Source organism: Spea bombifrons, chromosome 1, assembly GCF_027358695.1.
Source record: "Spea bombifrons isolate aSpeBom1 chromosome 1, aSpeBom1.2.pri, whole genome shotgun sequence".
NCBI classification, from domain to species: Eukaryota; Metazoa; Chordata; class Amphibia; order Anura; family Pelobatidae; genus Spea; species Spea bombifrons.
Genome location: NC_071087.1, coordinates 141,189,294 through 141,250,241, shown reverse-complemented (window position 1 = coordinate 141,250,241; position 60,948 = coordinate 141,189,294). Strand labels below are relative to the sequence as shown.

Below are 60,948 nucleotides of genomic sequence, written 5' to 3'. Positions count from 1 at the left end.
ATAATGTTCTCTGGTTTACTGTATATATGGTCTATTCTAGTGCAATTGTTCTCACTTATGTTTTGAGAACATACATCATGCACTGGGTAATCTTTATAAAGCAAAGTGGAACACTGGTCCACGGAACCCAAGAGAATGTGAATAAGGAGCAATAACATAAAATCCATAGATGATTGCTTCAAATCTGCCTTTAAACCAATTTTGTCATATTTATTCTATAAAAGTGCTGTTCTTACTATCTTGCACAATATAATCGTTTTATAACGTAGCAATAGAAAGGTTGGCCCCTTTGAACATCAAAACCATGTACAGAAATCATTATTTTATCATGCTTTTTTTTAAACATTCTCAGGTCCAGATTAATTCCACCCCATAGTCATGAGGCACAAGACCAGAGCCTATATTACCAAACAACAAATTGTGCTTCTTAAAATGTTAATTAGTAAGTGCTTAAACTAAATAATGAGTAAGAAATGTATACTTCTAAATATTTTTGCTTAACATGTGAAAGTACATTTACGCCATCTTTATGTTGTCACTTTTTACAATACTTACCAGGTCTTTCAAAAAATGTCATTTAGGCATGTTGGATAACTTAAGATATTTTATGGATAGAGATCCACTGTTAAATAATTATGGTCATACGTTATATAATTGTAATATTTTAATAAGGTTATCCAATTACATTTTTACTTGTAAATAGGAATGACATATTAAATATCTCTTTATAAAGACATAATAACATACAATAAATTTGTTATATCTTGTGTTTGTTCTGCCCAGCAGTTCACCTATATAACTGCCCTGAGTAAGTGCTGAATTTATCTTATCCAGATGATAGGAAGCTTAGCCTATTGAATGCCACGGGCTTTGCTTGGTCTGAGCTGTTGGCACTCAAGAGGTTAAATAACCCATTAATACGATTCAAAGGTACCTGTAACTCTATGCTTCTCAGGCTTTATTCATGTGAATTAAGGTAGGGGTCATTCGTTAATAATTCAAACATTCATCAATGTTTAATTTACAATAAAAAATACAGTTTAAATGTTGAGAATCCTCACTGTGCTTTTTACAACACAAATGGGCAATTATGATATTTTTTTCTTTGTTTTGTTTTTTTTTTCTTCAAATAATATACACTAAAACAAGCCATGGACCTATGTAAATACAGTTTATATGCTAATATTCTAAGCTACTTTACTGTTTACCTACAAATAATGAGTATTCAAAATGGCAACCCTGCTGATTTATTTCTCCTCGTAGTGCATTAAAAATAATAATAATATAAACTATCTTAAAAAATGTGCTTCATAAGCTTCTATTTTGAGTAACCTTACATTCCTCGATTAAAACATTTATTACCAAGCTATGGCATGCCTGTTTAATAAAATACTGTATATATTTGGTATGGTTCTTTAGCTTAACAGTTTTGCTCTAATTAAGATTTAATTAGAGCAATTAATATAAGGATGGTCTGTTCTGATAATGATATATATATATATAAAATTAAAAAGGAATGACATGGGTTTCTGATAATTTGTACAGTAAGTAAAAAGTTTCATCACAGTTTTTGTAGCTTGCATGAGTTCATACTGAAAATAAATCTTTCACATGTTCTTAATTGTTTTCTTAATACTGTTGTGCCCTTGGATATTACAGTTCTATTCTTTGTAACAATAAACACCGTATAGCTTGTGCTTTTTGTCGGGGAAGCCAACAAAACGAACAGCTGCCTCATTGGGACTGCAGCGCCTTCTGGGTTTCGAGATTGGGTAGCGGACGCTTCCATCAGCCAACCATCCACCATCACATCGATCATAGTTGAGAAGTTTCCAAGCCGCATACATCTGACCTACTTTAGCAATTTGGGCACCGTCATTAATACATGCTTGCACGGCTTCGTCATATGTCAACTTGGTTGGGTGTATTAGGTAGTAGAAGCGGCCTAGTGGGAAAAAAAAAAATCACATTAACCACTTAATAACATTAAATAAAACAGAGAATATGTACTTGCATTTATCTCACCTCCTGTTTATAGCAACATCATCATCATTTTTACAGTTTTACTAAGTTAACTAAATCCCTATAGTTCTTGTTTCCATTAGTGTAATTGTTTTGAAGACAGTTTTAAAGTAATGGACTATTTTTACTTCAGAGAAGCTGAACACATTGCATGTGTTTATTTGGTGTCCCAAACTGTAAAAAAATGTATAAGTTGGCAAAATGACAGCTCTGTTTTGCATTAATTAGCTGTTGGCTCAAATTTTATTGCTCTCATTCAAACCTATCTATAGGCCTGGCTGGGGTCATGGCCGGTATTTGACTGGCTTTGCTATTTTTCTTTAAAGGTCAAGTAGGTTAAATACTCTGACTGACTCTATAAAGAGCTGCTGTTTTGCATGGAGAAGGCCGTGTTGTGATAGCCTGGTCACCCCTTATACAGCAGAAGCTACATAACTGGCCTCCTAGGTAAAGACATATATTGTAACAGAGCACCTACAGAACAGGCAGCCTCCCCGTAGACTGGATACAACGTGTATGTTACATTTTAACTAATCCCCCCAGCACAGCTAAACAGTAATCTCTGTCTTGTCCAGCTTTTCCTGAATGCAGGTTAGCCTCTGATGCAAGATCCCCAATGTGTGTAAATAACCTCTCCAGTGCTAGAGCTCAAAACTTCAATATGTTAACATTTTACTTCTTTTCAATGATTTTGAATCTTGTACATGTGGGTACATTGCTTAACTGTAAATCCTGTAATGCTCAATAAGCCATTGGACATTATTTGGGTTGGTTCAACAACAAATATAAAGCTGTAAATGAGTTACCCTTGAACTACACCATTGATTATTCACTAAAACCAAAGTTTCAACGTATCAACTTTATTATAGTTTAAGAGGTTTCTTCTCCAAGAAGAGTTGAGCTGATCTTGCATTACACAAAGTTTAATTCAATGGTTGGCTTTCAAGACATCTCATAGACTTAAACTATGTATTGTACAAAACCATCCAAACTCTTTTGCTGGAGAGACATATTAAGGTTGGTCATTAACTAGTCCCTTTTCCAATTACAGAATTATACATAAAGCATTCTACACTCTACCAGTGTTATCAATAAGCACACTATGTCATTTTCAGTGCAAGTTTGTTTTTCAGTTTCTTCCTAATCTCAAATGAGCCAACTCTAAAATAAAGTCTGAAGAGAACAGCAAAGCAAACAGTCGTCACGGAAACACACAAATTCACACTTACATCTTCTGCCAGAAATATCTGTTCTCCAACAATGCTTCCAGAAATAACATCATCTTATCAATTAATTTCCGTATCATATATTTTGAGATAAATTACACACATTTTTATAACGCATAAATTATTCATGTGGAAGCCGCATGTCTGGCTACGTTAGGTATGAGGGTATGATACACAAAGGTGCATCTGCCACTTTTTGTAATCCCATCATTTTACAGTTCTGTACAGCAAACAAACGTGCTGTGGGATTGTGAAAATTCACATATATACTTGAGGTGAAAGAAGAAAAAAATAAAAAGCACATTATAATGAACACGGATGGTCACTTTCCATATTTTGAAGGTCATTATTTTAATGCACACTCTCTCACCTTTGAAGTTTGAGGTAAAACAGAACACATCATATCTGCCTTTATCTTTGTCTCTGAAGCCATAGTTCCGAACTCCAGGAACAGTGTTCTTGCCCCCACAGGGTTCTCTTGGATTAGTTATAGGGTATTGTACTGACCCATCACTGAGCCAGCCAGCATTACACCAATCCAGTCCTGACCTCCATGCATCGTAGAGTTGATCAAAAGAGGCGATGATAGAATCCTGATCTTGACAGGCTTGTTGGGCTTCATGAAAGTTCAGATTGTAACGGCCCATTCGAGGAAAGAATGGGAAAACAATGCCTATATTGAAAAACAAAGATATACTTTAGAAAATAAAAAAATCAGTTTTAAGTGGTTCTCAATTTGTCTCAGAACGGACCAACTTGAATTACCACAGCCCGTGCCGAGGGAAATTGCAGGTCTCGAAAAATAAAAACCTTTTCACATTCAGCCAAGAACCAACTTAAAATAAAAGTATCAAATTAATGTCCACTTAAAATAAAGATATATCTGGTAGTGTCAAGCAGCAATGTTTTGACTATATGACTAAAAGTAGATGTTACGAGGAAAAGATAGATACGATCATAGAGAGAGGGTGATAGACATATAGATGGATAGGCAGATAAATAGCATTTTAACTTTTGAAATTCTGATTATGCGTATAGCCATTGAAATTCCCAATTTAAGCTACATTAGTTTGACAATGTGTCCAATACTAAGAAGGAGATAAGTGCAGTCAAGAGATTGCTTTTCAATAAAGCCTTGGATCATATTGCCCTGACATCTGTAATTCTGCAAAGCACATCATAAAGCAGATACGCTGGTGGGCTACTTAGTTTATGGCCACCCTGTTTTACGAGACTAAAACAAAACAATTTGAGGGTATGTTTAGCCCAGTGGTATCAATAATTATAGTGTTTCCTTGTGTGGCCCTTTGAAATGACAGCTTAAATGCTAATCATCAAGCTGTTTGTTTGGTCATGCAGAAATGGTCCACCCCGCAATCAATGTTAATAGAGGAAAGCACTAGCTTATCAATTTTAATATATTACAGCAATATAGTACTGCGTAGTGCATTAGCTGATGAACTCCCAATCTTTTATTCAGTTCACAGGACAAAGGCACCAATGACATGTCTTGGAAAATAAACAAGCATATTCTAGTTATTGTGAATGAATTACAAATTCACATTTGCAATCGGGCACTGGTGACAGATTCATAGCCTTGGCATTATAAAAGTTCCTCTTTCCTTTGTATATTAGCCAACAGTATGTTACCAAAATGCATTGGAGTAAATACTATTCCACTTCAGGGGGGCAAAAATAATCTTCAGTGATTGAATTTGTTGACTTTAAAATCTAGTGTTGTAAATAAATGTATTTATTATTTTTGTAGGCCTTGGGCATCTGTGTCTCTCTCCGTTCATTTTACTTTTCTTAGTTTATTCAACAAAAGCCAAGCTGCATATTTATCCTCTTACATTTTCTGAACACATAAAAAAAATAAACAGCAGTATTTTTGCTTATATTTTTGTGCATTTTTGAATTGTATTATCAACTGAAATCCTTCATATGTGTGAAAATAAAAACCAGACAATATTTCTGTAGTATACACAAAATTAACTGATGATAGGACTGTTTTCATTTCATTTCAACAAAAATGTATACATTTCAATGAATAAAAGAAACACTTAAAGCGTCACAGCAAGGTTGCTAACTATATTGATAAAATATTAATATGTCTTTCTCTGGAGCTGTCATCATACATGGCATACCTTGATACTTCTATTTGGTCTTGGTATATCTAAGACGGGTTTGTTCCTCCCATCACCCCCTGCTGCTGGGGCAAGTGCTGTAGGGAACAGCAATGATCTTCCAGACTTTTTGGCAGCAATGAGCTGAGAACTATTGGTAAGATTGAGGAGGCGTTGGCTATTAGGTTATTAGGGCCCCAAGAAGGCCCCAGGAACTTGCAAGACTGAACAGTGATATCCCTGATGGAAAAACGCACTTCACAGAATTGTGAGCACCTTATAACATCCTGTAGCTGAAGACTATCAGTGATCTAGATATCATGCCATTAACTGTGCCCAGTGCCTGCTGACTACTGCTGAAGAAGAAAGATCCGGTCATCTATTCAGGAGGAAGCCATCAGTATGCTACCGGATGGTAAAGTGATTTCTGCAACACAGTAGAAGACGCAGGACTGGTAGACCGGAGACAGCAAGTAGACATTTCCCCTGTATTGCAGGCACCGCACCAAAGCACTCATAGATACTTGTACCTTGTGCTTAAAGGGGTTGTGCTAAAATATGCAACCTAAGGTCCCAAAATGTGCACCACTGATTTCTACAGAGGTTATTGGGGAAGGGTGGAGACTGGTTGGAAGGAAATCTCATGGTACTGAGAATCCCCAGATAGTGTCTACGCTAAATGTTATCATTACCAGAACTACTGTTACTATGTTATTATTTTTTCATTATTTGATACATGAGGGTACTATTCACTTTTGCATCAATTCCAGTTTTTTTGTATCACAAAGTCCTGGTCAGAAAGCCGGTGGAGGCACTGCCAACGACACAGACACCCCCATCTCTCAATTCATTGCAGAGGCTAAGGATCCACTAGTGAGGACCAAATCAGTAACAAGTATCTAATAGTATCTAACTATTTAGTTAGCATAGATGGTGATTTCTTTAGTGCAGAAGTGTTAAAAATTCCAGCCAAAATTTTAGGCCAATTCCACAGAAAAAAATATATACCCACTGATGTTAGCACAGGTGTCACTGCTCCCTCACTCGACAACTCTTACAGTGGTTGCAGGAGGTACAAAACAGCCCAATATTGGTTTAATTCTATTTCTACCGTTACCAGAAGCCATTATATATATATATATATATATATACACACACACCCACACACCAATTAGCAGCAGGTCCTTTAAGTCCTGAAAGTTGCGAGGTTGGGCTGCATCCTGGTGCCATGTGTTCTCCAGGTAAGTGGTACACATACTCCAGGCCATCCATGTGATGTAAAAGAAAACATGATTCATCATCTTCCATTGTAGGCCCTTTCGGCAGTGGACAGGGGTCAGCATTGGCACCCTGACCAGTCTGCGAGTACGCAGCCCCATACGCAACAAACTGCAATGCACTGTGTGTTCTGATACCTTTCTATCAGAATCAGCATTAACTTTTTCAGCAAATTGAGAAACAGTTACTTGTTTGTTGGATTTGAACAAATGGGCCAGCCTTCACAGCCCACGTGCATGAATGAGCCTTGGCCGCCCATGACCTTGTCACCGGTTCATCGCTTTTCCTTCCTTGGACCACTTTTGAAAGGTACTGACCACTGCAGACCACCCCACAAGAGCTGCAGTTTGGGAGATGCTCTGACCCAGTTGTCTGGCCATCACAATTTGGCCCTTGACAAAGTAGCTCAGATCCTTATGCTTGCCCATTTTTCCTGCTTCTAACACATCAACTTTAAGGATGAAATGTTCACTTGCTGCCTAATATATTCCACCCACTGACAGCTGCCAAGATAACAAGATTATCAGTGTTATCCACTTCGCCTGTCAGTGGTCGTAATGTTATGGCTGATAGGTATAAATTTATATAATTATATACCTGGAATATTTTCCCATGAACGTTGCACCCAGTGTCCCAATTTGGTACCCTGATATTGTGATGACGCTTACATGATGCGGGTCGAGTCATATAGTAAAATCAAACTGAGGTATGTCCCCAACACACCTAATTCTCTAAATGTCTTGTCCTTTTCTGTATATGCAAAACATAAAACAATATTTACGGCATATTAACCTCTGGACTGGTAATCTGGAACCAAAGCAATATGCAATACATCACATTTACAACAAACCAGCTCTTCTGGATATAATTGCGTTTTAAGGAGTGTCAAATGAGCAAGGCAAAAATGAGCTGATTTGTAAACAGCTCAAATTAAGATGTATTTTTCCAATAAACACTGTGGGGAAAAAAACTCAGTCTAATGTAACGTAATTCAAACTTTGATGTTCGGTCTGTCACTTGATTAATAGGATTTTGTAAGAAAGATTAATCTTCTTTTAGAGTTAGGATGGTAGATCAGGTATTCAGAAAGAAAAAAAAACTATACAAAATGTATTTTAAGAAGAGCAAAGAAAGCTAAATTATATCTTAATCAAAAAGCTTTGAGGCTTCATCTGTACTTTGAAGCAGATTTAGTTGCATTAATTTGGAAACAGTTCAAAGACATAAATTGACATTATATTAAATAATGGTTTAACGTGCATATATTATCTGCTGTATTTCGTTCTCTCTGGCGTGTGTTCTCATTTATTCCTCTAGTGCTCATTAGAGACACTGCTCCTTTTATGTTTCGGAAAGGTTACATTTGATACTTTAAGCATTCTGATGGACGGGTTTTTCAAACAGCTAACTTCACTTCTTCAAGTAACAGCTTTCCTTGATGCAGTAAAGGGATAAACATATGAGGGTATTAGTCCCTACAATTACACGTTCCAATCATCTATTTAAAATGACATCTAGCTTCTAGGCAATTCATTTCAGTAGATTTATCATTTAATAATTACTAACAATGCTGTAAAAAGCCTCGTAAACAAGGTTATATTTCGATAAACATGTCTGATAACACTTTCTGTTGACTGACAATATTATGATTTTTTGCATTAAACTGCTTTAATGGATTGTTTATTGTGACTCTGTTTTTCTATGTGTAGTATATTTTAGTATAGTGTAATTGTAATCGCAGAAGAAAAGAGACGCAGTTCATGAGAGGGACAAATAGGGCGGTTAGGGGCGTTAGGGACAGTTCAAAGACATAAATTAAGGGTAGAAATATAGGGGGTGCCGAATTAAGGGCTCTGTAGGTCATGGTCAGAAATTTTAATATGACATCTGACCAAGTTCCACTTTCTTTTTGAAAAAAAAAATAAAAAAAAAATATATATATATATATATATATATATATATATATATATATATATATATATATATATAACACTTGTGAGACACTATTATTTGTATCTAGGGCTATCTGAAATACAGCTCCATATCTGAGTTAAAGTAAAGCTGAGATAGTCTTAGTAAAGCTGGACACAAAGAAGTGTAGATATTTTAACAAGATCCCAATTTAAAAAGAAATGGGCTTTCCAGTTTACCTAGATATGCTATATTCCTGAATATGCTTAACCCAAACTAGTTGTGGTTTTTAACCATATTACTATTTTCTATCTTATGAGTGGAAGGAGACTGTTGAGTTGTTTCAAGAATAATGGAACTGTCATTTCCAATCACATCTTTAATCTTTTAAACCCTAAAGGACCAATTTTCACTAAATAGCTCTCCAGTCAAATAAGCATATTGTGCTAAACCAAATTACATAAATAAAAGTGTGAACATTGAAAGAAAATTATACCTGGAAAATAAGAAAGATAGTAACATGTAATTAGCCTTAAAATGTGAGCCATCTTCTCGTGTGCTGTTTCGATGTTCTAATATTTATAAATATAATCAACAATTCAAGGTAATTGGGATCAGATATTTCTAGCTGATTTCAGCTGTTTATTGTGTTGCTAGAAGCAGTGGATATTTCATTAATAACGGCTTGCATTTGGATTCATACAAATTTAAATCAACAAAAGTTGTCAATTTGTGTGAATTCTCAAAAACAATGAGGGATCCCCACTAAAACAAGCAAAAATAAAGCAAAAAAACTCTGTGTCCCTGTCTCCTCTCCTTCAGCTCTGCTTCTTATCTTGATTTTTCTCCTTGTGTCTTTCTTCATTTGCTTCTCCGTGGATGAATTTAAGCAAAAGGATGGAGCCTCTGGGCACACCCTCTGGATTGGAGGAACAGGGGAGAGGCTGTCCCCGTAAATGAGGGTGACAATGAAACCAAATGGACCAAAAATTAAACAAAAAATGTGCCCAAATCATTTTTGGTTCATTTGCAGAAGTCTATGTCTAACTATTATGTTTATTAATCGGCTCCCACTTTTACTTTGTACTTCCCCCTTTGTCCATATACCCCTGCCATTCCCCCCATGTCGCACCTTATATATTTCCCTGGACCAGTCCAGCCTATATTTCTCTCCAATTCATCTGACCTTTCTGCTCACTGCCTGTCCATTGTTCCTACATGCCTCTAGTATATAGTCCATTTCACCATTTCCATACATACTGTAATCCCAGGCATACCCAATGCTGTCATCGCCTGGATTACACACCGCAGAAAACAAAGCATAAGTAAAGGATACAGACGTTCACATTGGTTTAGTAGCCTCCTCTCACCCAACACCAACCAGTACCAGTACAAGCAGTTTTCAGTCCAAGGCTGGAGTTATTTTGCTTGTATAAAAGTATGTTATCATTTGACTTTCAAATCAGTATTCTTTTTTAAATAGTAAGATGGAATGCGTGGTTACAATCTCTACCCTGATATCTAATTACGAACACTTTTCATAGAAAATCAAAAGCGGCATGTGGTTGTTAGAATATCTGCACAGAACAAAAAAACGAAGGTTACCTCTTACAGAAATGTCTTTTTCTAATACAATCAGAATACATTACAATGGATAATCCATTAAAGCCAAAGGGAGGCTTTTTACCGGCAATCTGATCGTTCATTTCAAATGAGCACACGCAAGCATTAAGTGTATTTTGTAACAGCAATAAACGCACAATGTACTTTCTTTTAACACTGTAAGTGTGGGCATGACACTGAAAAATTAACAACAGAAGAAAACGTGATAACTCTTTTAGCGTTTCTTGAAGGTTATGTAATGTTAATTTGTAGCATTTTAGTACTGTACATTTGAGCAATCAAGAAAAGTGTTGATAGATAATTACATGAAAGTGCTACAATCTATTGTTAAAGACTAAAAGGGTGGCACTAATCTTAAAGCGATTCTTTAAAATATATAATTTTAAACAATCGTTTTAAAATATTTTTTGTAAGAAAAAAAATGTCTTGATTGTAATGGGTTTTTTTTGTTTGTTTCAGTGGCCCTAGGTGTTTTTTCCAACTCTTTGAACAGATCAAAAGAGACCTGAGGTCCCAAAAGCTGCACTGAGCCACCAACACTGAATCAGCCCCTGTGTGTTGGAGCCAACGTGTTATTCCTGTAAGTGTCTCAGTATACCACTTATAACAGTAGATACAAAGACCCTGACTTTGGATTCAAATTTTACTTTTAGTATACCTGTCAAATTACCTGTTTTTTTGTGGCACAGTCTCAATTTTGTTCTATCATAAGCCACCAGCTCCCAGAACGTTACCCTCAACAGCATGTCATTAGGTAGACTTTAGTGATGACAGCTGTCATAATGATGTATAATATTAATATTTCAGAGAGATTATATTGATAATTTACTGTGTTGTTAGTATTATATTTATTTTAGAGAATATATTTACAGTATTTTATCTGTTATTTATACATTTAAAAATGTGTATTTTTTTTTTCAGTTTATTATATATGGCTAGTAATATATACATTGTTTTAAAAGTTTCTCATTGAGAAAACAAAATAAAAATGTTCATTATCACAACTTTTTGTTTTTGTTTCCTTTTTTTTAAGATATGTCCAACATGTATTTTTAAGTGATTGGTTGCACACATATGTCAAACATAACTTTGATGTAATGCACTCTTGAAAGTAAGTAAAGAAGTAAGTGAATGGCAGTTAGGAAATGTGGTTACCCTAGTATGGTGACACCTATAAATGTTGCAGATATGCCCGTCTGGAGTTCTCCTTTGGTGTATAAAATGGAATCATAGGATGGATCAGATTGCAGTAACGCCACCATCCACACACACAGGATTATGGCTACCCGTGCAAGAATGTGTTAAGCATATGATAGATGTAAGTGAGGTCTGGTTGAGGTCGATCCTCCATCATCCTCTCCATATGGAGATCAAAGGCTGCCCCTGAGGCCTGGTGATCAAATCTGTACAATATCCAGGCACAGTAAAGGTATATAATACCACAAATACTGGCAATAGCATTGCAGTTATCAACAGGAAACCTGCCGTTCTTGTGGCAGCAGCTAGAAAACCCTCAGGGAAGGAACTGGGAAAGTGCCATTGCCTACTTTGGCTGAAGCTTATCTCCCCTGCCCTGTAGAGACATTGGTGAATTGCCATGGGACATATAGCTTTCTTCATGGCTTTACTAAGGAGAACAGTCATGTCTGGAGCTTTTGTTATCAGAATTTAGTTCAGCTCAAACTATTTATACGAGGGACTATTTATATTTTCTTCATACATGAACAATTTGTTTTCTATTTTTCCCATGTTTTTATTAAGTTAGTAACTTAGTTACATAATCATGTAACTGTAGTATCAAACGAAAGCTGTATCTCTTGTTTAAAAAACAACATATAGAGTAGTTTACGTGGGTACACTATTCAAAAGAAAAGGGGGATAATGCTTCAACCTACATTTGGCAAAAATGGCAAAATAGCTCCTGTAATTGAGATACAAAAAACCTTGTACTAAAGTGGTTAAAGTTCTTTACAATGAATTAACATTATTTAAATAATTTGTATGACTTACTTTTTTTAAAAATAACTCAAATTCCAATCAGATATAATTAAGGACTATTATTCCTATTTGATCTATAGGATTCCTCCCTACAAAGGTAAAAGAATGACTGGGTGTGGTAAAAATAAATAATAATAATGCTAATATTATTATTTTTATTAAAAGTAGTAGTACCGGTAGTAGTAGTATTTAGAAAAAATCTTATTCCAATCTCATATCACTCAGGGCTATCTTTCCTTACCTACAAGTTGCCTCTCTGCATAGTGCCATTGACCTAAAAACATTAACTAACTGATAGTCCATAATTTAGTTCCTATTAGGGTTGGTAAAACTTAAATAAATGATTACATCAGAACTGCCTGAGACATTTAAATTTAAATATTTATAAAGCTTGAAATCTTTACAGTTTCAAAAGGTCAGTCACTGTTATTCATTGCAAAAACAGCTAAAAAATATTTAACTACATAGCACAATCTGTCACCAACAACTGAAGCTGTCAGAAAAACCTACAATTTAACTAGTAACATAAAATGAAATATATGAAGTTCCCTATTCAATCATTTTTTAACTTGCGATGAGCACCTCAAGATTTTGAAAAATGTACACTGTACCAAATAAAGCTGGGATTTATTCTTACTTCTAACTTGTCTTGTTAAATAAAATCCCTTAGGTAGTAGTAGCATGATCTCGATATGGATATCCAGAGGAGGGCTGACAAGAGGCAGCTGACCTGTGGCCTGCCATAATTTGACAGCCTGTGTATTTTACCTAATATTCTCTAAACGCCCACTGGAATACCTAGAGGTGCACTGGCCTTTAGGTACACCCTAGGTCTTTTTCTGGACAAGATAGTGTACTATATATCTATATTTCAGGATGCTATATTATTGTTTGAGCTGGGCCCTTCTTACTTTTTGTAATTATTATGTTATGCACTACTTATTATGTCTTGCTTACCCATTGTACAGAGCTGAGTAATATGATGGCACTACATATATCAAGAAATAATAACTTTTACTGGGCCATTTGTTTGGGCTTGCCTCCTGTCATCATCATTACCTTTATTAGGTACTGTCTTAATGGAACTACATAATGTAAACACATATTCTAAATCGTTTCTGGACATGCCATCCCCTTATTTATTCATATCAATGACACAGATAAATAAACTATTTTGTTAAGAAGAGTTAAAAAAAAAAAAAAAAAATGTTATTTGGGAAAAAATCTTGCCATTGAAGTAGTTTTTCTTGCCATTAAACAGTCGGTCATATAGTATTGCCCACCAGATATTAACATACATGTTTTTACCCCATGTTCAGCTGATTATTTGCTACACATTGAGAAATGAACCTTTATGCATGTGAAGGCATTGAAAGGCAAATAATATTGTTTTTCAATCTTAATAAACATAATATTGTTCACATAGTAAATACAAAATGATAATGTAGCAAAAAAGGTTTGACCATCGATCTGGAAATACCTTTATGTTCAGAGTATATGATCAGCTTTATATGAGATAAATAGTTCACATGTGTCATTTGTGAGTTATTAACTCAAAATTATTCAAACAGGACTGACCGGCAGAGGCAAGAACACCTTGGGGTCACAATGTTGTATGATCCTGTGGTAATAGCATGGCCACTTGCATTGTGTGGGCAAGGTAAAGCTGTAGAGGTGTGATGAGGTGGAGGTTTGATGATAAGAGTGCAGAATTATAGAGTGATGATGTTTTAGTGTTAGAGTGTATGTGTGTGTTAAAGTGTTAAAGTGTGTGTATGTGTATATTAGCGTTAGAATGTGTGATCATGTGTATGCTAGTGCGTATGTATGTTCCTGGAAGAGGGGGCAAGGGGTTTGAAGGTGCTATCACTCCCTTGTGGGCAGATCTATTCACTAAACAGTGAGTGCATTAAAGTTGGCAGAAAATGCTGCAGTATATGCGTTAATGCTAGCTTGCATTCATACTTGCAAAAAAACCCAAACACTTTACTGATCCTTTTTTAAACCTAACACCATTGGTATTTTAATGCCAAATTAAAGTTGCCAGCTGAATATTATAATGTAAATATCAACACAATTCTACTCTTTCCAAAAAAAATGTTTTGAATTAGACAGGAAAGGACATATGAATTTGTAAAGCATTGAGCCAAATGGGATCCTATAAAAAAGCAGACTTGTGCATTCCTATTAGGGAGAACATGAAAACCAACACAAATGTACACCTCGGACCAACTTGGCCTGGGGAGATCAATGTCTTTGGGGCCAGGGATTAAATTTTAAAGGTCCGTAAGAGCAACTTTATTGGTCGCCGGTAGTGGGCTTGCCTGGCATCAACCAATGAAGAGCAGCTGCCCTTCATTGGTCAATGCCAGACAAATAGAGTCCCTCATACAGAGCTTTAAATACTGGCACAATTCTATGGTTTCTATATTATTTTTTTTAAACCCCTGCTATACCACGGAAGACTTAGGCTAGAAAACCAGCAGAAAATGAAGATGAAACCGAATACGAAAAACATATACGAATATTCGCCCAAAAGGAACACGGGAATGGGCAAATATTCATAGATTTATTTTTTATCGAAGACGAACAAAAATCCTGCGCCGGTGCCCAAGTCTCATAAAAAGAGATACATTGATCTTTTTGTTACTACATGTTTGAGTGTGTTTCTTTGTTTCCAAAATAATTACAGACAGTCATATTGTTTATCATCTTGTGTTGTAAAGGAAGCTACATATTCTCTCCTCGTTAGATCAAATAATTTTTACGTACTCAATAAGCATGGAGACACAACTCATAATTGTGTTGAACTATTGCTTACCTTGTAAATCCAAAGATACAACCGCTGTATCATCGTCCAGTCCTTCAATGACTTCACATTTGTATCTGCCATAGTCTTCCAGTGTTACGTCAGTGATTACTAGAGAAGCATCATTTTCACTTGCTCCTTGCAGGTAAACCCTGCCCTGGTAGCTGCCATAACTCCTCTTGTGATGCCCCATTGAAACAAAGACATCCACCTCCTTGAGGTAATCTGATGTTAGTTTAGTCCACTTGATTCGAATCTTATGAGACGGTGAGCCAGCAGATACCGAGTCATGTTGGAATTTGCAAGGCAGTGTTGCATTACCACCTCGATGTGAAATTATTTTTGTTTGTTCTACCTCCACGTACAGATGTGGTCCGTTCTCTGTAAAAAATGTAATTGGAAATGAGTCAGTGATAATAAGAAACTGAAGACACTATTGTTGAGAGTTTTGCTGAGGGCCTCTTGATACAGTTCAAACCCTTGGGTGCAGTTTACGTTAACATCTGAAGTAAAAATAAATGAATTCTGGTGTGTGATTTACATTATTAGAATGGCCAGATGTCTATTTTATTTTTTTTCTAGAACCAACAATTTTTATTTGTAACCATGGCAGAGGTACCCATCATAGTAAAACAGAGAAGTATATCAAGCAGAATTGCATTATGATAAAGAGATTAAATGGTAAAGTCAGGATATCTCCCAGCAGTGGGCAGCGTTGACCTTTTTTGGGTACTACTTTAATTAGAAAAACATTGAAAATTACAATTATTTCTGTATAGCCAATGGTGGATAGGCTATGCCACTGGGTATTGGTCACTAGCCTAATTTTCTCTAAAGATTACTAAAGTCAATATCAGGGGCGATAACATATTAACACACGGTGTGGGTAAATTGTAAAAATTGCTACCTTGATTTCGCAACCTATAATTTGTTTTCACTGAGCTTGAACATCTGCCGCTATGAAACCCCATATCCAATCCTATATGCACAAAACAATCTCGAACACAGCTACTCCATTCTATTCCCTTGTCACAAGTCCTGGGATTTGTCTGGTATTATCCAAGAGTGTAATGTATTTCTAGACAGCTTAAAAATGTATTTAAGCAAATGTTCCTGCTTTGGAGGATTGTTCTTGATTATGATGACAGAACAATGTATGCATATTTTATGTTAGTATAGAACTGCACATTTTAAAATGATACATGTAATAGCGCCACGGCTTATTATTATCTTTTCTACAGAATAAGGTATAATACATATTACACATGAAAATACATTTTATTAGTGCAGCATTACTAAATCTAGCATTTCAAATCTAACTAACCATTTAGGAAGAATATTGCTAAGTCTTCTAAAATAAAGACATACAGAGACTATGATTCCATGTATTTGGTCACTAGAGGTTTGGAGAATATTTTAAAATAGGAACTAATGGGAGCGCATAATACTAGCTAACATAAGAAAGTACAGAGCTTAGCAATGAGAAAGTGGGAGCGTGAAAGGGGTGAGGTTAGAACAGCCAATGAGGAGACCTCCAGGTTAATGTGGTTATTGGAACTTTTGGAACGATATTATAAAGTCAGTAATACCACCACCAAGTTGTAACCTCAAAGTTTCTTTTTTGATGGAGCCAATGCTATTTTTTACAACCTAAGACTTGAGAAATCAGCTTGTAGAGTTACAAGATACTATTCTTGGAGAGGACTGTCATTGATGTTGATTTAGGGAATCTTAACTTAACTGATTTTATACGAATATAAGAACATTATGAGACTTAAGTATTATAAAAACACGCTCTATTTTTTTTGTCATGCTTCATATGAGAGCTGCCATCTGTTGCATCACCTTTTTAACCACTTTGCCATAATATATATCTATATTTATATATATAGACTGTATAACAATTATAACTTCTGTGCTATAACCGCTTACATAAGACAATAATAACATAAAAGACAGATTTCAGATGTGACAATTCACTTGGATGCCACATGTAGTTATTTTCTATTTTAGGCAAATATGTCGACAACCAACCTCTTAAGTATTATCATCGGTAATTCTATGAGAATGTGATGACCTCACAGATAATTAGCAATACTATACGCAACATCCATTTTATCTAGTTATGTATATGACATGTTACTATGTGTAAGACATTAATTAATTGCATTTTTAATCATCTAAACCATTGACATGGTCACCTTTTTTGAAGTGAATCCCTGAACCATGGGTTCCTAATATTAATATTCTTCTTAAAACATGAAATCAATGTAGCAAAGTCTGCTCGGATCTGACAGAATTGGAGAACATGTAACTGCCTTAGTGGTCTGCTTTTTCCACTATCATCATAATAGACAACTGTAGTATAGTTTATCTGACCTCCTACTTACCTACAATGTCGAGCACTGCTCTTGCCAAAAACAGCATTAGTGCTACACCTTACATTCACAGAACACAACTGAATCTACACGTTTTAAGTAAACATAGTGATAAGTTAAAGCGGCCTGGAGTCTAGACTGATTAAGAGTCCTTGAAAAAGTTACAGTGTATATGTTATGCAGAATTAAGTTCTCAACTGAGGACAGCAAGGACAAATGTCAGGAACACAGAGAAAGTGATAAGCGCAGGCGACACCATGTAAAACAACAATGAAAACAGATAGCCCTCCTAACCACTGGCCATAACCCAAGCAAAATCCATTTTAATTAGTAAAATTCTTCCTATTATTTTTTTTTTTTGGACTTGGTTGAAAATACACCCAGTTTAATTTATCTATCAAAACTATATTTTGCCCCTCTATAATATATTTAAGGCCCCCAAATTGTTTTATGTTCAACTGTAACTTGTTATTTGCTGTATTCTTAATATGGTCATTTTGGAAACAATCCAATCTAATAACAAAAAACATATATTGGAATCCAAAGTTAAGAGTAAACTTCAAGGGCACGGAACATAACACCCGAGAGCTGCAAAGGGGATGAAAAGAGGGACTATGGCCGGGACTATGAGGGCAGGGCTAGGGCAAAAGGGAGAAATTATCTACTAACAGGAAGGTAGGTCAATAACATTTTGTCCTGTCCAGGGGATTGTCAGCTATGCTGGATCAGAGACTACACTATTATAAAGGAGGCCCTTTCAGGGCCTATTTACTATTATAGTTAAAGAAAGCATTAGTCCCATCATTACTTGTCACTGTTGTTGCTAGGGATACAACAGTGGGGTTGAGTTTATGATAAATAGTTTAGAGCGTTTTTCCTTGCATTAGGAAGTTATAACAATATTGTATACAGAGATGTATATCTTTGTCAGCCTTAGGACTGACCAACAGAAACACTATCAGCCACCCACTCAGTGTTCTCTATCCTCCAACAGAGCACCAAGATGTGACATCACAAAATGCATCGATGGAGGCCTGTTCTCAAAAGGCAGAGGCCCACCAGGCAGCCTGATCGCCCCAAACCCCGGCTTTGTGGGGCTTTCTCCCTGGTCCTGACCCTCCGTATTCTCCATCCACAAAGAGGACGCCGGAATAGGTTGTCATATCACGGTGTGCTTAAAGGTGTGCAGTGCCTTTCAACTGAGTCTATGGAGGCCTGTGCCCAATGGCTGCTAGGGACTGCCACTGTCCATGGACGTCCTGCTCTAGTTAGCCTAGGCTAGACTACACCACTTATTGTACAGAAAATATAGGTTATGTGTAGGTTGCCAGCCATATTAACTTTCCATTCATAGAATTTGCACTACTTTTAAGTAAATGCTTCCACCTTGGTACCTGTATTTTCCCAATGATCAAATAACCCCCATGTTTTAAAATGGAAATGTCCAAAATAATTCCACTTAACCCCTTCATTAACTAGGGAGGACAGTGGCAGCATATCTCGGGGAGGGGGGCAGTGGCAACATATCTCGGGGGGGGACAGTGGCAGCATATCTCGGGGGGGGACAATGGCAGCATATCTCGGGGGGGGACAGTGGCAGCATATCTCGGGGGGGGGAGACAGAGTGGTAGCATATCTCGGGGGGGAGAGGACAGAGTGGCAGCATGTTTTTTTGGTACTTTTTTAAAGAAAAAAAAAATTTCTTTAAAAAAGCACCAAACTTTTAGGGTGCGGCCTATATACGGGGACGGCCTATATCCGAGCCAATACGGTATGTCCTAAGGACCATCTTTTATTGAGATGAATAAATTGAACAGCATCCCATCAGTAGCGGTAGAGGCTGATACAGTGAGGAAATGTAGTGTTTGTGCAGCTCAGTGTCGTGTGTGAGCAGGAAATGACAACAAAAATATCACATGACAGACAAAAATGGCAACCTCTAAGTCTCCAGATAAAGGAAGTTTATTCGAATAAGATGGAATAAAACCACATTTTCTTTAATGCTAAAGTACATTCATGAATAAAATACCGTATTTAAAATGTAAAAATACACTATGACCCTTTAACCATTTGATGCAAGAGTAATGGACAACTTCCTCCATGATTTATTCACCATTTATACGCTGGAACAATTTGTGTGATTCCATTATAATTTATAAACTATTCCTAGAACACTGTTGTTTTCCGGGTAAAAATAGATTAAAAAGTAATTAAAAAAATTTATACATTTAATTTTGGATTATTTGAAGCTATGACACAACTGCATCAGTGTTTTATATCTGTGTCCCTTTAGTATATTTGCACACCATATTGTGACTTTTAACTACTTGAGCCAAAACTAAAACAGCTGCAACCTACTGCAGGGAAAAATTGTGCTGCAGATATAGTAATTACTGAAAACAGCATGTAAATTGCAAATTCATCTTAATTTCAAAACACATTCCTAAACTAAAGAAAACATATTGTATTCTTGTTATGAAAAAATGTAATTCTAGATTACTTGTGCTATAATGTGTTACCTATCGAGCTTGAAGGACACTGCAGTAACATAGAAAATAATGTGTTATTGTACAGCATGCAGCCAAGGTAGGGTTTACCCATGTACATATATATATATATATATATATATATATATATATATATATATATAAAGAAGGCTTTTCATTTATTGGAAGGATAAGAAATTGAGGGGCATGCAAAAAAACTTAGCCCAAAGTAAGGACAGAGGAAAAGTCAATGCAGTATAATCTGATACAGTGCAGTGAATATGGGAGCATTTATTATATGTCTCTATATTACCCTTAAGCACATATACTCCCATACGGTGGCTGTTCTCTTACCATGGATGTGAATAATCCTGTCGTGATGTATTGTGGAGTTGCTGGCATGGTGATCAGCCCCACAGAGAGAAATTAGCACCAGGATGAGTAGACTCTTCATCTTCGGGATCCAAATGAATCTCGTTCTCTGAAAGAGCATCACATACAAGGAGACTCGTGAAAATTACATACCTTCACGTCCCTGCAGCTGCCTAACTTCTTACAGTGTAGTAATCACCAGGAAAACTGCTCTGCAAAATTGCATAGCATGCTGTGAGCTTAAGATAGAAGTCACCGCTTCAAGGAACCAGGTAAACGTAGCACATACTAAAATGCTTACTCAACTTTAATAACTTTCTATATATTATATAAACTGTTAAAAAACGATATAGTCAATTATGTGGCAACATAACAGCTATATTAAATAGGTATAGATTAAATGTTTGTCATAGTAAATTAATAGCATTTAAAATAGCTACCTTTCAGTGCATAGCCAAGTCACAATTTTGGTATCTATACATTACAATGTGTATTATTGTGCATTAACACCCAGTTTTGGCAGTTCTATATTCTGCAGTTATCTGGATTGATTCTTCATTCATTCATTTTTACCTAGAATGCTGACACACTTATTTCAATTGCATGGCCGAGTCTCTGCAGTTAGAAGAAATACAGACTGCAGTCACAGAGCACTTCTGTCTCTAAGTATTAATTCAGCAAATCAGAGAGAAAATTGATAAAGAAGTTAAAAAAAACTGGGCAGTGTCTAAAAACGAAATACTTTTTGTCCTATCAGAAGAACGGTTTTATATTTAATCTATTAGAAAAAAAATCTTACAATTATTACTGTATTTGTTTATGGGAATGCCATTAAGAAACATATGGAATGTCACTGCTTTGTCTCATAGGTACAAAATGTTAACCACAAAACAAACCATTTGAGATGAGGACAGGTCCACCATGCTTTGGAGAACTCAAGTTACATACAAAAAAGGTATACAGTCCTAAACAGGACTGGGAAAATGCCTGTTCCCAGACATCATTGTCCATAACAAGTCTTGTGGAAGTCCTAAGGGTAATTCAGTCAAATGTCCTCCAAATTCTGTACAAAACCCCATTAATCAGCTTCACACAACTCTTTTCCAGAAGAAAAAAGAAAGGAACTAAAACTGGCCAACCTGTAGAGGACTGAAGTAAAAACCGATTGGTGATCTCAGCTATGTGTGAAATCCACAGGTCCCATATTTTAATATTGTGTTACGAAAATGTAGCAGCTGTTTCTTCAAACATGCTATTCAATTACTTCCTACCAAAATTGTTTATGCTGTGGACAAGGCCATCAGGTATGTGTCGTAGTGAATGAAGACACATTTACTTGCAAAACTTGCAAAAATAGCTTTTGAGGTGTGGTTGGGACCACAGTTAGACAGCAACCTTCTTTGTGAAAGAGATTTGACTAAATGTGCCATGAGTAACAATGATTTCCACAAGCCTTGTTATGGACACTAATGGCCAGTACAGACACTTTGCCCACCCATGTTTGGGACTGGCAAAAACTGGCAAAAATAAGTATCTTCTTATTAAGTTCCAGGTAGGAAACACTCTTTGAAACCACTCATGTAATAGCTAACACTTCTGACCACTGGTCTTTCAGTGGTCTTGGACAGCCCAACTCTTCTTCCCTCATAACCATATGTCTAACAGAGTCTGGGACACCTATTGCAGCCAGGAAGCAACCAATATACCATTTTTAAAATCTGATGCACAAGAAAACCTTTTTTTCTTTTTTTAAAGAGCAGTTCCTAAATGTTAGGATGTAACATGGCAGTTTAGGAATTACGAGGGCCGGTTACACCTGAAACAGTATTAAAACACTTCCCTTAACTGTGATAAGGAGCGTAACTGCCCATTATAAAATAAATCCAATATTATGTGCATGTCCCTAATGGATCATCAGATGAAGTGATTTAGTGGAAGTTTAAAAAGACTTTTAACACACAGAGGCACCTAGTGGTGGGATGCCAGTAGTGTGAAAACTGGAAACAATATTTATATGTAAATGTACAACTTTAAGGTACAGACAAGATATAATATTTTCGAAATCTGTTATTTTTTTTATGACGTTGATGTTAAGTTGCTACTCTTATTGCAAATAAATCACATTTGTAATCAGGTGTCACAGTATAGACAGAGCACATGATGTCACCCCTCCTTCATCATCACTAGGACTACATACAGAATACATTATCAAATTAATTATTTTAAAAGCTTCTATTTCTAAGGTGTTTCACAATTAACAGGATATTGGTCTCCACATCATTTGATAATGTATATGAAGTAAGTATAGTAAGTAAGCACTATAGACATCTGGAACACATCTGTGCCCCTGTCAATGCTTTGTTCACAAAGTTCAATGTGGATTCATGTAATGTGCGGACTCAGCTCATTTTTGCGTCCATCCACATCAACACATAAACATGTGGAGTTTGATGTTAATTCAAACAGTCCATTATTTGTAAGCAATTGATTCAGAATTCTCAATTTCAGATGGCAAAGAAACACTTTTTTTGATGATGGTTGGCGCAATATTTTAGTGTAGACATCATGCTGTATGCTGTATATGCATCATGGAAAATTAAAGAAATTCCATGGTTATGTCTTTGGTGGATGCAGATATGATTCTCATAACACTCACAATGTTTCCCCCATGTGGGTCCAGAAAGGCTGGTTCAAATTGGACTGGTGTCCTCTGGACATGCCTAGGAGCTCTAAAGACTGAATCCTGAGCCCAATCTCAGGGGGAAGGGGCAGGTTCTTGGGGTCATACAGTATGGAACTGACCCCTACATTTTCTTCACTGTTGTGATTATTTATCTATTGTTGGTAGCTTTTGCTACCAGTATGCGATGGTTGATATCCCTACTTAAATGCAGGTGACTCCATTAAATGCCAGTATTAGGGTAATGTAATGTGACACCTGAATGTTAAGTTTAGCACCAAAGTGGGATGCTTCTGCATAGTGGGTAATATGAGGGCTGCAGGGAGCAACCATGACTCTCAAACTCAAGTAGGCTGACTAGATGTGGTAAAACGTTCTTATCTCAGCAAGGTGTCCCAAGCCTAGGTTGCCTTGTGGATAGTTTCACTTAGAGTATGGGTAAAAGATAGTATCTATCTATCTATCTATCTATCTATCTATCTATCTATATATCATATATATGTATAGATATCTAGATATGATGTGAGTTAACCCCTTAAGGACAATGGGCGGTCCCTAAACCCATTGAAGACAATGCATTTTGAGCCCGTACATGTACAGGCTTTGTCATTAAGGGGTTAAACTGCAAAAGATTATCCATCACTGCCTATTACGCAATGATGATGTTTATAGGGAGAGTCAATTCATTTGATTCCACTCCAAATAATCCCTGTAAGCACCACAATACTGGTACTATTTTCAGGTTGTGTATAGTAAGGGTACCTGAATGCACAATATTTCATTCACCATGGAGGTATATTGCTTTGAATTGCTATGGGCTATTTTTTTTTTTTAAATGACTGCAATGAGCAATTGATCGTGGAATAAAAATATCCTAAGGTTTCACAATAAACTGGAAACAGAAAGATAAAAGATTAAAAGCAATTTAAAAGAAATGAGCGAGTAGGTGAGGATAATTTTGCAACATAAAAATAAGAAATTGTCGCACTCTGCCCTAAGTGACAATAAAGCTAGAACAGTAAGATTCTGGAAATATATTTGATGATAAACTGAGAGGCATTGTAACCAGTTAGCATATGAAATGTATGACTTCCATTAGGGATTTAATTGCAGTAGAAAAAAAAAGGTTAATCACAGCCAGGTAGTAAAATGCGGCTAGTCAAGGTTTGGAGAAGCCCTTTGAGTTCTACCAAAGAATTATATGCAATGCATTAATTTCAAAGACAGTCTGGCAATCAAAGGACAAATAAAAGACAGAAGAATAAATCAAATGGTGCATTATGTGTGCATAGAGATTTAATTAGGAATGTGACATTTGTGTGGCATTACATTCAGTGCATTCTGAAACAGTCTAAAGAACCAGTTCTAGAACAGACTATGGTCTTAAGTGTCTTAGTAACCATGTTAGAGAATCCAGATATTCTACAGATATTCTACATAGGAATAGACCAACATATAGAGAGGCGTTAATGGTCCAATATGGGAGACCAAAAATGTTCCTTGTAACCGGTCAATTTACTCTATAGAGTAGAGTGCCAGCTCAACCTTCTTAGTATGTAAGTGCTATGCATTCCTAAGAAGTAGAGTCCCAGGATATGACATTCTGGGGGCAGACAATTTGCTGCCCTGTATCACTGATCATGGTGCCCTCAGACTTAAAACACTGAGTAGCAGGACCAAAGGAATGGACCTGTATGAAGGTGTTGGTGAGCATCTTCTGTTTAAGGTGCTGCACCTCTCCAACAAAACATCTACTCAGCTTAATGAAAAAATACATTTTGGAAAAGGGCATTATGTGTATAATGCTGCATTTTGTTACAAATTGTAAAATTCATGATAGGAAGCAGAACAGAAACTTTCTTTACCAAGTTTGCTCTTTACCTAGTTATGCACCATGATCATAAATATTGCGGAAAGTAGGACATAGGATATTGAATTATATTTTTTTCTAAATATTTTGTAAATTATATTTTTGTCATATGGAACAATCCAGAATATTTCCCTTTGTAAGCAAATGATGGAAGATAAGTGGAACAGTCTCCAAGCAGACGTGGTAGGGGCTAATACAGTGAGATAATTTAAATATGCATGAGACAGGCATAAAGCTATCCTGATTCTCAGACAAGACCAAGGGCTGATTAATATCCGAGTCTTTACATCAGAAAAAAAATGTAAGTTATTTTTCAAGGATCCTGCTAGGCTGGTTTGCGTGTACGTGATTTTAGTATCAGTTCTGCATGTGCTTTACTTAAGCGAGTCTATACTTAGTAGTCAACCACATCAGCACCAAATTGCACTGGAAAGCATCTTGACTTTAAGCAAATTTAGCGAAAAGTTGCTGTTCAAGTTTGGTTTATTGAGTGCTGTTGAGTTAGATTGGCTGACTTATATTGGTATTGTTGTTGAAACTAATTTAGTTAATTCAAGAACATTAGCTAAAAAGAAATTAGGTTTGAATGCACAATCTGGTTAGTCACACTCATTTTTGTTACATTGGCATATCCTTTCAATTTGAATGGCTGCATCCACAATTCTTTTAAGGGGTAAAAGAAAACAGTGGTTTAAAAACCTACTTTCTTTAAAATCAAAACAGTTATTTCTTAAAATTGCTCACAAGAAATATTTAATATCTAAATAACATCTTCACAGAGGACCTACAATTTTATAACCTTAAACCTGAATCTGGCTCAAGATTTTCTCATTTCCTCTTTTGTGGTTGTAAAATTTTATTGAATTGACCTTTTTGTATGATTATAGACCTCATTCTGATTACATTACAATTTCCTCTTAAGATAAATGCCTTAGTTTGTGGCAATAGTAGTCTTGCTTTGTATGCTCGAACTGCTTTTCAATTTCCATTTGTTTTCCGAGTGACACATGTAGTGCTCCAGTTTGTGAGCATTTCATTTTTGCAGCACTACGTGCTTTCCCAAGGAGAGTTTCAGTTCTGTTGAACATTTCTCCTTTATGACACATAAGAGCAAAGGTGACCACAATTTTGATGGAACAAACAACTCCAGAATTTTATCGTGCCCTCGCATAACCAAACAATTCACATATTTCTCTGCGCTGATGAGAATTTTTTTTTTTATACTGAACTATTTGATGAAAATATTTTCATGGTTCATTCACTCAAATCAGCTCAGCTTTTCAATAAGCTAAACCATAAAATTCAGTAGTAAAATATGACAATGACTTTTTTGTACTTTACACTACAAGGTGCACCACAGAATTCTTGTATTCTCGGTAAAACAGCAGCAACAGTAAAGTGAGAATTTAAGGTTTATCATCTTCTCACATTACTGCATTATACATCATTATTTAGGTTTATTGAAATAGTTCGATTGGTTCTTTGTAATCAGGGCCGGCCCAAGACAAAATGACGCCTGGGGCGAAGTTTAAAATGCCGCCCCCCCATCATTATCTACCCTTCCTCTCCCTGCCCCCCCCATTATCTACCCTTCCTCCCCCCGTGCTTACCTTTCAGCAGTCCTGCGGTGAGTCTCCCTGCTCGGTCTCGGTGCCGGCTTGTAATGCTGAGCGCCGGAAATGACGCCATCTTCCGGCGCTCAACATTACAAGCCGAGACCGAGGTAGAGGGCTCGCAGAGGAGAGAGTGAGGGGCGCCGAGCGGGCACTGACAACTTGTTAAGATAAAACCACTCGGCTCCATTGTCGGGCCAGCCCTGTTTGTAATAAAGGAAATGCCCAAGTGTCAATGAAATGGGATTATTTGAGAGAATCTGTATTTTAGTGTACTACTATAACCCTACATTGTACTCTATGAACTTTGGTCCTTTAAAAAGTATCACAAACTTCTTTGGACCATCTTCTCTTGGACCAATATTGAAATAACACATTTTAAATTTAAGGAAAGGTCACTGGTATTTATATTAATAAATACTTACAAAATCATGGGACACAACTTTAGGGTTTAGAGAGAAAGAATGGCATCATGTTAGCCTGTAGATCACAAAAGGTATCACTTTACTCTACTTTTTTATTTCTTCAAAAATAACTCTATTCCATCCAAGGATAGTGCCAGGGTATACAAAGGGTGAAATCTCAAAAACTCAATATGTTATTGGCCTAAAGAACTTCCTCCACAAATAAAATTAATCAATCATCATCACAAAAAATGGGTAAATTTTTAAAGGTGGTATTGTGCCAAAAATAGGTAGGAGTGGGTAGGGCCACAATTAATGCCATTCCCTTTGACTCTTGTGAAACCTCTAAAAAAAATCGCTTTTTAAGATCAGTCCTTGCTCCAAACCCTGCCTCCATCTAAGTTCCCCTCAAAAGACAATATCTATCACAATAGAGGACAGTGCACTATTACAAATGGATCTGCATAGGTTGGAGGCTTGGGCTGGGATGTGGCAGATGAGGTTCAACACAGATAAATGTAAGGTTATGCACATGGGGAAGAAAAATCCAGGCTGGGAATATGTATTAAATGGGAAAACACTGGGGACGACTGACATGGAAAAGGACTTAGGAGTCTTGGTTAACAGTAAATTTACCTGTAGCGACCAGTGTCGGGCAGCTGCTGCTAAGGCAAATAAAATCATGGGGTGCATCAAAAGGGGCATGGATGCCCACGACAAGGAAATAATTCTACCATTGTACAAGTCACTAGTCAGACCACACATGGAATACTGTGTACAGTACTGGGCACCAGTGTACAAGAAAGATATAGTGGAGCTGGAGAGGGTTCAAAGACGGGCAACCAGAGTAATAAGGGGAATGGAAGGACTACAGTACCCAGAAAGATTATCAGAATTAGGGTTATTTAGTTTGGAAAAAAGACGGCTTAGGGGGGACTTAATAACTATGTATAAATATATAAGGGGGCAGTACAGAGATCACTCCCAGGACCTATTTATACCCAGGACTGTATCTATAACAAGGGGACATCCTCTACGGCTGGAGGAAAGAAGGTTTCTACACCAGCACAGACGGGGGTTCTTTACAGTAAGAGCGGTGAGACTATGGAACTCTCTGCCAGAGGAAGTGGTAATGGTAAACTCAATAAAAGAGTTTAAAAGGAGCCTGGAATGTGTTTCTTGAACGCAATAATATTACAAGTTATGGATAGTAGATTAATAGGGACAGAACGTTGATCCAGGGATTTATTCTGATTGCCATATTTGGAGTCGGGAAGGAATTTTCCCCCTGGTATGGGGCAATTGGCATCTGCTTCATAAGGGTTTTTTGCCTTCCTCTGGATCAACACGGTAGGGACACAATATGTATAGAGGTTGAACTTGATGGACTTTGGTCTTTTTTCAACCTTATGAACTATGTTACTATGTTACTATGTTACTATTACTTACATTGTTTTGACACCAAAAACCTTGCCTAATCCACTGGAGTAATGTGCAATAAAGGTGTACTGCTTGAGGCGGGGGATATAGATATTCACATCTGTCTGATCTGACAATGTAAAGGATAAAGCAGATGCTCATTTAAATACGATAATAAAATAATGTAGCATAATATGTATTTATTTATTTTTTAAACTGTTTATTTAATGAATTAAAAAAAACAGATTCTTACATTAAATAAATAAAAAGAAGACAGAAAGCATGTTGCACCTGCAGATGTGTTTGTACAAGTAAAAAAATACACCCTAAACGGTAACTACAGCCATCAGAAATTCAAGAGTGTGTTAAAAAAAAATACCACCTGCAATGTTTAAAGTAAAACAAGGATCATTGTGATTTATTGAGTCTTTATTACTGGATTTTACATTACTGCTGCAAGGTAAAATGACAATTGCATATAAATATATACCATATATACCATATATATATATATATATATATATATATATATATATATATATAATCTAAAACATAAGTATGGATATAATTTTTTCTACAACAGTAGGCTCTGATGAGCGAAGAATCAATTGCTAGGTTACTGTGAAAGACATGAATCATGCTGCAGGGGAAATTCATCATTCTATGAAACACTAGCAGCTTAAAGTAGAGAGAAGATGCATAAAGTCAGGGTATAGGTTTTGGGAACAATGCCGTGGTGGGAGTTAGCTTTAATTGTCTGGAAGGGCTCCAGAGTGGATTTCTAGTAGAGGAAAGTGAACCAGGTAATGGATGTCTCAGAGCTGCAAAAGGACTGTTTTAGATGTTACTGTAAATTACCCTAGAACTCTTCATTTAAGGCTTATGTCAAAGGGCATGAACTTCTGGAAGTAAGCTCCAAGGGAAAATAGCAGTGGAAGCTTCAGCTGAGAGAGAACATGAAAAGATAAAAACCGTATTTTCAGAAATTATAAATACTGAGCGCTGTGCTATTTGTGAAAATTAAAGGCTAGAGAATATAGTAGAAATTGTTGGTATTTTATGTGTACCCTGGTATTTGCATGCATTTGTAAATAACAAGTCCACTTTAATTATATTGAATGTCGCCATGGCCAACAATGTTAGAGACCAAAATATTTATTTATTTATAGAGTATTTTACCATTTGGAATACATTGAGATTTCTCTCGTTTCCACGTACACCCTGCGTAAATCTATATATATATATATATATATATATATATATATATATATATATATATATATATATATATAGAATATATATAAATATATATATATATATATTATATATATATATATATATATATATATATATATATATATATATATATATATATAAATATATAAAAGTATAATGCTCACAAGCTTACAATCTAGAGTATCTCGATCCAGTACAGTTAGAGGCCCTCATAAAAGATACAAGGACTTCAGCTGCACTGCAGCTTGTGCTACTCTTCTTACATTAAGGTGTTTATGACATTGAAATGAACTCAGGATAACCAAAATACCTCTGTAAGACATAAATAGATGACTTCGTTTTACAACAAAAGAAGCTTTTAGTTACATAAACATTTTTTTTCTTATTTATATAAATTGCTATTTTTAGACCAGGTCTGCAGTGATGAATATTTTATGGATAAAGACGGAGACGCGTGTTTTAACACTCGAAGAGCCCTGGCTATGGATTCAGATAGAGAGAATTATTGTATTGTTGAAGAATTAAGAAAATATGCTTAATGAAAACACCCTGAGGAAATGGTGGGAAATATATTCTTGATCACCAGAGCTTACAATCTAAAGGGGCACTAATGTCTGCCACTCCTCAAATCTTACTCAAATAACATTGTTTACCCTTAAAGTGTATACTTTATATCGATCTTACTGTTCTATATCCACCAAAATAATATTTTGTCAATGTTAAAAAAAACTAAATGTCACTCAATACATTCTAAACAGTCACTAAATAAATAATTCATTTTAGATATATAGAAATACCCATTATATGCAATGGTTATTAAGATAATTGGTGGACTGTGGACCCGGATGTGTGAGTCTGTTCATTTTATGCAACAAATTTGTTATATTTTCATTACACTCTTGCACTGTATCTCTGTCCTCCTGCTTTCTTTTGTCCATGGTATATCCTTTTATAATGACAGGTTTCCCAGTTTGCTATTCATGCTAATTTTTTCAGAACTATACTATTTTGATGCGGATTTGAGGAGTCCTTGGAAAGAACTACCAAAATGTATAGGCATTTCTGGGTGAGTAATGCAAAATAAAATATAAACTTTGCATCAAAGAAACAATAACTAAAACAAGCAATTAAATGTCTAGCATATAATGATGTTATATAGAAATAGATATTATGTAGAAGGGCAAGTGTCACCAGAAGACAGATATCACCACTTTATGTCAATATGGTTATCATGGAAGGAATTTACCTCTGCTGATATATATAAGGCACTTATGGGGAGGGAACCCACATAGACAACACTGGTATATATACACTGTACATTCAAGCATTCAATGAATGAAGGGTCATGTACTTATGCTATATAACTTTTGAAATCATATAGTAGTCATGTATTTAATGGAACCAGCTTGACTAAGTATTGGAAGTTACAGTAGTCTTGCCTGGTTATGTTTTACATTTATATGTAGTATGTTCTCAAAAAAGCATTTTCACGGGGGGGTAAATATGATTTTGTTTCTGCATATGAATATAAGTCTACTATTGAATCTCTGGTACCTGTTTCTACCAGTCTATCTGGACAACGAAATGTGTGATTACTGTGATGGACCAAACATTTTGGGACAATGCAAAAATAGTTTAATAATAACAATTCAATTTTATTCATTAAAAAAACTGACATAAACACTATGATGATTGTGAGATATTTTGCTGGCTAGGAAGTTTCAGTGTATAGTATGTTGGCTGCTTGCTCTAGGTGACCCTTTCCATGACATATGCTTGACCTATGGAGAAATTCTTTCTTAATGCTTAAAACATAAAAAAAAAGAAAAGTCCCAATTCTTCCTGCTCGCTGGCATTTTTTGGAAGTCATTGGTCAAGTCAGCCTCATGTTTAGGTTTCCATTTAGTTAAGTGGCAACTGAAACATTTAATGTGGACACCCTAGCCTGACAACGGCCTAAAGTCAGTCTTGCCTGTAATTTAATGTGCCAGAAAGACTCTAATAAACTGTGACTTGGTGCCCATTTTCTACTTTTGATGATTACAATCTCTAGTATGTGGCATGTCCAGTATTAGGGCCTCAGGAAAACCTCCTTTTTGCCTTCACGGAGTAGCTATGCTTAACTACAAAAAGGGAATATTGTACAAGAACATATCCAGATTCCAGTCCATGTAAAGAGCTGTATGTTTTTGCATTTAATACAAATGGGAGACAATCATAGAAAGTTTTAAAAAAAACTATGGCTGCTCTAGCTTAGAGCCTTCTTCTTAACGGTATTTCTGAGAACTCTAAGGGCCTCTGAGTCATTTTTGGATCACCATGTAAGAGGGTTATTGGCACTGATCACTTTCTGCCTCTGTCCTCATACTTTACACTACTTGTGCAACCATTGGGGCTAGTCCTGCCTCTTTGCACAGCTGACCCCATCTCTTCTGCCACCCATAACAAAGAGGAGGGGGAGAGCTTCTGTCAACCATAAACCGTAAAGTTAACTATATAATGGTTATTTGGAATTCTCATTGGGTTTGGCTTATATCAAAGAAAATATTCACTAAATACACTAAACATGCAAGAATTATAGTAACTTCCTCAACACAATTTATTTAATGTTAATAGTAACATATTCAACTCTTTGACATTCATGGATGTGCCTTATTCCAATAATTATAAATAATAAAATCAGCAACGATAAATTAGAATAATTAACTTCATAAGCATAACTATGTGTGTCGCATAAATTGTCTTAATTCAAATGTATGGAAAGAAATACAATATAAATTCATAAGCCTAAAGCTTTTATCTTTCATATAATGTGTTTCATGGGTATCCTACAAGGTCATGAAAGATTATGTTTTCTGATTTTTTCATATAATCATCCAGTAAACTGCCATGGATTTTAAACCTTGGGGTTTACCAGATACAATGTGGATTAGCATGGAACTGATACTGAATATTAATTTAGGAAAAAAAGAAGAAAAAGCCTGAACATAAGACGACCCTATAAGAAATTTTTTTTACCAGTAAATGTTAATTCATGTAAACTATGTAAACTATTTTTTTTAATAAAAGCTATGACTGAGAAAAATATTTTGTTTTTAATTCCTTTTATTTTCCAACCCACCCCCCAGTTATGCACATCTGCCCCCAGGCTTGTCACTCTGCCCCATAAATGCCTTAAACCCCCTACATGCCACTGTGCCCCATGATATGCCTTTTAACCCTCTAAATGCCACTGTGTCCCATGATATGCCTTTTAACCCTCTAAATGCCACTGTGCCCCATGATATGCCTTTTAACCCTCTATATGCCACTGTGCCCCATGATATGCCTTTTGACCCCCTATGTGCCACTCTGCCTCCAGAAATGCCTTATACCCCTATATGCCACTCTGTTATTTAGGGGGTTAAAAGGCATATTATGGGGCAGAGTGACATATAGGGAGGTATAAGGCATTTCAGGAGGCAGAGTGGCGTATAGAGGGTTAAAAGGCATTTCTGGAGGCAGAGTGGCATTAAGGGGGTTAAAAGGCATATCATAGAGCACTCTGCCTACAGAAGTGCCTTATGCCCCTCATTTAACACTGCTCCCCCCAACAAAATCTTACCGGTGCTTCTGACTCCCGGTGTGTTGTCTGGGCAGCGTGTAGACGTCTACGCCATTCGCGTAGGGAACTTCCGCTGCAGCCGGAAGGAGGTGCGGTTAGCAGCAGGGGTTGTCTGCGTCCATCGTGCGGACCTTCCCCGGCTGTCAGAGACAATTCCCCGGTGACAATTCCCCCACACCGGGGACTCTGAAGCACTGGTGAGTTGGGGGGGGGCAGGAGGATCCAGGTCTCCTGCAGCGCTGCGGGGGAACTGGATCTTAGTCTCATAGTCAGACCTATTTGAGGTCTGATTATAAGACGACCCTGATTATAAGATGAGGGGTATTGAGAGAACGGGGCAGATTCATACCTATTCATTGCCCATGCGATAATATAATAATACCTGTTGCCATTTAAGGAATATATATATTAAAGCAATCATATGTATAAGCTTTATATTATATACAGGGCCGGCCGAAGACTTAACGCCGCCTGGGGCGAAGTTTAAAACGCCGCCCCCCCCCGCCGACGCCGGGGGGGGGCGGCATTTTAAACTTCGCCGACGCCATAATCTACGATCCCCCCCGGTACTTACCTTTAAACAGTCCTGCGGCGAGTCTCCCTGCTCTGCCACGGTGCCGGCTTGTAATGCTGAGCGACGGAAATTGACGTCACTTCCGGCGCTCTGCATTACAAGCCGGCACCGGGACCGAACAGGGAGACTCGCCGCAGAGGAGAGAGAGAGAAAGGCGCCGAGCGGGTAAGCGAAAACCACTCAGTGCCCCTCTCTCTCTCCTCCGCTTCAAAAAAAAAACAAAAAAAAAGCGCTTGGGGCGGCAAAGTGCCGCCCCTTCTAAAGTGCCGCCTGGGGCAATTGCCCCAGTCTGCCCCATTATAGGGCCGGCCCTGATTATATATAGTGCATTCTCAGTATTAACGAAGATTAAGGATATGCTTACAAAGGCTGTGTTTTCAATAGTAAATAATGCTTATTTTTTTTACAGAAATATGTATGGAAATGTAAATATTATCGATCTTATCAGGAAAGAGGAAATTTTGTGAAAGAATGAATGTAAATACTACTTTAGTTTGTACCTCTGATCTCTGGGTATTCATCTAATAAAATGCTCATGCCTCAATGCTGCAGTTTTGGGGTATTTTCTGGGGTATTCACTGCCCCCCCCTGACATGACAGCAAAGCACTAACCACCTCATTTTCAGAGCTTCAGACCTATTAGGTTGACCGTGTCAATCAGCAAACTCTTGATTCATTGCTAGGGGTAAAAATAGAAGGAAGGAGACACCTGAGAGTTTAGAATTATAGACTTTTATGGCAGCTAAGAACCATTTGGCCAATCTACTTTGCCCGTTATCCCTGCTGTAAAAAACTCAAACTTTATTCAGTCCTTTATCTTGTCTTATATTCAGGATAACCATGTGCATATCACAAGCATGCTTAAATTCCCCTACTATATTAACCTCCCCCTCTAAAATTTAAATTCGGCCATATAAGAGATATAAGAGAGCAGAATTGTTTTTTCAAAGACAATTTAGTATGTACATCAGATATCAGTAAGAACAATGAGCACTCTGCTGAGCTTCACTGGATTACATGATTGAGGCATAGTTTGAACTTCTGAATCTCTTTTACAAAATTGGAAAAAGCTCCCCCAAAATATATATACTTTTATAATAAGCGATGTTTCCATTTTTGGCTCTTGAACCATTTCCAAAGAGTTATGAATGCTACTCATTCATAAATGAGGAAACCTGCATTTAAGCATTTAGTGCACCTTTATTCCTTACAGTTAAACATTAAAATTTGAAAGTCTTAAGATTATGTTAGAAATCTAAACGGAGGAAAGTTCAGCACTATTAACACTATATGTGAAATATATAACGTTGTGGTGGAAACTTAAATATTCACACAAATATAGATGATGAATTCCACTGATAAAACAGTCTGGCATTTAAACCTCGGCTGAGCTTTATAGAGCTCATCAGAATGAAATGGGGTATTACTCACTAAGCAGTACTATGAGGCGTGAGCGACGGTGAGTTTCAAAAAGATGACAAAATGTCCTCTGAAAAAAACCCTGAAAAAAAGCAAGTTGTACTAATCTGTACCCATGGGCAAGCTTTCGCCTGGGAAAGCTGCCTTCGTACGCCCTGGTCTAAATACGGCTTAGACTAACTCCCATTGTGGAGGCTTTGAAATACCAAGGGCTACACAGGACTAAATGATTGCTGCTGACTGCACATATAGCCCATGGGTGTAAAATGAACTTAAAATGCTTCTTTTATATAGGAATGCCTTTCAAAATAAATGAGTGTCTAGCTCAGACACGTTGGTATACACTATCCTTGTATGCCACTATTCAGGACTTACAGTAATCGGTTTCCATTAGCAGTGGAAATATGAAAAGACACTTTATGTTTCCAGAAAAGTAGTCTCTTAACTATGATACACATGCCATAATTCCCTGGAATAAGCAAACTACAGCTAGGGCACATATGTCGTGTCTATAATGTTACATGAAAAACAACAGTATTCAGAGCAGGGTTTAAGATCCACGGTCCTTAAAATGTGAGCCAAATGAGGGCACATTTTATTTTGTTTGCTGCGGTTCTCTCTCTGGACTGCAGCAAAGGCCATTTTTGTAATAGTCAGTATGAAAGGGATACCAGTCACGTTACTGAGTACAGACAGGTAACAGTATTGGCATGTATGACAAATGATTTCCACATAACAAAAGTAAAGGTGGAAAACCCCTCCACTTAATATAAAGAGGGTAGGCATTATTAACCACTAGTATTTGCCAACCAGACAAGTCTGAATGCTTGTTTTTCCCTCACAAATCGTGTGGTGCTGTCAAAACCACAAGGGATTCTGGGTAGGCGCATGCAAACAAGGTTAACAATGACCACCTTTTGCCTCTATATCCACTGTATACATGGATCCCTTGAGAGGAAATGTCCGCTGTACTATAGCCTTAAGACAAGGCCGGAAATTTCCAGGCATCTGGTGAATGCTATTTTATCTTTGTGCAGCATAGGATGATTCGTTTCCAAGCAATATCCCATCATGTTGTGCCAACATAATATTCCTACCTTCGAGCTAAAGAATGATTAGCCATAATATATGTATCTAAATGCCGTCTTATAGTTATAGTAGTGGAACTCACGGACATTGTTTTTGGGTCTCGTAAATTAATTTACTAAATGCTGTAAGGTCTGTGTGGATCTGAGGTATAATTCTCTGGTAACAGAGTATTTTCACCACATGTACCCTGGCGACCAACCAGCCATACTCATGTCCAATGTACACTAAAGCCTGATGCATTTTGGGGGGCACACATGAAATAAATTTGGCCTATATCTTGCCAGTTTCCCCCTAAAACAGGGCTTCTGAATATCGGTAACCAGATTAATTTCAGCCTGTACCCTGGATATAAAAGAAGATGTTTTTTTTTTTTTTTCTTGTACAGCTTAATAAACAACACTCTGAAAATACTAAATCTTATGCACCAGAAAGTTTCAGCTGCCACAAAAAAACGGTTGACCTATTCTGGGTCATCTAGTGCCATTACCATTTCCTATATATTTTGTTAATTAATGAAAAGTTTTCTCATGCATCATGCTAAAAGCCAATTAGAGCTATGCTGCAGTTCTCTAGAGAAAATGTCTTCACATAACCAAGGCCGTTGTCAGAAGGAATGATGTTCTTTCACAATACAATTATTTCTTTGAAATGATTTTTCAATGTAATTGATTATGCCCAAACTTTGCATTGCATTGTAGTAATTAAATCCAATTTGGAAAAACATGATCTTATACTTGCTAAAAGCACTAGTCATGGAAATTGAGTTTTCTATTAAGATACATGTAGGTGCATCTAATCAAATTAATTATGCTGTAATACAATATTAAACGTGGCATATACTAGGTTTAGTAATTTCTGCAGAATAAGGGATTTATCAGATTTTTTTCAATTCATGTAGTGTTTGGTTTCTCTAAACACGAATACATGAATGGAGCAGATGTAATTTAAAAATATAAATACATAATTTGTTAACATCTATTCTTCAACGTGGCTTTTTAAAGCACATTAATGGTCATCGACGTCTTTCCCTGCAGTAGGCATTCCTGACATTCATTGTGTATTTAGAGTACATCAAGCCTTAGAGTACATGTGGCCTTAGAGTGCAAGAATGCACCATATGCCCAGACACAAACTGGTCAGTAATGGCGCTTCTCGCGTATTATTATTATTGCGTAAGATAAGGAACATGCTGCCATGTGTATCCAGCATGCAGCAACACATTTGCCATTTATCGGCTATTGGATGATTTTCATCTCCATTCCAATTTTCCAAATGCCTTTACAATGCTGAGTGAAAGAACGCAATCAGGTATCCACTTGATTAGACGTTGAAACCCACCAGAGAAAGGAATTTTCCGACTTGATTTTTTTTTTTTACCCTTGTCAGCCAAAAACACTAAATGTTTTAAAGCAGAAAAGTAGCACAATGATGTTAGGGATTGTTATAATTTCTACATTTGCCCCATGTGGTATGTGCTAGTGCTATACATTATTACTAGAATTTGATGAGTCCCAGTGGGTGAATGTGTTGTGTCTCCCTTATTGTAATGCCAATACACTGGCTTTTTAGCAGTTGCAGCCTGGAATCCAGACGTGAATATCAATGATTAACGGTAGGCTGATAACCATTGTAGGTGTAACAACTGAAGGTTCCATGTGCCCTGTGCCTGACCCGAACTCCCATTGGACATCTCTGACAATAACCTAAAATTACAATTACCTTTACGTACCTTTCTGAATGGTAGTTCTGGTATTTTTCATTTTTACTAAATTACCACTCTTGCAGTTGTATTACCTTCCCTAATGATGCTGCACTCTGTTAACACGTAGAGCAAGAGAAGCAATGTATTCATAGGCCATACGTCTGACCCCGCGCACCACCTCCAATCCTACTATTTGAAGGGATCCTACTAGTTTGAAGGTTTCTTAAAACATGCTATAAAGATAGCATAGAGGGTGGCCAGATGCAGGGGGGGAGATCAGTCATTAATAAAACAGGCCACCAGCTGAGGACACATCCTTGCACGTTACATACTACCTACAGCAGTCAGCTCCAGCCCTTGCTCGGTACACAAGGGTGGAGGTCTTGTGAGCCCCATGTAGTGGCATATCTATCTTGTGTGCTGCCCTAGGCCTAACCCAGGGCAGCCGCCCTTCTGCTCTCTCTTTCTTACTGTGGAACACCTCCATTGTGTTGATGGGTCAGTTGGAGAGATTAGTGATCTCGCTTTTAACCAGGCTGCTCAACCATGGTGCTACAGCGGGGGTGATGGGATCCCTGTTTTGCTGCAGACAGGCAGCCCCCATGTATTGCTTAAATTCACCACTACCCCTGTTGATTTTAGGGGAGCACAGAAAGTACTTTAATATGCATTCATCTTTAGTGGGGCTGTCAGGGACATCAAAAGTAGTGGTCATAGATTAACAGTTCTTAAGTCATATGGAAAAACTGGGTTTTCATACACAATGAGGAGGAAACCTTAAGGTAAAAGTGAAATGAACTATATAGCATTTTATTTGTATTATTTTCCAAGCCAACTTTGACAGGATTTTTTCCTGCATAAAAAAACAAGTTGTGCTTATTTAAATGTAAAATAAAATGGTACTTATTATTCATTTATAATAACGTGTGGATGCTTTTGCCTGAATGACCTTTTTTTATAGAAATGAGCAAAGCCCCAGGAATGTTACCGTTGGTATTTTTGAATTTTATAGTTTTACACGTACCAACCCTTTTTTTAAACATTGCCTTATAAAAAAGCACTTGTTCGAACTAAAATAGGATTGAGTTCAGTTGAATTCATTACAGATGTGGTTTGTTTGAAGGCCAAACTAATCGTTTCTCGGCAGTAACCACTAGGTGGCACACAGTAACTATATTTATTTCACCCTAACCTTACAAACCTACCATTCATAGTGTAAATAAAGAACTACATTATTAATTTATACCATTGCATCCACTCTACACCTAATATTTGTTTAGCCAGCTGTTTCCTCCAATCCTGCTTTTTACGCCACTGATTGAAGCCTTAAGAACATTTTTATTTTTTTCTTTCCCAAAGAACATTTTGTTGCCTACAAATTACAAGCTACCTTTTCAATGTAGACTGTATGTTACATTAAGGAATTGTGGAGTCAGAATGTCTAAAAATTCATCAGGGGTAACAGAGGATCACTGTGTATCTATACATGGATTAATTAAAAAAAAAGCAAATACAAAACTTACTAAGAACCATGAAATATGAGTATAAATTTCATAGATAAGCAATATATCAATGACTCTACATTTAAATATTTGAAAAAGAAACAATATTCTTTTAAGTCATTGTAGTCAGCAAAATGTTAAATCATACTTGTACTGTAAACTGAAAAGATTATAACACCGTTCTTCAACATTAGTGATTACAACTGAAAAAGAGACCTCTGAGCTCTCCAAAGTTTATGTGACATGTTTTTATACGTTGGCCTTTGACTTAAGATGCTAAAGTTATCTGAAGCAATCCTTTACCTACCTCATGTACACAAAACATAGATATCTTATTTTACAATGAAGAACAACTTTCCATTTTTCTGATACCGAATTAGTAATCATAAATGGATTCCTTTTTGGTTTTGACAATAATATTACCAGTTTAAATGATAAATAAGCATTATGTTATTGTAAATCATACACTAATTAAAGAAAAAACTTTATAAAACATATACTTTAAATACTTTTGTAAAAAAAAAACAAAAAAAATAGAACCATTATTATTTGTATTGAAAGAATAAGACGCTGTACCTTTAAAATCTATCTCTTTATTGAACCTTCTTTAATTGGTGACCCAATAAAAATGGACTATTCTGCAGTCTTCTTTATGAATATGGTAAGTGTTCAACACTACATCCAATTCACACTATTTTAAGCACATTGCATGGATCTTGAACAAGTTACATTTTTGTATAAAATTGGGTATAAAATTTGCTATTTTTATAATAATTTTCCTTATAGATTTAACGCTTATAGTATTTACTTCCACGAATAAGAAAACTATTTTTTTTCCTGCTGATACAGGCACAAAAACGAAAAAAAAAGAATATAACATAGTTAAGAAATATCACATTGTAAATAGTATTGCTCTGAAATCCATTTTATTTCCTGTTTTTATTTTACTATAGTATATAAACTATATTGAAGCTTTGTTACTAAGAAAATAAATATAGCAGTTTAATGCCACGTTAGATCAATAGCCACATGGTCTCTCAAAATGGATTTTGTATTTCTTAAGAGCAGCTATGATTTCCTGTGCCAAGAATACACTAAAAGGTCTGTTTGACTTCATGACATCATATTGGAACACGTACAGACACACTCGCCACGCAGAAAATTCCCATATGGATTGGCCACACTGTGTATTATTTCAGCGACAGGAATGCAATCAAAGGATAATCTGTGAAGAGCTGGGTCTATAAAATTAACTGTATCAAGTCTAACCACAGCTAAAAGTTGTGGGTTTGATCTGTGAACAATTATACAATTGTAGTTAATGCAGTAATGTGGTTAATAGGGGAGATTTTGAACACATACAGTATTGTGTAAAAATATTTTATACATACTGTACTCCTTTATTCAAAAAAAAAAGGTAGGGTTTCACTTAAACTAATCATTAATTGATCTCTATTATATAGAAAACCTTTACAGATGTCATTTTATTATTTCCTGTGAAAGGTTCATCACATAAAAACATATACAGAAATATATACCATTAAAATTGGGTTTTTTTTGTTTCTATGGCAACATCCTATTAGTGCCTTCTTTTGTGTCACATGACAAATAATTGTTCCTCGCAAAAAAATTAAAAGAGGCAAAACCTAATTAAATACATATTTTTAGAAAAGGTTAGGGCATTCCGCAGATCTGGGAATGGTATTTTTAATGCTGGATTTAGTTACTAAAGTAAAATTCAGAGGCCTGGTTCAGCACCTTTAAAGGATTGGTTTAGGGCAAAAGTGATCTGATGTCAAATCCATGAAATGTTAATGTACACTAAGTAGTGGTGTCACAATGTGCTCCCTGGCTCATTTAGTTACAAGTGATATCCTTACGATAGGGCTGAAAGGTAGAATTATACACAGTTTTAGTGTAATTGCAATGTTTACAATTTTTGCTGTCCTAACGTGGAGTATGATCCATAAATTCACATTACTGAATGTGATTACACATGGAAACCTGTCCTAAGAGTATATAAACCATTACATTTAAATAGTCTTAGGCTTTAATATTGGTATATTATATCTGCATAGCAATGTTCTATTTTCAGTTCAAGCAATAACAGTTGTAGTAGCTCCCATCAATAAGAAATGTCTATTACACAGTCTGGGACCTTACCTACAGTGTCCCAAAAATATAATGTCATATTGCTTCTGTCAACATAGACAACATAGAAGTATTGATCTCAGCCAAAGAATAAGTATTATTTTCAACTCCATTATATGAAGAGTGAAAAGAGTAAAGGAGACATTTGGACTGTTGTCTAATGTAGGTATACAATGCTATAAACAAGGTAGTTAATATAATATAAATAAAAGTATAATGAAGTCTATAGACAAAGCTTTTCATATTAGTCATTCAAAATCAGCCAGAAGGCAACATTATTATATCAAGAAACATAAAAAATGCTAAAGGTGTTTGGAAACAGTAGAAAGTAGAAAGAAGGGGCCTTGATGCAAATATGGTGCAAAGCCAAAGAAAGTAGAGCAACCTGGAGAACATTCCATTGGTTGCCATGGTGACTACACCACTTTCACCAACCCATCATGGTTACTGTTAATGCATAACACCTAATGTATTAATGGTCAATACAAGTTCAAAAGGACCACTCAAACTAAAAATCTATCCTATTAAGATCATTGAGTTCTAGAACAGGTATATCTTCTGTGTCATGTTAGAATTTAGCTCCATGAAAAAAGCTCTAGTGCCTATTGGACATTTTAATACATATCAAATATCTGCCATATCTGTTACTTTAAAAGCCCTTACTAATCAGATCAAATGTCATTAGTTGGACTAATGTAATGCATATTCTTCATTTAACTGTGTATGGTATCCAAACACTAATCTACTTCACGCACCAATATTTCCTAAAATAGACAAAAAAAAAGAGAAGAGGAAGAAAAAGTTCAGAAAAGTTTGAAGTGCTGAATGATCAGTGTTGCTGGCTGAAGAAATAAATCGGTGCACAAGACAGATGCTCACCTTGTGAAGGTCTATGTATGTTCAGATGGGTTCTTTGTAGCTGTCTGGATGGCAGAGGTCCTGATCTTGGTCAACAGGAGCAACTTTCTCATCGAGCAGAATGGGAAAGTCACACGTCATAAGGAAAAGTACGCCTCCAGCATGTGTTAATTACAGCGCTCGGTGTATCCAGACGCTGCTCTGCACATGCACACTCCAATGCAGGGTGATGAAGAGAACGTATGTGTGTCCTGTGCCTACCAGCACTCCCAGTACCCTCAGCGATCCCCCTCCCAAGGCAAGAAGAATTGGGTTACAGAATGAGGGGCAGGTCACACGTCATCCAAGCTGTGTATCCTCTCTTTACACAAGGGGGAGATGTTGTAAATGAATCCTGATGAAGGATGATCCGCTGTATGGCTGTAGTATCAATGGAACAGGTGTTGATTGTCCTCTGAAATAAACAAAGCTGGGCAGGCTGGTAGAGCTCTTTGACCTGCAGGTATATATAGTTTGGAAGTGGGTGGGATCGGGGGGTAGATAGGTATATATATACCCCTGGCCAGAATTAGAAGCTGCAGAGATATAGAGGGAGAGGAGGAGGAGGGAGGTCTGGAAAAGGGTAGTTGCCCTAAAGAACAGGCTGTCATTATACTGTAAGAGAGCATATTGGGACCATTGATGGCTGTGTTCAGGGAAAACAGTTTTCTTGGATGGGAAATGGCTTCATATTTCAATAACAGAGGAACTTTTGATGAAGTCTGAACACCTCAGATGTTTAGAGAGGAGGTGGAGAGAAGTGAGGAGGAATGGCAAGGAGTAGGGAGGGTTGGCTAAAGGAAAACAGGAAAATTTAGGCAGTGGTTGGAAAAATAATCTCAGAACACTAAACCAGTGTGAGGTGTTAAGGAAGCAGAGAAAGGGCTCAACACGTTTTATTGCCTGACAATTATTCATCTGCTGATGCTGCAGAATATTAAGACCCCCTGGCATTTCTCCCAAATCAAGCTGCTGATACTTTGTATGGATAATGTTCTGAAACAATGTGATATGTATCCAGAGACAGACATGTCTCTTAAACAGGGACCTCACAGTTTAACTATTTTCTCTGTGACACTTTCTTAAGTGCAGCAGTGGTGGGTAATGTGCTCCCATCATCCCCAGTCAGTCTTTTATTAGATTACATATACAGTATACATACATATATATATATATATATATATATATATATATATATATATATATATATATGTGTGTGTGTGTGTGTGTGTGTGTGTGTGTGTGTGTATATATATATATATATATATATATATATATATATATATATATATATATATATATACTTTATTGCTTCCTCACTAATGCCTAAAACACACTGAAGTGATGCATACTGATGGGCACATTTAATCGTTTTAAACCTAGCTACATTTCCTATCAATCCATAATAACTTAATGTATTTCACCTACTGCAGCTGGGCTACAGCACCCATCAATCGGTTGAACTTTTTTTCACTTTTAGGCGATATCCGTCCTTGATTATATATATATTTAAGTTTTCATGTACAATTTCACACGAAAAAGAAGCCTCTAATTGAGTGGATCTGTTCTAATGTTTTCCAAAACCATGAGCAACCATTATTTAATAAGGGTCAATGAAATGAAGCTAAGTATTGCTGATCTTCTAAAACATAGATTTACTTAAATCATAGAGAAGCCTACAAAATAAAAGCATCACTCCAGCTTCTATGAATTTGCTTGTCCTTTGTTGATAAGCCTATTACCACTGACACCCAATTTTCTGCTTAATGCTTGTAACAAAGCACCCACTTCAGCTAACTATGGGACCAGAGGTGATTAACTAACTTGCTTACAGAGTACTTTGTTAAGTAAACTACAGGTGGCGCTATTGTCCCGAAAAAATTATATTATGTTTTCCCCTGGCTGAGGTTAGGTGAAGTCCCAATCTCACCATACAGTTATTACTGCCTCAGAATGTGTTCTGTTTCCTTCTTTCTGTAAGGTACATGACATGACAATTTTATTTTCCAACAAGAGGAGCTTCTGATGAAAATAACCCCTTTCCCTGGGTTGAACATGTACCTTGGAGTAACAATAAATTCACTGACAAGAAAAGTGGCTTTTCAAATGAAACCAGGCTCTTAGATGCCCAGAAAATCATAGAAATTCTTTTTATTACTAAGAGCAATGTACACAATTTCACTGTTTAACTAAAATGAATGAAACATGTTATATACTTTATTATCTATATTATTGTTTTTTTTATATTTCATCACAGTTTATGTTTTATCTGTCGATTGCAGGAACACACAAGGAGTGTTTTGGTTTGTAAATATTCTGGACCTTGATGAAGAGATGTACCAAAAGATAACCAAAATAAAATTAAAATAAATATGTAAAGATTTGTGTCACCAAGATTAGTTAAGCAATACCAGTCTATGTTTTACATAAACAATAAATCAGGCCAGGGGTGCAACTGTTCAAGTCAAAGAAAGTCGAGGTAGTCAATCCAGAAGACTTCAGTGGAGTATGCGGAATGCTATTACAAGTCAGAATCAATTAATAAACCAGCAAGCAAAGCGAACATTCAGGAACGGCCATGCTTCAACTCTGGTTGAGACACAGATACTTGTCATCAGGCATCAGGTGATGTTCAAAATGATGATGGCCTGAAGATGTAAACTAGAATGCAGCCAGCAGTCATATACGCTAGACTGGATTCTGAAGAAGATGGGAATGACAATCTGGATTCAGAACCAGATAATCTCAGTTTAATCAACTGTACAGTAAAATAAAGAAGAAGGTTGTCAAACAACGTACAGACTATGCACTTAATTGCTGGGGGTTTTATGCATTGAAATAGGTGATACTATCTTATAAGTAGCTGATTATTATTAGTCATCATGGAAGCCTTTAGAAGTTGGAGGATAGATGCCTGTGTAAACGTGGCACCAATCAACCGAACATGTATCTTTGTAAAACTAAATAAATATCTCAACACACATTGAGCTCATTAGATTGTAAATAATAATAATAATAATATGCAGAGCATGAGTATTATTACCTGACTTAGGAATGGGCCCAGCTACATTTATTCTCTTACATCTATCTCCTGTAGACAGGCTTCATTTCTGGAGTGTGATCTTTGATGGCAAAGGAAGTTGCTCATTATCATGTGATATGATCAGCCAAGAGGATGCTTCTTTGGTTGCATAGACGCTGTATGGCTGTATGGCTTTCTGCTTGCAAGGGAAATGTAAGGCTCACTCTATGCAGACAGAAGATTGGATCCTGTATGCGGAAGCCAGTATGAATGCATGTTTGTATGAATTTATATGGGGTGTCTCTGTAGAAATGCAAGTTGTAAGCAATATAGCCATGAAAAATTAGATAGGACTTGTCACTTTAATGTAGAGGTGGTCTAAGTAATATATGGCCATATACTGTAGTGTGATGGAATCCCCAATAGCCTTAGAAGGTGTTTTTAATCCTATGTCTATGCATTATGCCTACATGTTATTTTTGTTTATTGTTTTATATAGCGCCATATTCCATAGCGCTGTACACAGGTAGACAGTATGTAACAAGTGCAACAGGTGTTCAAACAAGCTTACAATCTGTTTCTATGTATATCAGTGTAGCAGCATTTCTCTTTTTATAGGGCGCTGCCTGAAAAATATTTGATTATGTTTGGACATGTTTAGTTAGATAATGTGTGAACAATCCTTGCTTCGCATGAGGGTCCCCTTGTTTTTCTATGTTGCCTTTTCTTCCCTCCCTAAATTTTGATCCCTGGGAAATAACTGACTAGTGTGTTCCTACTTCAGGGAAACATTATTACTTCACTAAAGTAACTAAACAAAAATCCATTCAGCGCTTTCAGGTAAGAGGTCGGAAAAACATGAGGACAAACAACAGAGCACATGGGTGGTGTGAAGACACTGGATCACTCAGGACACAAGTTGTATTGAACAATAAATGGAGTGTTTCCTTCTCTGAGCCTTTATAGTGTTGAATATCCGGCAACTTACACCAAAGCTTTCTAACTTCACTCTCCTTCTGTTGCTTGTTAACAGTAAATAAATGCAGCTGCCAGTATTCATGGTGATATGTGACTAAAACTAACGGAAACACCTTTTGTGTGTCTCAGAAGTTGACTTTTCTTTTTCTCTTTTAGACGTTCACAAGTGATACATGTACTGGCAGTCTTGCAGCAATTATGCAAAGTACTAAAAAAAAATAAACTAATTATATATTCATTGGAGTGTTATCTATAATCACATCTTGTTACAAGACTTGCAAATGAGAAAATCTCACTTTACTATAAATGCAGCTGGCACATACTAAATCCTCATCTAGCTCGATGATTGTTTCAAAGCAGCTTTGTTTGTGGAATATTTTTGAGATCATGATATGCAGTTGTTAGCATTTATCAACCTGAGCTTTCTATAAATGAACATTTAGCTGTAATTTTGTACGTATTTGTAAATAAAAGATTACATGTCTGAAATACATTTAAAGCCGGCTGAAGACTTAGCCTATATTTATATTTAGAATCCTAGATGTGAAACCCAACCAGAAGACTATTCCAGGAAAGATACGTAATACATTCAGTATACGCCTTTTTATCAGGACTTCTCTGAATATTTGTATGGTCTTTGTTAAACCTCATCTTCCCATACTATTACTTTATATCGCTGTCACTAAAAAAGTATTTAACAATAAAAAAAGTACTTATAAATATGAATTTAACCAATGGATTTAATGCAATGCCAAATAAACATCCATACATAGTGTTAAAAGGAATTACGTTTCCCATAAATGTAGCAGTACGCACATTGCATTTCTAGACCTGAAATACATTAATTAATTACATTAGATACTATTAGATACAGTATGGAAGCATTGTTTGTGAGGGCGTCACTTGCCTAGCTGAGGAATGGATGCCTAGGCTGAGAGCTCCCGGCAGGGACCTGCTATCCAACGCCATCACACTGCTTAAAAGCACATATGGGTCATAATAAACCATAAATAATGGAAACAGTCCTCTAGCAAAGTAACTCGTCACAGACCCTGCGCAAGTAGTTTGCTACTCCGGCAATGGTTGTCTAAAGCCAGACCCTCCAACATGGAGGTCACTCCAGCCAGTTCGATATCGGAAGATAAGTGTGCAACAGTGGCATCTGTGGTTCAGGAACTGGCCTTAAGCTAGGATGAGGATGTGCCAGCTAATAGCCTCACTCCCAACAAAGGTGGATTTCAACATCCTAGCGGGGGAGATGAAGACGATTCTCCATGAGAAAGTGGCCTCCATCAGAGCGGAATTGGCAGGCCTGGACTCCCAACCCTCCTCCCTTGAGACCTGCACACACATCAGGCAGCCACTAAAGTTACCACCACAACATCACAACTCACCTCAGTTTCCAGCAAACTCCATATGGCTTGTAGATCAGAACAACAGAGGGTGCCGGAGAAATGTAAGAGTAAGGGGATTAGGGAAATAAAAAACTGTCATCCCTCTGTTTAATCAAATTCTGGACAGGTGGGCTGATACCCAAATTGATTTTGGTCCCCCTAACATGCCACCACTTGATGTAATCTGTTGCCTTATACAAGATTTATGTGGTGACCTGGCTGCTATGGATCCAGTTCACCACTTTCAGGGAATTTGGTCCTCAGATGGGGTCAAGCTCCACTTTGGACAAGACTTCTCTCTCTTATCCTTCACTCTACCTCTCTGTTCTGTTTTATGTTCCCCCTTCCCTTTTTCCCTCTTTCCCTTACCCCTGCTTTCCCTCCTAAAGCCCTGATAGGGAGGAATATTCAATAAGCAGATCTGCTGATGGGTATAAGGGGTCAGTGACCTCCCTTGGAGGCATTTTAAATGAGGATGCCTACATTGCACACTTCGCAACCCTATTACATGCTTCATCTATACCCCCTGATGTTCACCTGTTCCCCCTTTCATTTAATTCTCTCTGTAAAGAAACCTATAGTGTTAACACGTTGAGGTTTCTCTTGTTTCCTCTTATGTGCATGTGTTATAACTGTACCTTCCGGTTTTCATGCTCCCCGTCCCCATTTTCTTCCATATTGAAAAACTCCAATAAACTTTGATTCACAGGTAAGCATTGTTTGTTTGTGATGGTAAATTTCTCATGAGGTTCTCATGTGGTTGCAGAGCATAAAAAGAGGACAATTCCTATGCCACATGAAAAAATGGAATAGAAAGCCCTTGGTATTTATGTAAGTCAGTTTAAAAAATCTCTTCATCTTCCAATGTAATATATCATTCAGAAACAAAAGGTAAAATCCTTATATAAATGCATTAAATAATAGCACTGCATGTAGTCTATATCTAAGTCATTGCACATCAGATAGAAATCAAAGGAAAATCTTTTCACTGTGAGGTGGTGAGATGTCACTCAGTACTATGAAATCGGTAATGCATGGTCTTAGTAAGGGTCGACCTGGCCCATCACTCCACCCCTGTATCGTAAAGACATGTAGAGTAAACTGTTTTTTTTGTTAATTATGTTTTTTTTTTTTTTTTGGTGTTGACATTAAAATATAATTACGCACAAGAAGAGGGGCCATTTTAAATAAAATTGATCTAAGTATTCAAACCTCACAGTGTAGCCATCGTTAATTTAGGATTAAATTTATTGAATATAGCAGTCTTTTTTTTTTTTTTCACAAGTAAAATTGCCAGAAAAAGCAATATGCACAGCCTCCCCTGATTAGATTAGGATTTTGTTCTATTTGTATTGTTCTATTAGTCATTAGTTATATATTGATTTTTTTTACCCATTCATCACTTTCCTATTCATTTGATATTTTATATAATGCGCCAAATAGCATTTAAGCATTTTATCTCCGGCCTCCATTGAATCAAATTATTTAGTCAAACTGCAAAACTATTGTAAATTTGTGAAATTCCCTTTACATTGATTTTTTTTGTCCATTACAAACAGAAGGCTTAGCAATAGATATCGCTAATGGAAGAAGCACCAAGGCAACAATATAAACGTTTGGCAAGGCAGCATAGATATGACAAACAGAGAAAAGAGACAAAAACATTAGAAGAGCAAGAAAATCGTTAGAGGAAGATTAGGGGAGAGAAAAAAGCCTGAAGTGTCAATCAGAAGAAACTAAAGAGCGGCAAGTAATAACAGAAATTCTCAGAATAAGAACAAGAAAAATATTCATAGCTCCTAGAAAATGACAAGAGAAATTAAAAAGTAGCAGTGAAAAATTGCAGCAGCAAAATCTGGTTATTTGGGGAATGTAATTATTTGTGTTGTGAAACAGAAAAAGAAGAGTGCCACTGATTTGTATGTTTTTTTTTTGTCTTTTGGATTCATCTTGGCCGTGATTAGATATAGGACTGTCTTTAACTCGAAAGGGGGCTTTGGACATAGAACAATGCAACTGGGAACCCCACTTATATATCAGATAGCAAGTTCTTTGGAGTAGACTTTGATATCTAAAACATATTGAGAGTACCCTGAAGTGCATACAATGTTTTCTTTGATAAAAGAGGGGTAGGTGTGTTTGGCTAAAATATTCTGTTCTGTTTTTTTTTTCTATTTTTCTACATTTTTTCCTTTAAAATTGTGTAAGTAAAAGGTGGAATGGACCAGTGATATATTGTACTTAGGCATTGGCCTATTCTGCTTACGAGTGTGGTAGTATAAATGGAATAGGAGGGTGCCACCCACATTGTACCAACCAGAAGGTTAGTAGAGGTCTGTGCTCCACCATCACACTATTCTGGACTAGACTGACTAAGCTTAGGGCGGCAAGTCCAGGGAGCGGCAGGCCCTTTTTCTCATAACAGGGAGCCATTCGCCCTTTTGGCACAGCCATCCCATATCTCTGAAACTGTCTATTAACATATTAAATGTGCATACTTAAGTTTATAGGTCATGCTATTAAGCCAAAAATATGAGAAATATAAATGCTAACATTTGATTACACATATTTCCACAAGAAGAACAATTTGAAAAAAGTATATATTGGTTTAATGTACCTCATTGCTCAGTTTGACACCAACAACGTAGCTGGTATCAAATTGACAAATATTGTGGCATACGATAGGCAAGTATACGAAGTATACAATAAGAATATTTGTCAGTACATAAGAAAAAGCATGGACTAGTGTGATAATGAGGATTGGATATTTAAATACGGAAGGTTGCAAGGAGGTAACAGGCATCTGAAGAAGCCAGCCAGGTGAAACGCCTTGGAGAGAGAAGGACTACACAAGGGAGCCCAGCACAGAGACTGAGTATACACCAGCTATGTTGCGGCAACTGATTTGGACTCGTTAAGGACCTTTCCTGCATTTTTAATGTAACAAGGATTGTTTTATGACAATTTACTAAAGCATCCTGACATACCAACTACCTGAACTCCCTACATTCGGACACTGACCACCAAGGGGTTACTGAAACTCAGCAATAGAGATCCAACTACCAGAGCAGGGCTTGCTCTGCACACAGTAAGCGGCTCTCCTACCACTTATATCAGAGTGTTTACATCTGACACACACACAAGTACACATCCATGCTCACACACACAAGTACACATCCATGCTCACACACACAAGTACACACCCATGATCACACACACAAGTACACATCCATGATCACACACACATACAAGTATACATCCACGATCACACACACACACACATACAAGTTCACATCCATGATTAAACACACACACACCAGTGCACATCCATAATTAAACAGATACAAGTACACATCCATGATCACACACAAACACATACAAGTTCACATCCATGATTAAACACACACACACCAGTACACATCCATAATTAAACACACACAAGTACACATCCATGATCACTTACATCTCACCGCTTCTGCAGCTTTCGCTTTGGCTGCACATGCACATTGTGCGAGCAGCCTCGGTTTCACCGCAGGGTCATGTGATGTCTCGTGACCCCAATATGTTCCTGGCTCCCTGTGCAGGTTCAAAATAGTTTGGAAAGGGCCCTACTGATTAATACAGTCCAGGTCGGAAGGGCCTAAACAAGTTTGAACCGGTACGAGGAGACAGGAAGAAGGGATCGCAGGGGGGGGGCTCTTATTTATATTGGTGTTTTATTTCTATGCTGCACATGGTATGGAGAATAAGAGGAAACATTTGCATCAAGAAGGTGTATCTGTAAAAGGAAGTATCTATGTATACACCTTCCATCCATTTATTTATTTGAGTTCTTCACTAGGTGTGCGGTCACCATTATTTTTCACAGGCAATAATGGAGTTGCAAGGCATGAAACCGAAACTGTAATTGACTGTGAAATTGTTACTACACTAGAGTGTCACACTTATAAGACTTATACAATATTCACATTAATAGATAAATGTAGTCACATATCCATTTGTTCAGAGAGATAGTATCTCTGTAATGGTATCATGTTAGGAAGATTTCATTTGTTTGACACTAAAGCAACTTGGCACTTGATGTATCATTAAATCTCAAGGTCTGCAAAACATCTCTTTACATGTATTTAAAATATAGTTTGAAATGTGCAAGAATCATTAAGAAAGAAAACGCCAAGGTGGCAAATACAACAACACAACAGGCAGCTGAAGAATCTTTACAAGGTACAATATAAACTGTATATTATAGCATTTTACAATATTCGATGATATCCTAGCCTATAAAACAAACTTTCCAGAATAAAGGCCACATTTTATACTTTATAAATTCTCCCGAGCCAAAGAAAAAAAACAGGTTTATAAATGATGGATCTTTTGGGGGTAATCAGCATATGATTCAGAACAAAAGAGAAAGGTGATAATTACAAAGAAAGGATGCCATGCTTACACCTGCATTGCAGGTATTTTCATGGCCCCCATAGATTCTCTTCCCCTGGGTATGCAAACCCTGAATTGCAGGTTTAGGTTAACCAAAAAACATAGCAAAAAACTTTTTTTAATAAATACCCTAACAAGATCTTCAATTTTAATTTAAAAAGCGTGTATGTATGTTTTAGATAGTTTGGCCGTGCATGTGAATGTATGTATGTATGTATGTATGTGCAAGGTGTAAGATTGTGTATGTGTATGTATGTGTGGTCCTTCTAAAAGTAATATTTGTTGCAGGTTTAAGAAATACATATTAAAAAACTTATATGTTGTGCTTTAATTTACATTCATTGTTCAGGAGGCTGCCTGTGGCACTGTAGTATCCCTTTAATTTCCATCATTCGCTGTTCGCACCCACTAGATCCAGTAATATGACATCAGACCTCACTTAGACTTTATTTTAACTGTTCAAAAAATGTTTTTTTTTTGCTTCATAATAATTCATAATTGTCTTTACACAAGGCTTTTATCCTTTTCGTAGATTTATATATTTTATTGAAAGAGGACGAAGTTTGTGAGAATGGTTTTAGTGTGCAATCTTCAAATTCAGCAATGATGCTTCACTGAATCGAGTGCCTTTCATGTCAGAAAAATTAGAAATAGAATTCCTACAGATGCAGTCCTGCTTAATGTCTCAAATACACACATTAGTTAAATAAAGATCTAATGCAAGCAAATCGCATTTGCTTATCTGATTCACCACAGCAAATTATGTTTAGTAGGAAAGGCCAAGTTTTATCGATCTGTATCTGTACTTTGATACAGGCCCTACGGATATGGATTTCAAATAAAATGTAATGCATTTCGATAAAAAAAGAAAAGAAGAATCTAGCAAACTGACACCATAATCCCAGATATGGTACGTTATAGAAAGATATATCTGGATTAACAACTTTGTCTTTTGTGCAGAGCTAAATGGCTCATGACCCTAGTTCAATGTAAATTAATTGCATCTATATCAGCAGTTTACAATCCTCGGTTAAAATGTCTCTGTGTTAGATACAAAATGAATTAGGATATGAATGTAACATTGTGTACTGATTAAAGATCTATGGCACGGACATAACTTGGAGATTATGAATATAAACCTGTTTGATTAATTTCACAGTTATAATGCAGAGGAAGTAATCGTAACAATAATGTGACAATGTGACTAGAGATAACATAAATACAGCTTTAAAAAAAGACCCAATTAACTCTAAAAATACAATAATAGTTGTGAGTTGTTGCTAGGTGAATGCAACATCTGAGTGCCAAGCACAAACCATCTTTTAGGATTATCTGCCCTTATAAAAAATAAACACAGATACAGAAATAATACTTATCTTTATTAAAAGCACAATATATTAAGTGCCAGCATACCAGGGCAGTCTTTAACGTGTGGCAAAATGGGCAGCTGCCCTGGGTCCAGTCATTCCTGGTGCCAGCCACCCTGCCAGCTCTCTCCAGAAGCAGAGAAAGCTGGAGGAGCAAGAGGAGCAGAGCCGGTTGGATCATGAAAACACTGGAAACATAGAAAATGAAGGACTACAAATGTATGTTTTGTACTCTAATAGAAAAGGAAGGAGTGGAAGAACACCAAGCGCAAGAGTTTCTTTTAGAAGCCACCAAAAAAACACCTAAAATAGGTTATCAGAAGAGTGGCTCATAACAATAAGAAGAAAAAAATGGGTTTTCTCTGTCTCAGAGGAAAAAGACGGGGAAATAAATGAAATAGCTCATACAAACAGGTGAAGGAGGATAAAAACATTGGATAACCAAAACATAAAGAGATTATTAGTCTCTTATCACAAATACCCCTATTGAGTCTGAAGTTTGCCCAAACAAGAGGATGCGATTCATTTAGGACATTTATAGATATAAATAAGGTTACAGTGAACCTTTCCCTTAAAGATTCTATCTAAACTTAAAGAGCATAAAAAAATAAGCTATGATGGAATTAAAACTTTGAAAGAATTAGGAAATAGCACAAATATTGTAATTAAGACAGCATATAGGGGAGGAGAAATAGTAATCCAAGATAAAACAGAGTAATTTTATGGCCCGTTAATTTACGGGCAATGAATTACATTCCCTGTCTATTTGGTTTGGATGAAAATCAGGGGGGTATTTTTAATTGGGGAACGAAATGCCTGATGGTAACATTCACTCTCTCACACTCTCTAAATGTTTCCCTACCTTCTCTGCCAACCGCTTTTGCTTCTGCCGATCACTTTTTCTTTTTCTTCATCTTCTTTTCTACCTTCCGTCTTTCATTTTTTATCTTATCTCTTTGTCCGCATCTCTGCAGACATAACCATAACAATTTTATAACACTTGGATCTGTGTTTGAATTATAGAAATTAAAGACATTGATTTGTAAAAAGACATATGCAAAGGCATTTGTAGTTGACCTAAGAAGAGAAAAGGAAAAAAAAGCTGCGAATATTGGCGGCTGCATCTGTATGCTTCCAATTATATGAGACAGACATACTAAACAGGGACCAAACCACTTACCCTGAAAGGTTTTTTCATTCCCCTAGAAAACAAGCACTGAACATTCCACTACCAAGGCATTTCAGCGACACTGTTTAAGCTTAGGTGGTGATCATTGATCGTCTCCTAAATTCTTTTAAGCCGAGCGTCCACCGCCATACAGTATATGGCAGATGTTGATGCCCCGGGGAGGGGCCACACAGGGCCCCTGCAGTAAATTTCGGTGTTGCTGAATGCCTTGGCATTGAGGCATTACAACAACAACATTTAAGGGAAGAAAGCAATCTCAGATAGCTTTCTAAGCTAATTTAATGCCATGACGTGCCAGGCACGTCATTGGTCGTTAACTGACTGTTGTTGCGTGGCGTGCCTGGCACATCATTGGTCATTTAGGAGTTAATTATCTTTTTTGTGTGTGTTGCATAATTTGGAATCAGTACCAAGGGAACCTTTTTATTGTATTTTGACTGTGAATAAAATTAACTCTTGTCCTTCCATCTGTTTGGGGTAGGTAGCCATGGGTTCTGGGATCATGACATCTATCTGAATAGATCTATGTTCTCCTGCTAGATGTTTTTAGTATGGTGTTACTTTACCAGGAGAAGTGAAATCTGTGTCCGATGTGCACAAATCTCCCTGTTCAATGACCTGAGCAAAAGGACATTTTTCTAACTATTTGTAATATGGCCATTTCCCTTTAAAAAGTACAAAACATGTATTTTTCTGACACTAACGGGATAAGGATTAAATATTCATGATGCTGACCTATTTAATCAGACAGAAGGTTCTGACATAAGATGATAAGCAATGCAAAGGTTAATAACTGCACATACCTTTTCAGAAAATGATGTGCTATTTTTATCTCATTTTAAGTGTTTGTTTCAAAGGCTTTTGAAAGCTACAATCAACCCTAAAAATACCGTTTAGCTTTATATATTGTTCTAGCTTTTCTTTTAAGACATATTTCTTCCAACAATATCACCCACAGTTTTGGTAATATACTTTATATGTATCTGTCTATACCAATCTCATTATTGTCATACTTATTGTGGCCCTCTTGTGTGCTCTATGCCAATGTAAAGATAGGGAATCATAATTGCATGTCCTTCCAGAAGCCATGTAGAATCATTAACCCAACTCTGAACTTATTAAGATTAATGCCTGCATGAATAATGATGAATTCAATGTACATTTTTTTACAACCTTAATTTCAAAGTCAGGCTCTTCACAAAGAAATGACAAGCTTATTAAAAAAAAATCAGAAAGTGTGGCATTATTTGTTTAAATAATGTTAAATAACTAATCTACGAAAACGCTATAATAGTTATCGATTTGGAGCTTTCAGCATTTTCAAGAATCAATACATAAATATTACGTTAGTTTTCTACATTAAAATCAATGCTCCGTAGCATAATTTGATCTGTAATACTTGGCCTTGATGTCAGATTTTCTAGTAATGGCTTTATAGAATAATCTGACGCAATTAAGATTATGAGAGTGGAACTACATTTCCAGTCTGCCATAGCTTCAGGGCTGGACTGACAATAATAGAGTGGCCCTGGCCCTGGCCCTGGCCCTTTAAGGCAAGCGGCCATCTGATGGTGTAAGTGAGACCAACTGCTGGATATGTATGGCTGTGCGCTACTTTATGTTTGCCGGGCACATGGAGCCGCTGGCCACATGCCAACAGGCATTTGCTCGGTGTGCCAAATGGCCAGTCCTGGCATAGTTATGTTTGAACACATCCAGAAAATCTTTAAAATTCTACTATTTCAAGATACAGAAATGTAATTTTTTTTTCACGTTACTATTTTAGTTGATTCTAATCAACTCATTTGGCCTCCAGTATCATCTATATGCAGATGATACCCAAATCTACCTGTCTTCTCCTGATCTCTCTCCATCTCTCATGTCCCGGATCACCAGCTGCTTGTCTGCTATTTCTTCATGGATGTCACAACACTACCTGAAACTTAATCTTTCTAAAACGGAACTCATTATCTTCCCTCCCTCCATCTCCACTCCACTACCTGAATTCTCTATCACCATTAACAACACAACTATCTCTCCTACTAACCAGGCCCGATGCCTTGGGGTCATCCTTGACTCAAACCTCTCCTTCATCCCTCACATTCAGTCCCTCGCCAGATCCTGCCGCCTGCACCTAAAAAACATCTCTCGTATCCGCCCATTCCTCACCCAAGAAACCACAAAAACTCTGGTTCATTCACTTATCATTTCCCGTCTTGACTACTGCAACACTCTTTTGGTTGGCATTCCACTGTCTCGACTCTCTCCACTACAGTCTATCCTAAATGCCGCTGCTAGGCTCATCTTCCTTGCACGTCGCTCCTCTTCTGCTTCCCCCCTCTGTGAATCCCTCCACTGGCTCCCAATTACCTTTAGAATTAAATTTAAGATCCTGGTACTGACATATAAGGCCATCCACAATACTGCTCCTCCGTACATTTCTGACCTCATTAGCAAATACTCTCCTACTCGATCCCTACGTTCCTCCCATGGGCTAAGGCTCTCCTCCTCACTCATCACCTCTTCCTTTTCCCGTCTACAAGATTTCACTCGATCTGCCCCATATCTCTGGAATCTGCTCCCAAGGAACCTTCAGAATTCACCCTCCCTCCCGACATTCAAGAAACATCTAAAAACCCATTTCTTCAGAGAAGCATACCATCTTAGCTGCTAGACCATCCTTGTCATTGATACCCCCACAATTCCTCTCACCCTTTCTCTATGCCTTATGTTTGTTTATCACCCCATTTTCCCTCTAGATTGTAAGCTTGCGAGCAGGGCTCTCTCCACCAAATGTATCGGTTTGTCTTAGTCTGTCAATTCTTGTCTTGTCATATCCCTTGAATTTATGTATTGTATTAAGCGCTGCGTAAACTGTTGGCGCTATATAAATAAAAGATAATAATAATAATAATAATAAAAATTTTAACTGGGTTTTTTTTATTTTTTTTACTGTTTTGAGTACAGCTGTCTGTCATTTTAGTAATGGGATTAGATAAAGTTGGGTTAATGGGGGTTATAGTCAAACAATATACTAGATTTCTCTAGGTATTACTATTCTTTTTGATTGTAAGCTGTCAAGCAGGGCCCTCAAAAGCCCACCATTCCTTACTGGAAATTTGTATAAAAGTACGGTAGGGCTGGATGGCAAGCTCACTTGCAGGATTCTCAGCTCCCGATGTGTCTGTATGTATTAATGTATAATTGATATGTGTGTTAACTGCCCTACTTAAATTGTACAGAGCTGTGTAATTTGTTGGCCCTTAATAAATAAAAGAATAGTAATAATAATAATAATAATAAAAATAATAATAATAAGTATATTAACCTCTGACCTAATATTAGAGGTATGCTACACTGCTATCTATTAAAGAATGGTAAGTTCCTGCGGGAACAGGGCCCTCCATTCCTCTTGTATCTGTATGTCAATTGCTTGTCATTTTGTACTTGTCGTTATCTGTCAAATTTTTACCTTGTGCAGCGCTACGGAATCTGTTTATATAAAATATAATAATACTAATAATAAAGAACACCTATATATATTTATTTAAAACAAGATAAGACACTTGTTCATGACATGTATGTGCTTCCAGCAGAGTGGTTTAATTTGTTCAAGACGATTGGATCTAATCGATAATCTCCCTTCTCTAGTTATTAATAGTCAGGTGTTTTGCAAGTAGAAAAATCAATTAATGCATTGAATGAGGCAAAAAAATGTGTAGGTGATTAAACAGTTTCTTAAAACAGTTTCTTAAAATCACAATAATGTTGGTGTATAACTAAATCTAGGCCACATCAGAGATGCTTATTTAAAATAACAGGAGTGGGCTATTCTCTTCTGAAACTGGGCCAGGACTGGCCATCGTGGCACATTGGGAAACTGCCCAGTGGTTCTGCATACAAATTGACCCCACGAAGACAAACACGAATATATATATATTTTTTTTTATGTATAGTATGTATACATGTATGCAAATTCTTTTTTTTTTGTATACTTTTTCTTCTCCATAACTAAATTTCCATATCCTGGATAGCGATGATAATGTGGTCACCCTAAGAGGTGTTGAGGAGAGGACATAAAGAGCTTAATGGCATAGGTGAGAGAATAGAATTAGTACAGGCAAAAAAAAGTTAATGCAGAAAGCGATACAGCAAGATGAAAAAGATAAAGCAGGTTAGAACTATTAAACAGGAGAATTCCAGTGAAACATAAAGAAAGTAATTTAACAAAAAATAAAATAAATACTGTATATGTTTCTCCTACAGCAAGTATATTCAACAAGCAGAAGCTTATTGACTGAATTCATTATTAGTACAATTCAGCAAGGAGGTGGGGGAGCTGAGCATAAGACTGCATTTTCAATTTTTTTCTGCTTAATTCTGTTCACCCTCAATTATTGGATATACATAGAAATTCATAGATTAAAACATGCAAACTTTTAGTTGTTTACAATCTTTCTGTGAGTTGATTTAGATGAAATGCCATGAGCACTTTAATCTCATGGGAAGCAAAGATAAGAAGCTTGAGAGCACACAAACGGTATCAGGTGCAATGAAAAGCGTATTAAGGTGGCAAAGTGGTGCTTTTAGCAACAAACCATAAAATAAGATGACATTGTTCAGCTGTAAAATTTTGTATTAGAGTCATTTTCCTTAACCGGAGTTTTGCCTATTGGGCCAAAGATGAGGAATCAGGGCTGCTGAAAAATGCAGGCTGAATGAAGAGATTTAAACATCTGTTTTTACAGGCTGAACCCCTTTGAGCAGCCAGTGAATTTCACTGTTCCCCTTAACAGCACCAAAAATAGTAACCTGGATGGATCCTGTCTCGCCACCTGCGGTACTTAAAGGTAGTGAAGAGTAGGTAGGCATTTTATTTCCAACATACAATTGCTGCCATTGCTTGCACCGTGCCCATCCCATACCGCTCTCAATCATTCCAATTCCTTGTCTGGTAGAATGGGATGGATTAAAAAAAGCTTACTAATAGATACCGTATTGGCCCGAATATAGGCCGCACTCCCCCCCCCCACATTAGGTCTTTAAAGTGGGGGTGCTGCCTTTATTTGGCGCAGGGATGCACAGTTTGTGTAGCCCGACAGGTGTTCTTTTTTCTTTTTCATTTATCTCTGCTGCGGGTAAGTAGCAGGGTAAGGATCCAGATCTCCCGCAGCGTTGGAGGGGACCTGGATCTTTCTCTCCAGCAGCTGTGGACGTCTGCGCGACACGCTTAGACAACCTCCACTGTCGGCACTTCCGCCGGGGCTTCTATGGCGGAGCACCGGCGTTACATAACCTTCTGGTACTCCACCATAGACGCTCCAGTGGAAGTGCTGGTAGTGGAGGTTGTCTACGTGTATTGCGCAGACGTTCACTGGCTGCGGCGATGCGTGTAGACAACCTCTGCTGCTGGCACTTCCGCTGGTGCTTCTCCCTCATAGAAGCCACGGCCCAGGTTGTCTGCACGCATCGTGCAGATGTCCACTGGCCAGCCCCGCTAGACACCAGGGAGTCTGGGGGTGCATTGGTAAGTCGAGGGGGGGGTGGCAATTCTAGGAAGCAGAGTAGCATATGAGGGGGGCAGAGTGGCACTTCTAGGGGACATAAAGCATATATGGGGGGCATATGGTCATTTCTAGGGGGGGCATTCAGCATGTAAGGGGTTATAAAGCATATCTGGAGGGCAGAGTGGCATATCAGTATCTATGAGTAAGGTGCATTATGAATTAAGGGGGGGACCTTAACATGGCTATTGGTTTTCTTTTTGTATAACAATTTTTTTTAAAATACATGTATTCCTGATCATTAGATAAAATACGGTTTTTCATTCCACTAATGTGTATTTTTTCTTTAAAAATATTTTTTTCTTTAAAATAGCACCAAACTTAAAGGTTGCGGCCTATATTCAGGTGCAACCTATATTCGAGCCAATACGATACTTCTTAACATTTCCCGTGTCCAAAGTTGGACATGTTTGTTGGGGGTCGTAGTTGGAAGAAGAAGAGTTACCCTGGATACAGCTAACTGCCTGCCTTGCTCAAAGAGCCACCTCACCTTGCTCAACATCAGAGTGTTGTGAGATAACTAGGTAGGAGCTGTGATGGAGCACATACCTTCTTTAATTTTACTGTTTCCTGGGCCAGTCGGGGGAAATGAGAGGATCTGCCCAACC

General features: G+C 37.0%; 1 protein-coding gene across 1 annotated transcript; it reads right to left on the bottom strand.

The window, feature by feature from the left end:
• Positions 1–646: 646 nt before the first annotated feature.
• On the bottom strand, positions 647–42,753 carry HAPLN1 (hyaluronan and proteoglycan link protein 1). Its single transcript, XM_053475150.1, has 5 exons — positions 42,372–42,753; positions 20,212–20,338; positions 15,006–15,374; positions 3,619–3,921; positions 647–1,945 (listed from the first exon to the last, which is right to left on the bottom strand). Exons 2-5 carry the CDS (start codon positions 20,309–20,311, stop codon positions 1,662–1,664), a joined length of 1,056 nt encoding a protein of 351 aa, XP_053331125.1. The 5' UTR covers positions 20,312–20,338; positions 42,372–42,753; the 3' UTR covers positions 647–1,661.
• Between the last annotated feature and the right edge of the window lie 18,195 nt (positions 42,754–60,948).

Excerpts from the sequence above, each read along its gene's own strand:
- HAPLN1 (XM_053475150.1), bottom strand. The coding sequence starts at position 20,311 with ATGAAGAGTCTACTCATCCTGGTGCTAATTTCTCTCTGTGGGGCTGAT. Across the intron at positions 15,375-20,211 it reads CAGGATTATTCACATCCATG|AGAACGGACCACATCTGTAC; the intron begins GTAAGAGAACAG and ends CATTTTTTACAG. Across the intron at positions 1,946-3,618 it reads TTTTACCTCAAACTTCAAAG|GCCGCTTCTACTACCTAATA; the intron begins GTGAGAGAGTGT and ends TTTTCCCACTAG.